The sequence below is a fragment of the Coccinella septempunctata genome, chromosome 6 (genome assembly GCF_907165205.1).
Source record: "Coccinella septempunctata chromosome 6, icCocSept1.1, whole genome shotgun sequence".
Lineage (NCBI taxonomy): Eukaryota > Metazoa > Arthropoda > Insecta > Coleoptera > Coccinellidae > Coccinella > Coccinella septempunctata.
Window position 1 is genome coordinate 5,099,169 of NC_058194.1, and position 72,089 is coordinate 5,171,257.

At 38.4% G+C, this 72,089-nt stretch overlaps 2 protein-coding genes across 2 annotated transcripts; one reads left to right on the top strand and one right to left on the bottom strand.

The window, feature by feature from the left end:
- Nucleotides 1–10,022: 10,022 nt before the first annotated feature.
- LOC123314913 lies at nucleotides 10,023–11,094 on the top strand (the record flags this gene model as incomplete). Its single annotated transcript, XM_044900374.1, has 2 exons — nucleotides 10,023–10,414; nucleotides 10,471–11,094. Coding segments are annotated over exons 1-2 (804 nt in total), but the record flags the coding sequence as incomplete, so codon positions are not given.
- Nucleotides 11,095–11,755: 661 nt separating this feature from the next.
- On the bottom strand, nucleotides 11,756–36,266 carry LOC123314915. Its single transcript, XM_044900376.1, has 2 exons — nucleotides 36,116–36,266; nucleotides 11,756–12,406 (listed from the first exon to the last, which is right to left on the bottom strand). The coding sequence occupies exons 1-2, from the start codon at nucleotides 36,170–36,172 to the stop codon at nucleotides 11,819–11,821; spliced, it is 645 nt and encodes a 214-aa protein (XP_044756311.1). The 5' UTR covers nucleotides 36,173–36,266; the 3' UTR covers nucleotides 11,756–11,818.
- Nucleotides 36,267–72,089: the final 35,823 nt, after the last annotated feature.

Genomic DNA, 72,089 nt, shown 5'->3' on the forward strand with positions numbered 1-72,089 from the left:
ATTCTGGAGCTGCAGGCATGCATAGGCTGAATGAGCCTGTAGGCATGTTCTGACAGCAGATTTAGGAAAATCGCCCGTTTCCTGGCACCATCGGTGATTTTGTTCGCCTCGAAGAAATTTGATAATCTGGGCTTGAATATTGTCCAGTCGTTGTTCACGGCATCAAATTCCCTGAGATGTCCAATTGTGGCAGATTTTTCTTCAGCCATATTTTCGAATCTTGATTGTTGACCGAAAATTATTAACACTTATCCTCGTCGCCACTGTTATATCTCTTGATTTTGCAAGAGAATATAAGGTATGTACTTGTGGAGATTAATCAGATTATTTGGAAATGCACTTTATTTTACAAGATCTTGTTTTACACTGAATACAGTCTATCTATTTCCATCTCACATGTTCTTATCTACATATGTACAATATCAACAAAATCGCACTCTTGATTGCCGCTATACGACATCGAAAGTTTATATACAGTAGGTTCACATTATAACAGTTTTAAAATTCGTTCCAAAAATTCCAAATTTCATTTGGACCAACAATGTGGTGTTCGTAGTTCCTTGGCCACTCCATAATTTATTATTTAATCGAAAAACAAAATCCGTGTCGTATTCGTTTAGTTTAGACACAAGAATCCGAAGCTCGAGTATACACTCGGGTATACACTGTGGTGGTATAGAGCGTACGGTAGCCCGACTACCATCGGCATATCAGACGCTCGATTTGAGGAGTAAGCGAATTAAATATGATGTTATCCGAATGAGGCATACTGGAAGCTCGATAAAAATATGCTTCCGGGCTCCCTCTGTGAATTCGCCATACAGAGCTATTTTGGGGAGTCTTGTGTCTTGCATCCTCAGAAAGTGGCCGCTCCATCTGAAACGGGCTCTCGTTACTTGAGTCTCAATTGTTGTATAAGTCGCGCGTTGCAAGACTTCTGCACTCGAAACTTAGTGGAACCATCTGATGTGCATTATCTGTCTTAAATGACGTTATTGCGTTTGTTCGAGCTGTTTAATATGTCGCCTGTAGGGCGTCCAGCTTTCGCTTCCGTAAAAAGAAGCGCTGGGAGAACGAGAGGTTTGTAAACAGCTGTCTTGGTCTTCAGATTGAGGTCGTGATTTTGAAACACTCTGACCTTTAGCTTTCAGAATGCCCGTGATGCCGAATTCGTACGGTTGTGCATTTCCGTGATAAACTCTGTACGAGTTTTTGCGCAGAGGCGCTTCAGGCCTCCATCAAATCTGAATCTTATTCCAACACCTCTTACAGGCATACTCCTGTCAGCAATTATCGAAAATATTGAACGGTAAAGGCGCTAACACGCAGCCTTGTTTTCTTCCAGAGTAGGTTAAGAAATGGTCGGTTGTAGAGCCATTATGCTGTATTCTAGCGATGTTGTTGGTATGAAGGCTTTTACACACTGCTAAGAATTTTCCGGGTACTCTAAGGCGTCCCATGATTTTCCATAGCGCTCTCCGATTCACCGAGTGGAAGGCCTTACTTGAATCGATGTAGGCTGTATAGATCCTTGATTGTTGTTCACGGGCCTTCTCTTGCAGCTGTCGCAGTGTGAAAATTAGGTCCACCGTACCTTCATTTGGTCGAAAGCCGCACTGGGATTCAGGTAATAGCTTTTTCAAGACTGGAATCAGACGATTAGCCATAATCTTCGAGAGAATTTTACCGGCCACACTAAGCCACAATATGCCCCTGTAATTGTTGCAATTTGACGTATCGCCTTTGTTCTTAAAGAGGTTGATAACTAAAGCGTCTTGAAGTCTTGTGGCACATCTCTTGTTCCCAGATCTTGTGGAATAGTGCTAGAAGACTATTGACAATGTCTTCATCCAGGGCTTTGAATATCTCCGCTGGAACGCCATCTAGAGCTGATGACTTATCATTTTCACATTTTTTATCGCACCTATGATTTCCGACATTGAGATTTCGTCCTCAAGCGATGTAATCGGACTATACGCGGGAAGCAGGTCTAAAATGAATAAATCCGAGTCCTTATTTTGATTCAAGACCTGCGAGTAATGCTTCTTTCATATTTCGAGAATTTTTCTATCATTAGTTAGGATAGTTCCATGAGCATCTCTTATAGGAAAGTTATCTTTTCTGCTTGGACCATAAACAGTTTGAATAGCTTCGGGAAAACGCCTGTAGTCATGGTTATCGGCGTACTCTTGTATTTCCCTAGCTTTTTCTTTACATCCTCGATCCTAATCATCCTTGATTTTTCTTATTTCTTGACGGACCTCGCGTTTCATGTTTATAAAACTTTTTTGGACTGCAATATCGCCAGGATTGTTAATTGCCGTTTTCATCGCTTTGTGTTTCGCCTCCAAAAGAGGTGCGATATGAGTTTCGCTGTCGACGAACCAGTCTGGGGATCTTCGGAATCGTTCTGTGCCCAGTATTTCTTTCGCTGTATTTGTAAGAGACGACTTGAAGCGGAGCCAATGACCCTCAATGTCTTCGTTTTAATCCGGTGGTGTTAGATCTTTAACGGCAGCTGTGAATCTTTCTTTTGTAGAAGAGTTTTGTAGTTTGGAGATTTGGAGGCGCTCTCTTGAATACTTTGGCTTGCGTTGGTATTTTGGGAGCGTTGAGATTTTCTTTCTCGAGATTACCAGCCTATGATCAGTCTAACGCTCCAGATCTGCTCTGGGTTTAGTGATCAACACCTCTATCAGATCTTTTCTTCTCACGATCATATAGTCGAGAGTATGCCAATGCCCTGAGCGCGGATGGCGCCAGGTCCCCCTTGAATTGGGTCTCGTAATAAAAAAGGTTCGTTATACACAGATTGTGTTCTGCACAAAATGCCAGCAGACGTTCTCCGTTCGAACTGATGCTGTCTGTGCCGTGTTTTCCTATTATTCCCGGTCACAGTTCTTAGTCTTGATATATGCCCACTCTGGCGTTGAAGGAAGATAATTCGTTTCCGTTTTGGGATTTTACTTAATGTAGCAATGAGTGTTTCCTAAAAAAAAAGTGTCCTTTAAGTTGTCGGAGGAGTTCAAAGTGCGTATACTGCAATGATGTTATTCGCTGCAGGAAAAGCGTAGGGTCATTAAAAGTTCTTGGATGGATTTTTGGTTAGTTTGGCTGCCAGGTCGTTGCTAATGGCAAAGCCTACGCCATGTTGTCTGATTTCGTCTTCCGGCAAGTCTGTCCAGAAAAAAGTATACGCTTGTTCTACCAAGCTACCCTCGGCGAGTCTTGCTTAAGGCAACTATTGCAATGGATATTCGTTGCAGTTCCTCATCGATTAGGGCAGTACGCCCCTCTGGTCGGTAGGCCTCAGGGTTGTCCTGCAAGTTTCTGACGTTCCATGCTGCAAAAGCTATGTGCTTTCCATTGGAGGTTGTACGATTATTCTAATTTTTCTCACCAAAAAAGGCCTAAATAAACAATCATTAGCACTCGCTAGGTCAATGAACATACTGAAAGTTTATCATCTTTCAATAGCGCTATTATTTGTTCTGTGAACTGATATGATGCAGTTTGAACCGAACGACCCTCCAAATAGACATGCTGAGAAGTATTGAATAAATTTTACCCATTCATAAAATTCAACAGTCCCTCACGCATTACATGTCCAAATATTTTGGAAAAACTGGAAAATAAACTGAAAGGCCTATAGCTTTCAAAAGAAGTTTATTTCTGTTGTTTACAAATGGGTTTTATTATTGCTAGTTCCAGGGGTTTTGGAGATATTCCAAATTTGAGCGAATTGTTTACTACGTATGAGATGACAAACTTTATCTATCATCCAAATTTATCTAATGTGCTCAACTTTTCGTAATATTGACTGGTATTCTCTCATCCCCACTACAGTACTTATTTTTTATTTTTATTATCATTTTAACTATTACATCAGGATTCGTTGGCTGTGAAATAATAGATGTGGGGTTACTTTGTAGATTACAAAAAAAATCCTTATCACCCAAACTATTCAACAAATTGGAAATACTCTAAACTAAGAAACTTGTCATCTTATTTCTTTTATGTTTTGTATGAATCTTAGATATTTCCCGCATTTTTCCGGAAACCCTGTATATAGGGGAATATAATAAAATATGGGGTCCAATAATAAAAAGCCACACTCAAAGGCCAACATGTGTTGGGAGGGGTGGTCAGGTAGCCAGTGACTCACACTGGCGTCGTCCGGTACTGTTAAAAGTTTTCAAAGAGGAGTTTCAGAATCACTGTCGTCTAAAAATATGTTTCTGCAGTTTTCACAAAAGTTCATTGAAATTGTTTTTTTTTTTCGACTGACGATGACAAGCATATACAATTAAAAGTAAGGTTAGGGATTTCATTGGAAACAATATTTTATGCTCCTCAGTTTGGAGTAAACCTTAGAATATAGAATAACAGGAAGGAGCATATTGCTAATTTCAATTTGACCGGAATAGAGGAGAAATATGGCCGACATATATTTCCGTTTCAACAGTGGTGTAGGACAATGAAGTTTCCAAAAAACTAGCTTCAATAGTCAGTTGATTCTGATTAATCAAAAAAATTAGGAAAGTACTGACGTAAAGTCAGAAACTTTTTCACGCTCGTTCAAATTGATAATCAAAGCGGAAATTCACCCCGCCTAACACTGCTTGGCTATACTATACTTAATGGTGTTAAGGTCTATGACTTAACATCAGCTACGCCCATGGAGTGTTATTGTCACGGGATAACCTTGTTATGTCATGAAATTCAGAAACTCATAATTAATACCTGATATTCAGCTTAAAAAATCACCTACCTATGAATTATTCACGCTAAAATATCCAAGATCCTTATTTCCAGCAAATTTCAAGAATCCAAATTACCAAAATTAAGTTAAAACATCACTTTGTTCATTTGGCCACAGATAACAGAATCATTTGACTTCCAAGTCTGCCACTTTTCAAATCAGAATTTGGAAGACCAATATGGCCGTTTCCGTCGCACAATTCCCGTCACATTTATTCGAAAAAGCTCCTTCCTGATATTTTATGTTCTAAGGAGTAAACGGACATTTTGCGTGATGCAAAGTTATAAAGATGAGACCAGAGAACCGGAAACAATCAAAAAATTTTTTTTACACATGAGCCGTTACCCGTTACTGCTACGAGGCAGCAAACTCCAGATTCGTATTCAGCACCCCAAAACATATAATTCTTGAGAAAAGAAGGTTGAGAAACCTTTTACCGACCTCATATTACGAAACAGTCATTTTTAAACATCATTCGATCATACTATATAATAGTTATTTAATCAACAAGGTTATTAATAAAAGCGATTGATGATTGAGATAATGTGAGATTGAGTAAGATGTGAGCGAAGCGAGCACGTTAATGTTCGAGATCATTAATCGCTGAATTAATAAACGAGTTGATTACAAGATTTTTCCGTCGACCACATTTCGAATTTAATGTGAAATCTTGATTGCAAAAATTTTCTATCCATACCTTGTCAAATTTGACACCTTATAAATTGTCTATGCTCATATCGGAATATTGATATTTATGCGGCCGATCGAACAATTCGCGAAGTCCATAGAGGGCATTTTCGAGTTGTGACATTTTGAGTAAATAACATTGATATCAGTCCCTATTATATCTGTTAAAGAATGTGTGGAACTGGTGGAAGCTGGAGTTGTAGTACATAGATATATTGATTACTCCAGTGGCGGATTTACATATTTGCCGCCAGTAGGCTATTCAAATTTTGCCGCTCTTACCATAATTATTTAGTTCAAAATATTAATGACAATTTTTGTGTCAGTGAAAATGTAACTTTGGGATTTGTACACGTTGGTCCTAATAACTACTCATAATTATTGTGACCTAAGGAATCGATGTGTCAGTTCCCGAGTTTCCAGATCATTTTTACAACGCAACGATTAAGTTGAGACAAGAAATAGAACGTTTATTTCTGAATGAAATGAAATTTAGTCATAGACTTCTAATGAGCCGAAGTAATGGATATATTAATTGATATTAGTCACACAGTGATATACATTCAGTAAACGTAATCAAATAATTTTTGTTGGTCACGCAGTTCAAAATAGAATAGATAAATTCTATATCAAACGAAAAGAAGACATTTATTATTATTAAGTATGGCACAGCATATATACATGGTAACATGGTCCATAGGAATAGTTGCAAAAAATTAAGGTGGTGATTCTTCGTCAGAAAATAGGGTGGACCTTTAATGTGCAATTTTCTTTTCTGAGTCCTCCTGCTTAGTTACAGCCCGAAAAGCAGTTTTCAATTTTTTTCTTGAGTATCGAAAAACTGACAAGAATGAAATCAAGCAGATATTTTATGCGGGGTAGAAAATCTCGGTGCTGTTCCTCTATGATTGTAAGTGCTAGAAAAAGCCACCCCTAAACATTGTTCCGCAAGAAACTTTTTTCCATATCCATATTTCAAAATAAAAGATTGATTTTGGATAGCTTGATCCATTCTTAATAAATAAGGTCTCCTGTAGTTTCTTGGGAAAATTCACGGAAAAAAAGACCGTAAACAAAGTGCATATCGAATATTTCTGCGTTTGTGCACACAATCATCTTGATGAGTATATGTGACAAAAATCTCAAGATGATTTTTTGAGAATGGATCAAGGGATCCAAAATGAATTTTTTATGATATGGATATGAATATCGAAAAAGTGTCTTGCGAAGCAAGGAGCAAGGATCAGGAATGGATTTTTCTACCCCTTTCTATCATAGACGAACAGAACCAAAATTTTTTTGATGCCTTCCCGTCCGTATAAAATATCTGCTTGATTTAATACGTGAAAGTTTATTGATTTTCAATAAAAAAAACAAAAACTGCTTTTCGGGCGCCATCGTCAGGGGGTTGTAACTAAGCAGGGGCACAAAAAAGAAATGACCTTCCCTAGTATTCATATTATTATATGTATTATATCGACACAATCTAACTGACGATGACAATGAAATAGGAAAGTAAGTCATAAAAGTCTCACCTCGGGTTTCATAAAGCTTGATCAGGGACTCAACGCTTGATTGACCAACAGAAGACGTCAATTTGTTTTCAATCGATAATTCAGTCATGATCATTCAAATATAATTCTCGTATCAAATTATGTTCATACGTCCTTTAAATTATTCTCAATTGCTACTTGTTCAATATATTCAGCAATGAAAAGGTTTCAGTGATTTCGTTTTAGAAATCAAGCGTTGATCGCACAATCAAAGATTTATGAAACCCGCTGTTAAAATATCTTTTTGCGATGTCGTCATACGAAATTTTGTTTAGTTATGACTTTATACACGAAAGAGCCAAAGCGTTCAGCTTTTCTTGGCTCAATGTGGTTCTTAGGTACCTAACTTTTCACCTTTTTCAAGCAAAAAAAGCTTCTCTCACCCGAACAATTAGTTGATGGTGTATAGAGGGCGGGCAAAATTCTTTATCTACTGAGGAAAACTCGAGAACTATGGCAGCTGGAAGAAAACGGATGACACATTCTCGAGCTAAGAAGAACAAAGAATGGTGAAAACCGTTTTTGAGTTATTAGCAAAAAAGAAATTTTGACGATTTCGAAAAGTTCTCATAACTTTTCTGTCTTTGAAGTTACAGATCTGAAACTTGAACCCTTTTTTACGTAGAATCCACTGACGAGCACCAAATATTTTTTCATTTCGAAACATTAGGCGAACTTTCGTTTTTTTAAATTGAATTTGTAATTTTTGAATTGGAAAAAAAGATTCTTTCAGTAGAATCTACGTATAAAAGTGACTAAGAAGGTAAGTTTCAGATATGTAACTTCAAACACAAAAAAGCTATGAGAACTTTTCGAATTCGTCAAAATCCCAATTTTCGATTATTACTCAAATTCTAGAAATGATAGGAAGGTTCTGTTTTCAGATTTGGATTAGTCATGAAAAAAGAGCTCGAGAATGTGCCATCCGTTTTCTTCTTGCTCCGATAGTTCTCGAGATCCCCTCAGTAGACAAAGAATTTTGCTCACCTTGTAAATAGAGCCATAGATACGAACTTCTGTACAAACATTTCTTGAATTGTGTTTCCGTAGGAACCGAAAAAACACATCCCAACGATTCAGAATCTGGTTTCACCAAAATTTTTCACTCCACACGAAGTTTCAGTATAGAGTGCAAAGCGGCCGAAATAAGAGTGGAACAGGAAAATAGTAATGATGCACTACTTATGGTCAGTTTCTTTTTATAATTAGGGAAAATCAGATGTAGATAGATATTAAAATATCTATGAAATACAATTATTTCAGTTTCTATAATTAGTGCAAACAAAATTGTCCCCAAATTTGCCGCCCCCTGAAATCTGCCGCCCTAGGCTGCAGCCTACTCAGCCTCTATGGTAAATCCGCCACTGGATTACTCCCTAACCATCATAATTTTTCTGCAACCTCCACAATTCATCTCTTCTCAATTCACCTGCTAGGTACTACGAAAATCAATGCAACATAAAAATGAAATAGTTATTTGGGAAACTGCTGAATACTTCTATGTTCGATTACCCATGACAATAATGCATTAATAGGAAATTAATCAATTAAATGGTTTATTAACAGCTAATTTCGTGTACGTTAAACAGTACTATTATTAAGAGGTCGGCGGAAATAGCTATTTATGTAACAAGTACATAAATTAGGTCTTTATAGACGAGTCCAAAAGTTTATGGCAGAGCGAGCAGAGCGAGCGAGGCCGATAACTTGGGCAAGTCCATAAAGCCTAATTATGTACGAGTTGCATACAAAGCTTTATGTTCGACTGCAATGCAGAAATTTTATTTTTTAAAATGGTTTATTACTGAAAAACTTTAAGTGTGCTTTTGATTTTCTTACCTTAGTAACCAGCTACCTTAGCAACCTTAGTAAACACAGTTGTTTACTTCCATTTTGTGATAAACGTCATAATCATAGATTAACTTAAAATATAGATGGATCACTCTGACAAGTGGCGCCACCTATTGTTATGGTACACTAATCACAGAAAATTATTCTTAATTTGATCGTTAGGTGTCACTGCATTTTGAGCTTTCGATCGTTACCACTCGTGAATGACCGTGATCTCCGCCGAATATTGAAACGACTAATCAAGATATCTATAGACCGACAGACTTAAATGTATTTTTGATTATCTATCAATCTACGAATTGACATAATTATTCAATAGGCGAAGCGAAATGTCTGCAAGAGTGAAGTCGTGCTGTGTTGTTGGGTGCAAAAATCGTGATGCAAGAAGGTAATCATGCGATATTACGTTGAATTCAAAAGACCTTAAAACCTTTATTAAACAAGTTCATAGGATGTTCGCTACTTCCCCAAAGTACAATTAAACATCAACCTACAATACTCTCGAGGAGGCAGGGTTTCCTCACTGAGGTTTCTTCTCTGAGCTCTTGTATCATACGCCGAATTTTATGGTACCTCAATACCTCATTACATCAACCTCTACTGAAACTTTTCATGTCATACATATGCTTTATTGTTTGATATTCAAAAATGTATTGCTGATATTCAGTAGAATATGCGTATATTATGTATAATTGAATTGTTTTTGTGATTAGGAATTATGGTAGTTTATGAGAAATGTTTTTGTGAATGAATAAGTTTTGTAATTAGAATAAAGTGAATTTGAAAGCTAATTTCAATTATAAAATGAATCCGTGTTTGAAGCACAATGCAATACATTTTTCAATTATGAACTGATTTTTTTTTAGATTCTTCGGATCAGAGAAAAATCCAGATGAAGATTCGTATTATTCGTTATCCCACTACAATTTCTCAATGAGCAATTTATTCGAATCTTTCTCTGAGTTTCACTCAGAAATTTTCAAATATTCTGCCTTGATCATAATAAGAAAATTTAAAATGTTCGTTACAGATTCCCTTTTTATTTGGATTCGTCGAAAATTAGTACATGTACCGTAAAAACAGATGACGCTGAAGTTTGTTTTTCGAGTGTTCCATCTATTCTCTGTTCATTTAATCTATGGTCATAATAATCCAAAAAATGGATATTGCTGGAGAAGAAACCGTAGAAAATTTAGCCGCAAGGGCCAAAGAATCTCTCTTACCTACCAAATCAAAAACTGCTTATGAAAATATGTATGCGGCGTATAAAAAGTGGTGTAAAACGAAGAAAATTTTAAAAACGACATAAGACAGTATTCTGGCTTACTTCAGTAGTGAATTGAAAACTTATAAAAGTTCTTCGCTATGGACTAAGTACTCAATGTTACGAGCAACAATCAATTTGAATGAAGGGATAGATATAAGTACATTTCCCAGCGTCATTCCTTACCTTAAACGAAAGGCAGAGGGATACAAACCGAAAAAATATTTGACCCTAAGTAAACAAGATGTGGATAAATTTCTATCTGTAGCAGATGAAAAGCACTATTTATTAAGCAAGGTATGTTTCAGTATTCTATTTGTTACAGTTCTGCCACAATAGATTAATTCTTTTAGGTTATTCTCATATTTGGCGTTGCTGGTGCATGCCGACGCCACGAATTGGTTTCTTTGACTACAACTGCTGTACATGATAGTGGAACGCATTTCTTAGTAAAACTTACTGACACGAAATCAAAAAAAAATAGATCCTTCATAGAAATAATCAGGAGGTACATGCGTCTTCGACCAGCTTATATTACCCACAGCCGATTTTTTATGAATTATATAAAAGGAGAATGCACTGTGCAACCAGTTGGAGTGCACAAAATTGCCGGAGTACCAAGAGTCGTTGCGCAATTTCTCGGTTTGGAAAACCCGTCTTCATATACCGGGCATTGTTTTAGACGAACATCGGCAACTATATTAGCAAATTCCTGGGCTACAATGGAAAGTATCAAGCGGCTGGGAGGCTGGCGTTCGTCAACCGTAGCGGAAGGCTACATAGATGAATCGGAGAATACTAAAATAAGTGTTGCCACCAGAATATTGGGCCAGGAAGTAGTTGATGCTAACTTGGTCCGAGGTAGTAGCAATGATGAAACATCGAGAGTATTCCAGATTGAAAACTGTGCTTCCACTTCGAGCTCGACCTCAGGCATGCATTTTTATAATAACAAAGAATGTGTATTTAATATTCACTACCACACTAATAGTTAAAATTTATAATTTTGTTTTAAGTTCGAAGTTAAATTCTTCTTCCTTGAATAAAATGTTTGCATCTAGTATATTTTCTTGACAGAATGATAGTGACAGTTGAGTCCAATAAAGTGGTGTCCAATAAAGTGGTGTCCAATAAAGTGGTGTCCAATAAAGTAGTCAATTATGGACACTAAACGAATTCATAAATAAAGTGTTTATGATGCAGTCGAACATAATGTGTGATTTATAATCTTATTGCATAAACTATGTTGTCTGTAATAAAGTTGTTCAGCAGTGCTTAAGAACATTACAGGTTTTCTCTTTCATATGCTTGATTCGTTATCTTTCTTGAAGGTATTTCCGTGAGCACTGGGCATTATTATTATTCAGAAAGCCACTCCTACTGCTCTTTAGAGCTGTTGATTCATGTTACAATTGGATTCATTATACATGTATTAAGAAAATAGAGATTATTTAGCGATTGCAAAGAACACAAAACCATATAGGTGGTATTGAAAATGTGGAGCATATATAATAACTCTTCTTCATCTATAATTTCGGTGATACTTTGAGAATTTCTCCGTCCTTACATCTGGATGTCATCCCAAGTTGTGTATGGGGTGGAGTCATTTTTTTCAGTCAGGTATAATGAGGGAAGTAATTGAATGGAAAGAATAACAATTTATTGCAAATATTCAGTCTAACATGCTTAAGCACAGAAAACTTACAGTTTTTGGCAGACAGGGGCCACTTCAAGAATCGTAGTTGTTAACGCATTATAAGATTCAGAGTTTCTCCTACATGCAATAATTTCTTTCTTGAAGTAAACAAGGAATTTTATGAGGTTAACAAAATTTTTGTGTAAGTGTTTGAATACGGACATCATTTCTCTGATATTTTTAGGGCTGAAATTGTACATGTCGATCTTGCATAGAAGTGGAATTGGGCATGCGGGTGTTGGATACGTAGGAAACATAGAATGGAACAGTGGGATCACAATTCTCTCAGCTTTCTCTTGCTGAAGTTTGAAGCAGAAACCATCTGATTGGTACTTATCAGTTGATAGTTTGAGAATACTCCTCAGACCCCGAATACAATTTTTGGAGTCTTCTGATGTTAATCTCCCTTCAATGGTGATCAATTTCTGGTCACAGTTTTGGTAGATGGGCCCCAAAACCTCGGATTCAAGACCCATAATATCTCTTTGAAGAAACCAAATTTCGTTCACTATCAAACGCACCAAGGGCAGAGTTCCAGCAGCTGCGTTCATCCAAGGAGTCAAAAATATTTCCAAGTCATTTTTGAAGGAAGCCTATGGAGTGAAAAAATCAGATAAATTATGTAGAAAAGAAGCGTTTTTCAGGAAAATGAATGAGGGTCGTATCATAAAATATCGTTGAGAGGAATGAAAACAGGTTGTTCCACTTGAAATTATATAATTATAATAATTATAATATAATTATATAATTATATAAGTAAGGTTTTATTGGATTTTTCAAGATAAAACTGTAGGATACGCAGATAAACTCTTGGACCTCATTCTATTGCTGAGGAAGTTTTTCCGTACAATAGAGAGAGAGAAAAAGTTTATTTTATGGCCATCGACCTAGGTCCTTCAGCCCTTCGTACAATATAATTTTCCTATTGGAATAACCACTTAAAGGTGCCTACTGTTTCAATAGTATCTCGAAGAGCTAGTATATATCTTCTAAGTGAATGACCTAAACAGAAATAGTCAACCTAGAATATTCTTAGTTCTGATGCAGCAGTAATGACCTCTCCATATACAAGAAACATATACTTGCCGAGTTTGAAAATTTTGAACAAAGAATATCTACCAGCGGTGAGATAATATTCAGAACAGCGCAATAATATCGCTTCTATATTCTTCAAAACCGGGGGAATCAGAAAAAATATCTGACCTAATGAAATCATGCAGTTCAAGAAGCTTTTTCATAAACTTCATTAACGGACGTAGTTAATGAGTTTAGAAAAATTATACTAATAATAATATACTAATTTTCTTTTCTTATCTTCGCCCCGGAATCCAGATATATCTCTAGTGACGAAAATATCTTCTTCTATTTCTAATGCAATCATGCTTTGACTCATAAACAGAGGAATAGAGAGTGATATGTTTCTACCAACAAGATTAAAAGAAGAATTATCCTCAAAGTTGATAAAAAAATCTCTTTTTATACTCTGGCTTGAGCATTAGAGGTTTACAAGCGCCAGAACAATAGTGCTTCATGAATTCATGAGAACCATTATTAAATCATCCAAAATCTTCCCCGTTTCTAGATGTAAATAAACAACTAAGAAATAATTCTAGTTACAAAAACTGACAATAGGCGACGCACCGTATTGTAATCTAGACGAAGGAAATGTACCTTGTTGAAATGAGAAAATGCATTGGAGAAATGTCGGGTATTTTGTCTAGGATAAATTCCCATATTACAGCTAATATGGGGTTTATTTGCATCGAGATTTTTTGCAGAAAAACATTTTCTCTCTCATAACCTGATATGAAATTCGTTCAAAAAATCTCCATACTTGAAGAGCCAAAAATTTCTAGAAAGGGAACCGAAATTCCGGTGAATTATGAAAAGCTTAAGAATTTTACATCGAAAAAATCAAAACTGCGAACTGTAACATGCTCACAATTATTTTTTCCTAAAGTTCAAATAACTCGAAAACTGTTCCTTTGATATCCACCAAAATCAGCTGAAAAGGAGGTGCTGATAAATTTCTGAGAATTTTTTCGAAATGTAAGGGATCGCTCACATAAGGTAAGCGCCTAATGAGCTCGACGAAAGCGGGCTCTTAACAAGTGTAACACTCTCTTGATAAATCATATCCCCTGAAATTGCTGAAAGAACTGACTTGAGAGGAGATATTTCATTGGTGCTTGTAATGGCGAGGTTTTGTTTTCAGCAGATGGCAGAATTAATCAAAGTAAAACATTTCACCAATTACCTGTATACGTTTAAAATAACGTTAACGTTAATGTTAAGTGATCCCTTGATCTCGTTTCACTTTCATTACACAGGAATCCACCTAAATTCAAAAGTAACATACTTCAATTCATTTCCGATGAAAAATCCGCCTTTTGTTTTGATTTCAATGCAAGTAAATAAAATGATGACATTAGGCAATTTTTTGAGAAACATAATCATCTTTGCAAACATCCGTAAAAAACGGATAATATAGAAATTCGGGAATTTTTAGAAAATGTAGGACAAGTGTGATGGCTGAAAGAATCTCCTAATAAACAAACGGCAGACAAGCACAATCCAAATAATCAAGAAAAATATTGAATTGCTTTAGCCGATACGTACTTGATGAAAGTCCATAACTGAATTTCAAACCATAGATGTCTTATTAATTCAAGTTCAAATCAGACCTTTAGATATAGTTCTCCATAACATTGTGTGTAGTGGTTTCAGTATGACATATGTTTCCTATCACAGTGGCATCAGTGGCAGGTGGCAGAACATAAACTGTCTTGGTTAAACAACTTATATTTGTGGAAAACATAAATATGATTATGTTTTTAGTTCAAGGAAAATATTTGCTGGAAACTGTTCTCGCAGATAGGCAAAGATAGATAGACATGAGTGATACGAAAATTGTTCACTGCATTAGGTTCTTGAGAATGGGGATTCCTTGGTGAACAGAATTGATGCTGTCTGATTTGTATTAGTCAGAAGCCACAGACGAACATCTCTTCATGAAAAATAATCTTCCAATTGAAATAATAGAAACCTTTGGGAATGGCGCAGTGTCATGCTTTAGTTTGGCTAACTTCCACTACCCTAGCAATGGGTTTTGTGTGCCTATTTTTGGTTCATCCTAGAATATTTTGAGAATATTTTTCTCGATATCTGCTATTGTAGATGTTTTTGGCTTTTCCAACAACTTTACATTCTTTCAAACGAGTTATTTCTACACTTTTGCACCAAATTAATGAAAATTCACAGAAATGGACGAACCCAGGTGATCAGTAACATATCTGTTATGTTTTCTCGGGAGATCGAATGGGGAACTTTGTTATGTGTTATTTTTCTGTAACCATTACGTGTCTGATACGATATTTGGGATGTACCTGTGCTGTATTTAAATTATATCCACATTTTGTAAATTTCATGTACCCGCTTCAAGATATCCATGTTCTTTATATGCCATGTATCATTTTGAGATCATCGACAGAGCATGAGACCATAAGCGTTTTAACTACCGTCGAGGGCGCTGTAAAACGTAAACAAATATGGAGGATTGTGAGAAATGCTATTGATACTGCTGTCGTTTCAATATTTATTATCATTTAGACGTTTTGTCAGTTGAATAGTGGATTACTGAAAGTGAAGTGCAGATATTTAAAGTTTGATAAGTTATTTGTGTGTCATAGTGATTTTCCAGTGAAATGGTGAATTACTGAAAAGAAAGTGCTATGGATATAGAACTATAGGTCAATAAATCATTTCTCGTATATTCATAGCAGTCCTATAAAACATAATAGGCTATGGTTTTATTATATCCAGCATATAAAAATTATATTTGAATAAATAATGTCCTGTTTGATGTAAATTTTGATATAGGTTATTTTCTCACGTGGTGCATGCACCTCATATGTAGAAATAAATGAATAAATCATATACCTATATTGAAAATTTTTTCTTCAGAAAGATATGAAATATGCATATAGTATTCTTATCATTTTCATAATGCATAACATGGACAAAATTCTTCTAAAAACTTTTTGACCTAAGCCAAAAGATTAATGAACTGTTGATTATTCTTTTTATGGAATGCAGGAAACTGCAAAGACCAGAAAGACATGTCCTAATCTTTCTTGGAGAACAATAATCATGAACCCAGCAGTTTGCATGATGTATTTTATTCTTTCTAGTTCTATTAACGTATGCACTAATTTTGTAATCTGAAATGTATGAAAATATATAGTTTTTGAACATTAGTTCATTCGTTCACATACCTCACCGAACTGATGTGAGATGTTTTTGAATTTTATTTTCAGAAATGATTGATAAACACACTATTTGAAAAATCAAAATTCGAGTTCATTATTATTGCAATAGTTTATATTAATTTCCATAATTTTTCATCTTTTTGTTGAAGGCGTTTTTAATAACAAATGAAACATAATAAACATAACATATGAAGGTAATATATATAGATCTCCCATGAAACAAATATTTGCATGATCCATGTTTGAACTATTTATGCTCCTTTCAGAAAGGATATGTGTTCCTTGTTTGAGGCGGACATAGCATAGCATAGCTGCTACATAAGCGTTCTGTATTTGTACTCTTAGTGTGATATATCGGTTATAAAACAAGGAGCGCGGGATACATTTCTGCTTCATAACTGTTATGAGATATGGTCACCTGGGAATGGATATGCTGGATATGCTAAATGAAAAATACGGTTCACAAAGTCATCTATCAAAGACTCAATACATGATAAACTTGGTATTGAGTAGTCCTATAAGGATCAACAACATATGGAGTTAGAAAAAGTGCATAAATACCAATATCTGGGAAATCAAATCGGTATTAGGAGAGATAAGACCCATGAAATCCAACGAAGAATAGGTTTGTCGTGGGTGGCGTTCGTAGACTCAGACATGTACATAAAACGAATGTCCCAGTATGTCCAATAGGAGGGTCCTCAAACAATGTATCTTGCTTGTTCTCACGTATCGAGCTGAGACATTTACTTTGACTGAAACGAGAGTAAAAAGGCAAATCCTGGGAGCTACTGTCAGGGAAAGAATACAAAACCGAACCATAAGGAACCGAACTGGCGTAAAAGATTGCAGCTACAGTTAAACTGGGAGCGGCATGTGGCTGGAATGAGCGATGGAAGGTAGCCTTTGAAAGCATAGGAAGACCTCCACCTTTTTTTGTTTGTTTCATTTCAGTGTTGAGTGAGAACTAGACCAGAGCAGACGCGCCGTGAAAGAGAAAGTGGAAAAGAAAGTCGAAGTGAAAGTGTATACAAGCAAAGCTACCAAATTTTTGATTCCGTCTGTGAAGTTTGTGTAGGTTCTGGTATGTGTTATTGGAATTTTAATTCGTTAAAATTGACAAAGTTGGTGTTCATATGTCAGAGTCGAGGTCTAGATCGTTGGTTCTGCAGAAAGCATCAGGTGAGCTTATTTTTCGTATCTGTTTCCTGATTTTTCTCATAGCGTAAAAAATTTTTGATGAGTTATTTTGTTTTTATGCAGGATATATATTTTTTTTTTGTCTTGAAAAATTTTATTTCAAATTGCTTTGAGTAGTACAGTAATTATAAATTAGATTTCAAAATGTCTGACATTCGGAGTGCAATTCTGTAATGGAAGAAGATGCGTAAGAAATCGCTAATGTCGTGTCCGAACACGATATTTTGAGAGAGGAGGAAGAGAGAGGTAGAGAAGAAAATCTACGCGGTAGTGAGGTATCTACCGATGGATGCAGATATCCCGACGATCCTTGACGACCTCAAGGATCAGGAGATCGTCGATGCTGAGGACCTCAAATATAACAGAGGCCTTATTGCTGGTTAAAACCCAGAATAAGGGTATCTTCGTGGAAAGAAGGCTCTACAACATGAACTGTGTTGTTGAACCTAAGAGAAGGACGACCGAGCCTGAACAATGTTATCGCTGTCAGCGATATGGACATGCCCAAAGTAAGTGCACCAGTCCATGGAGGTGCGTGAATTGCTTGGCAAATCACAGCACTAAGAAGTACACGCTCACCAGGGAGAACGAGGAGCGAAATGCTTCTTGTTCTCTCTGTAGAGAGCAAGGACATCCAGCCAGCTACAAGGGATGTAGCGAATGGAAATTGGTCACTAAAAAAAACAAGAGATCGCCAAGCTCGAACCAAACCAGCTCGACGCCAACACAAAATACTCCGAAGCCAGGCCAAAACTCTTCGGAAGTGAAGAAACACCAGGAAACTGCAACCAGAGCAGTCAAAGAGACGAAGAAACCAGAGAAAAAGACGGAAAAGGCAAAAACCGTCAGAAGAGCCGAAACCAGGAAGGGAATTCCTGGAATCACTGAGGAACTGAATAAGTTCACGAAAAACTTCCTGAGCACGATGATGCAGAATCTGGAGAAAGAGATTGAGAAGAAAATACAGCAAATTATTAATAATATTCAATAGCTGATACTACGATAAAGAACAATCTCATAGTTGTCTCTTGGAACGTCAAAGGATTGGGAGCCCGCACACCATAATTCGAAGAACTGATTGAAGGGAAGAAACCGGATGTCATAGCTCTTCAAGAAACAAGACTTAACCCCGACGTTCGGATAGCATTTCCCAATTACGATATCTACAGAAATCATAGACCTAACAGCACAGGTGGCGTTGCTATACTGGCAAGAAGGAATATCGATCACCATTTCGACCAAATATTCAATTGTCAAGAAGTAGAAGTAATATCGATTGTGAATATCAATCGAGGACGAGTGAAGATTATTTCGACTTATAAATCACAGGATAAAAACATGCTGGAGGAGGATCAGAAAATGCTACTAGAAGGAAGACACCCAAAAATCATAATTGGTGATCTTAACTGCAAATCGTAGGAATTGCACAGTAGGGTGGAAAATTTCACCGGGAAAAGACTGAAAATTCATGCTGAAAAACTTAATGCAGTTGTGGAAGGACCTGATATATCGACCTACAAACCAAGAGTAAATGGACTACCCGATGTACTGGACATTGTCCTAATGGAAGACATCACTGAAGAAATCAGCATTGATACAATAGAAGATGGAACTTCAGACCACAATCCCATAGAATTCATAGTGGGACATGGCCCGAGAATCGAAGAAGAGACACAAACCAAAGATCGCACAGACTGGGAGAATTATAAGAATTTACTTCAGGAGAAAATCACGGAAATTGCCCAAATAAACACCCGGGATGAATTGGATGAAGCAGTTGAAAAATTGGAAAGTCAAATAAAAGAAGCCTATGAAGAAAGCACCAAGAGAATAAGGAAACCAATTCCGAAACATTCACATGGAGATACGCCAAGGGATATAAAGGAACTTTTAAAAAAGAACAGAAGACTCAGGAAAACCTACAGAATAACAAAAAGAGAAGAAGATAAGAAGAAACTGAATAAGCATAGTCAGATATTGAAAATAGATCACTCGGCTTGGAAAATGCAAAAACGCTTATGACGAGAACGGACAATTATACCTCCACTGCATGGGGCAAACGGAATGGTATATACGATACGTGAAAAAGCCGAAGCACTTGCCGACTCAATTGAGAGAGAAGCCAGAATTAACTTCAGAAATGATGATGACAATGAAGATCTAGAAGAAGAAGTGTAGGCAAACGAAAATTTGATGATAGAACCACCCAAAACCGAAATCATTCCAAAACCGCCTTCACCAACAGAGATCAAAAAGATCATAATGAAATTGAAAAACAGGAAAGCGCCCCTCAAAATTATAGACCAAGCAGTCTACTATCAGCACTAGGAAAAACCGTCGAGAGGGTTATCGCTAAGAGGCTGAATGAGGATGTTGAAGATAATTCCACCCGAACCATTTGTATTTCGACGGGAACATTCGACTGAACTCCTATTGCTACGGCCTCTAAAATATGTCACCGAAGGAATGCAGACCAAACAGGCCACAGGATTAGTTCTGATATCCATCAGAACTAGAGAACTAGAGAGATCTTTTGATAGAGTATGGCACGAAGGCCTAATCTACAAGATGAAAAAAGTAGGATATTCGACCAAGCTGTGCAAGTATATAAGGAACTATCTGAGGAATAGAAACTTTTATGTGAATATAGATGGAGCAACCTCCCAAACCAGACAATTGGAAGCGGGAGTGCCTCAAGGATCGGTAATTGGACCTCTGCTTCACGTAATATACGTTCATGATATCCCGAAGAATGCTAGGAATATGCTCACCTAGTACGCAGACTCGTACGCAGATGACACAGGAATAGCGTTCAGACATCGACGACCAGAGATCATACACCAGAGACTGCAGGAAACCATAGATGAATTACTCAAATGGTGCATCAAATGGAAAATCCAAATCAATGGAAGAAAGACTCAAGCACTATTACTGCAGAAGAGAATATTGAGGATGGAAGAAAACATTGAAGTTGATGGAGAAGAGGTTGAATGGAAAAATGAGTAAACTTTATCCACTCATAGCCAGAAGAAGTCATATGAATAAGAACATCAAGTTGACGATGATTAAAACTATTGCGCGACCACAACTCACAAATGGATCGGCGGCATGGGGCTTCGCAGCCGAGACTCATATCAAGAGAATATGGGCCACTGCGAATAAACTCCTCAGAATGGCAATGGATGTACCCTGGTTTGTTAGGAACAAACAAATCTACAAGGACTTGGAATGGGAACCAGTTACAGAATATATGAAGAGAAAAGAAAAGGATATTCGACAAAGCCAAACAACATCCAAATGAGGAACTACAAAGATTCGTCGACTACGATCCAACAGAAAAAGCTAGAAGGTCAAGAACCTACCACCGAAGACCGAGGGATCAGTTAAGGATTTAAATGTAAGCAAAGAAGAGCTTAACCTATAAAAGATATAGGCAGCATACAACAACGTGAGAGTCCAGAAGCCATGAGAGTCAGCTGGTTAATAGGCAAAAAGCCCGGAACCTATTCCAACAAGCAGCGGAATTTTCCAAGGAGATTCGCAGAGCCCTCTATGATTCTGCATGGCCCTGAATCATTTGTCTCATAGATTGAATTCTACGGAGTACGGATTTTCCATCAAGAGCGGCAGTAGAACTATGATGAAACTGAATCATCTCCTTCACGTGGACGATTTGAAACTCTTCGCATCTACCAAAAAACAAATGCAACTGATGCTGAAAATGGTGGAAGGATTCTCGGAAGACATCAAAATGAAGTTTGGACTAGAAAAATGGTCGACTGCTGAACATAACGAGAGGAAGAATAGAAAATGGTACCTTCAAACTCAAGACAGGTGCGGAAATTGAAGAATTAGAGGAAGGAGACACATACAAGTATCTGGGCATAAAACAGGCAGAAAAAATCAATTAGAGCCAGATGAACAAAGATCTAGCGAAGGAGTTCACCCGAAGATTGAGAAGGCTAATGAGAACTGGCACTAACAGAATTGGCACCAAAACACCAACTTCTAAGTTCGAAAAAAGTTCCTTATTACAATTATCACCCGGATGCTGTATTGTAAAATGACCATCCTAAGCTTTATTGGGATCGCGCGGTTCTCACAGACCGGAAAATAACCCACAATAAACCAGACCTCACATTGCTCAATTAGGACGAGGATAGAGCACTATTCATCGACTTGGCGATTCCGAATAATAACAATCTTCTGGATAGGCATACTGAAAAACTTTCAAAATATAGAGATCTCGAGGAACAAACCAGGAGACAGTGGAAGCTGAAAGACATCAGGGACGTCCCTATTGTCATTTTATCTACATCTACTGATACCGAAGAAACTACTAGAGAACTCAAGGGAACTTCAGTTGGACGAAAATATCTATAGAGTCATGCAGAAGGTTGTTGGAAACGGCAAGAACTGTACGCAAGTACATAGGGAATGCAGAGGAACACCGTCTGCTTCGACAGGAAGTGCGGGTGGATCAGGAACCCAACCGACAGCAGAAAGCCGAGGAGCGGCCCGAACCCGATCACCACCATGAGCCCGAAAACTTGGAAAGGGCTCCAACAGAGCTTAAATCTTTTGATATCTTAGATATCTGGGATAAGTGAATTTTCCTCTGGAGAGGAGTGTTGAAGCCGCAAAGCTAAAGTCATGTTTATTGATCCTGTTTGACAAGCCGCATGGTTACAGATTTATTAGAACAACCTATTTTTATCATCCAAATACTTTTTAAGACTATATTATATCTTACGAACCATTAGCGATTCAACAACTTTTTTTTAAATTTAATCTACTCATTACTTTAGCAGAATCAGGCAAGTGATTTTAGAGCTTGATACGCTGATAAAAGGAAGATTTTTCAAACTTGGTGTTCCTATGAAGAGGCAGAGATACAGTTTCGGTATTTCTAGTAGAATGACAATAAAAATTATACAACTTAACAAAGATCGATTTGTTGTCTCTCACATATAAAAAACATTTATAAGATCTAGAAGGCACAGTCATAATACTGTTAGCAACAAATAGTGGTTTAAAATGTTCACGAGGACCAACTCGAAAAATCATTCTCATGAGACGTTTCTGGGATATAAAAACTCTATCAAAAATCTAAGGAATTTTCCCAGACGATGATATTATAGGCAATATGGGTATATCACAAGCTGTAATACATGTTTATAACTAATTCAAGGGGGAAATAATCTCTTATTTGCTGAATAGAAACGATGTACATGATCCTTTCATTCCAAATTACTATCAACAAATGAACCTAAGAATTTAACAGAGTTTTTGAACTTTAATTCATTGCCCAAGAAACGAATGGAAATGGGCTGTTTTAAATAGTTTTTCATTTCAAAGATTATTAGTTCAGTATTAGGGGTGTTCACAATGAGAGTATCTCTATCTCTATCTCTATCGACTAAGAGGTCGCAACACCTTATAAGCTCAGCAAAGCTGCGAGCGGAGAGCGCCACCGACGCATCATCCACAAAAATGACAAGCCATTCAACAATGTATTCAGGCAAATCATTTATGTTGAGGATAAAAAGTAAAAGCCCCAGAACAGAACCTTGAGCAAGAACCAAGTCGTTCAAGAATACGCGAGAAACTGAGTTTCGGACTTTAACAGACATAGTTCGGTTCTAAATGAAAATTTGAATCCATTTCAGAAATATCCCCTTTAACTCGTCCATCGAAAGATATTTGTAAACGCTACTGACAACATTTTAATTGCATATGGAATCCAGAAAGATATAGCAATCAAAAAGTGCAATTCAGGTGTACGGCGTTTGTAAGGGCGATGACGTAGAAAGTGGCAATGTCGACCGCACTAACGGAACTCGGACCATTTCATAGACAATGAGTTTGAAAGAAGTTATTTCAAAATACCTTCAACTCCATATACTTGGATTTGTGTGTATAATAAATACGTCACGATAAGTGCTACAGATATTTTATCGGGTAAGATGAGTTTATGGATAACAATGAAATTGTTTAAAATTATTGCACAGCACGGCCCAATTTTATTATTGCTAAACATTGCGCGCTAGTGTAAAGTGACATGTAGCGATACAGAAGTGACCCTGGTACTTGCGCATTGGGTACATATTATAATAATAGCAGAGCAATAATTTCAAGATATTCTTATCCAAATTTGATATTCTGTGATTCAGTGCATCTCTAATGGTACAAAAAGAATTTGCTAATATACAACCTTGTTGCCCTTTGTAGATAAAATAAACATATTTTTCGAATTTGGATTTCGTATTTCATCAAGGTGATTTTGAATAAATGCTGAAATAAATTTAAAACTACCATAACAGTTATATATTTGAATTGAGATTTGGTTGAACATTCAGACAATATGGGAAAAATTTCTATTGAATATTGTGGATGAAAAATTTCACTATGTTCAGGAAAACTAAAAGCTACAATGGAAGTGAAATAGGCCAGAAAATATCTGCATACCATTCAGTTGCGAAAACTGTTAAAATCTACAAAATTTATTTCTTTTTGTAAAAAACCGGTTTTTCGGTATATCAGTCCATGGCTATCTTCGATAGGTTGTCCGATAGCATATTTAGATATTCCGTGAGTCAAAACGTTGGTTTTTCTTCTATGGAGTCTAGTAGTCGATAAGTGACAGGCTACTGAGCTTGGCTTCGAATGTATAGAACATGCTGACGACATTATAATAATGATAATAAATGTCTGGCCTGCCTGGCAGCTATCAAGTAGATGGCCTGCCGGGTAGCCATCGTAACGACGTAGACGGTGCAGCCAGCCACGCCTGCTGTCCGCAGTCCCATTCCTTTATCCTCTCTTTTTCACATCCTTTATGGGGGTGCTATTTCTGCTCCCATTTCTCTACCCCTCACCCAAACCGAGAAAGGGGAGGACAAACCCATGGAAATGGTGATTACGAGAAGCCTCGGAAACAAGTCGCTGTCTGGGGATCGTCAGGGCATGTCTGGAGCCGGCGCTGGACATGACAGCATCCGGGACGTCGGTGGCAGGATGTTGAGGAAGCGGGCTCCTGCTGCAAAAGAAGCTACAGCTCCAAAGCGACAACAGCAACCAACGAGTCCAATTCAATTGCCGACTCGAACCGCTGAAGGTGCTGCGCAGGATATTCAGCCAGTGCTCACCCAAGCGGGGTTAGTTAGAAAGCGCATGAAGTGGACAACGTCCATGAATGAAACTATTGTGCGCACATATAACTCCATCACGGGACTAGGGCAGAACACGAACAACTATAGGAAAAGGCTCCATGAGGAATTCTGCAACGCCTACCCAAATCTCAATGTCACTGAACAACGGCTGGCAGACCAGTACCGCGTTATTCTGAGAAACGAACTAATACCAATGGCCAGAATCGACGCAATTAAACTTTAGCGTCCGCCTACAATAGAGAATAACACCAACACCTCTGATGAAATTCACATGCCTGGGCAACAACAGGCAGAAGAAACTGATACTTAAAGTCCATCTTGCAACGCAAGTGAGCCTGAACACCAGGACGATAGGCAAGAGCTCCACCGACAAGTTGACTCTGACATGAGGAGATACTTTGCCGAACTGGAAGGAACATATCCTCTTCATCGAGTAGCACCTCCACGACTCAATACATCCAAGAAACTGTCACTTATAATCGACATCTTGAATAAGGACGTTTTACCTGAATACCTACAGAACGGAAGTTCATTGGAATATCTGCATCTAGTTTTTCACTGTGCAGCGCTCACGACAGCGAAAACCATAGGGGCAAAAATACGCCGAACGAACAACGATGGTCCAAAATTACACAAATTACACGCGCCAGCATGGCAGAAACGTCTTCAACACAGAAAAGAGAGACTAAGAAGAGACATTGGACGACTGACGGAGTACTTGAACGGGAATCGGGGAAGAAAGGTTGTGAAAGATACCAAAGAGATCATGGATAGAAACAGGACACACACAGAACGAGAGACGGAGAATGCTACAGCTCACCATTGCCTCGACACTCTGAAGCAAAAATTAAGTCTGTATGCAGAACGCCTGAGGAGATATAAAAGCAATTATAGCCGAAAAAGAGACAATAATTCATTCGAAAAGTCGGAAGGATCTTTCTACCGGTCACTCACATCGTCGGATGGAGAAAATGGAAGCCAAAGGAAGCCATTGAACAATTCTGGACCGAACAATTATCAACGAAACCTCAGTTCAATGGAGATACCGGATGGATTGAAGATGAAAAATCTGAAGCTATAAAATATGAGCCGATGCAGCATGACATGTTCTCAATTGAAGAAGTAAAATCAGCTATCAGAGGACTGCACAACTGGAAAGCCCCTGGGCCTGATGGATTACAGAACTTCTGGATCAAGAAACTTCTGATCATGCATGACAAATTGACCTCCGCAATAAATGGTGTCATTGAAAATCCTGAAAGAATGCCAGTATTCCTTACACATCGCACAACATACCTGTTACCTGAAGACCAAAGGAATACAGAAGACCCATCCAAGTACCGACCAATCACATGTCTTCCAACGATGTACAAATTAATCACATCGTGCATTTCAAACCGAATTCACAACCATTGCGAAAGGAATAACATCATCGCCATGCAACAGAAAGGATGCACCAAAAACATCCGAGGGTGCAAAGAACAACTAATAATAGATTCAGTTATCTGCAATCAAGCGTTCTCCAAGCGAAGGAATCTTTACGATGCGTACATAGACTACAAAAAAGCATTCGATTCTATACCTCACGCATGGCTCTTGACGATCTTGAAGATTTACAATATTGTTAAGTTCCTGAAAAACGCCATGTCAACCTGGCGTACTAGTCTTCAAATGAAAGCAGCAGATTGCTCCATTACAACAGGACCTATTCCAATGAGATGCGGAATTTTCCAAGGAGACTCGCTGAGCCGTCTGTGGTTCTGCATGGCCCTAAATCCCTTGTTTCATAGATTGAATTCCACGGACTACGGATTTTCCATCAAGAGCGGCAGTAGAACTATGATGAAACTGAATCATCTCCTTCACATGGACGATTTGAAACTCTTCGCATCTAACAAAAAACAAATGCAACAGATGCTGAAGATGGTGGAAGGATTCTCGGAAGACATCAAAATGAAGTTTGGATTAGAAAAATGTCGATTGCTGAACATAACGAGGGGCAAAATAGAAGATGGTACATTCAAACTCAAGGAAGGTGCAGAACTTGAAGCATTGAAGGAAGGAGACACATACAAGTATCTAGGCATAAAACAGGCAAGAAGAATCAATCAGACCCAGATGAAGAAAGAATTAACGGAGGAGTTCACCCGAAGATTGAGAAGGATAATGAGAACTGGTCTCAACAGCAAGAATCTCATAAAAGCGATTAACACCTACCCTTGCTCGGCGTTGAGCTAATCATTTGGTATAATCTCTTGGACCACCACCGATTTAACAGCTTTACAGAGAAAAATAAGGACGATGCTGACTAAACACAATAAACATCACCCCAAAAGCTCAATAGAACGGACAGAGCTGCCACGGCATCTTGGGGGTAGAGGAATTGTTGATTTGTCCAACCGTATGTCCCAGGAAATTGAAGGACTTCGAAACTATTCCTTGAGCAAGGCGGCTTCGTCAGAACTCCATCGAGTAGTTTGTGTTGCTGATACTTCTACACCGTTAAAGCTACACCAGGATCACTTGGAAACCGTCGAACACTCTGTAGAAAGTAGAATGTAGAAACTGATTGGCAAACCTTTGCATGGGAGGTACCAGAATGAGGTCAACCATGATTACGTCGACATATCTGTGTCGAACTACTGGTTGACTTCCGGAAGGTTGTTTCCTGAGACAGAGGGCTTCATGCTCGCCATCCAGGATCAGGTGATTCCAACAAGAAATTACATGAAAAACATCGCCAAGGATGCCTCATTTGCGGACGATAGCTGTCGTTATGGCTGTGCGACACATGAAACTATCCAGCACATAACCGGGGGATGTCAGAAGTTCGCGGGCGCGGAGTACAAAAATAGACATGATGCTGTTGCCAAGATTCTTCACCAAGAATTGGCACTAAAACACTAACTTCTAACTTCGAAAAAGGTTCCGTATTACAATTACCATCCAGAAGCTGTGCTGGAAAACGAACATCACAATCTCAACTGGGATCGCACTGTTCTCACAAACCGAAAAATAACCCACAATAGACCAGACCTCATATTGCTCAATAAGAATGAGAACACAGCACTATTCATCGACGTGGCAATTCCAAATAATAACAATCTTCTAGATAGACACACTGAAAAAAATTCAAAATACAGAGATCTCGAGAAACAAACCAGAAGACAGTGGAAGCTGAAAGATATAAAGACCATCCCTATTGTCATTTCATCTACAGGCCTGATACCGAAGAAACTACTAGAGCACTTGAGAAAACTTCAGTTGGACGAAAATATTTATAAAGTCATGCAGAAGGCGGTACTGCTCGGAACGGCGAGAACTGTACGCAAGTACATGGGGAATGCAGAGAAACACCGTCTGCTCCGACAGGAAGTGCGGGCGGAGCAGGAATCCAACCTTCAACAGTGAGCCGAGGAGCGACCCGGACCCGACCACCACCACGAGCCCGAAAACCTGGAAAGGGCTCCAACAGAGCTTAATCCTTTTGATATCTGAGATATCTGGGATAAGTGAATTTTCCTCTGGAAAGGAGTGTGAAAGTCGCAAGGCTAAAGTCATAATAAGAAAGATATCAGGACCATTCCTAATGTCATTTCATCTACAGGCCTGATACCGAAGAAACTACTGGAGAACTTGAGGAAACTTCAGTTGGACGAAAACATCTTCAGAGTCATGAAGAAGGCGGTAATGCTCGAAACGGCGAGGACTGTACGCAAGTACATGGGGAATGCTGAGGAACACCATCTACGCCGACAGGAAGTGCGGGTGAAGCAGGAATCTAACCTAGAGCAGGGAGCCGAGGAGCGACCCGGACCCGACCACCACCACGAGCCCGAAAACCTGGAAAGGGCTCCAACAGAGCTCAATCCTTTTGATATCTGAGATATCTGGGATAAGTGAATTTTCCTCTGGAGAGGAGTGTGAAAGCCGCAAGGCTAAAGTCATAATAATAATAAGTTATTTATTCAACAGGTAAATACCCAGTTACAGAAAATAACTTAACCTAGCATAATAAGAGAATTCAAGCTACATTGCTAATAACGAAAAAGAAGAAAAACAAAATTGAACAATATTATACCGAGACTAGAAATATGCAAATGAGAAATCAACCAATATTGTAAACTAAAAAAAATAGCATGGAAATAACGAACAAAAAAAAAGAAGAAAACAACCGCCAAGCGCGAAAAATAATTATACACAAATAAACACCTTAAAGACTTAATTCAACCTCAATACATATCTGCTAATAACAGACGCCAATGTGTCAAAATGAATGTCACAATCTCTCGCAATCGAGTTAAAATAGACTCAATGAACCAAATGGGGGACTGTATTAAGGAATTGGTCCTCGGGGTCTGCAGATGGAATAACTCCACAGCACGAGATGCTGCTCTTGGAACGCGGAAAGTCAATGCAGTCAATAGAGGCGGACAGTCAATATCGTTGTGCAGTAGTTTGTAAAGAAATTTAAGACCCCCGATCTCTCTCCTACCCTTTTGTGAAACAACATTGAATCGATTCAACAATATAGAATGGTCGAGTCCTCTTGGTGCATGAACTTTATCCTCTTTCCATGCCAAGAATTTCAGGAATCTCCTCTGTACCGCCTCAAGATGGTGTTCATGGCAATAATATATAGAACGCTAAATTATGCTGGCATACTCCAACTTGCTACGAATAAAGGAACCGAAGAGAATCATCAATGTTGAAGTATTACTAAAAAACTTGCTATTGCGTGCGATGAATCCATATGTTCTCGAGGCAGACGAAATGAGTTGGGAGATATGCAGGATGAACGAAAACTTCTGATCAAAGATCACACCAAGATCCTTCACCCTATCAACTCGAGAAAGGACCTGGATCCCGACGACATTATCATACTTCAGAATATCTACTTTCCTTGTGAAGCTAACAACACTACACTTTGGAACATTCAAACTCAAACGATTGACAAGATTATTAAGTTCGAGCTGGAGTCGAACACAGTCATCTACTGAACGAATTACGAAATACAACTTCAAGTCGTCCGCAAACATCAGATGCGGCAAGCCAAGGACATCCATCAGGTCATTCACGAATAGAATAAATAAAAGTGGCCCTAGATTGGACCCCTGAGGTATCCCAGAAGTGGGTATAAAGTCAGATGATCTTATACCCTCAAGCTGAACGAACTGACGACGATCAACCAAGTATGAACGAAACAGCTTGACAAGGCTCTCCGAGAAACTGAACCTGTTCCGCAATTTCCATAACAGAAGCTCATGTGCGACCCTGTCAAAGGCCTTGTGAAAGTCTGTATATATTGCATCAACCTGACTAGCAGAATCAAGAACCTCGCAAATATACTGGGAAAATACAGTCAAATTGCTCGTGCAAAATCTCCCAACCATGAATCCATGCTGCTCAATCTTAATATGGTTCCTTATAGCTGGATATATATTGTTGTAGACAATAATTTCAAATAGCTTGGAGAAGTTTGATAAAATTGAGATTGGTCTGTAGTTACCAACAATTGTCCTAATACGAGGAAAATTCGTGAGTACTTTTTTCGATTATTGGTGACATCCACCAAAAACAAAATGTTTTGATTTAGTTGGTTAAGTTGTGTATTACCATTGTTGTTTTTACCTTATTGTTTTTTACCCGAGATGGGATATTGTAACGAACATATATAATGTTTTATGGGAGAGTTGAATGTCATCTCCCTGTTACTCATTGTGAATTGTGGAACGTACCGGGAGGCGATTCTGTTTACCCATGTCGTTTTAACACATGAACCACTTGAAGATTAATGAAAATTAATACGAGATACTTAGACCATTATTTCAATAAAATTGACGATATTCAATCCGATGAAATACGAGGTGAGTGGCAGATCGTCTCTAGGTCCTTTTTATCTGTTTCTGGTTTTATTTTGACATTCCAGCCTTGAGAAAGAATCACAACCGATTCGAAACGTTGGCGATGTATTAAAAGGATAATGAATAAAAATTGTTCATCATTTTCCTGAAGTTACGTGTGAATTATTAACTTCTAGACAACCTAACATATATTCCTCATTTAAGGTAGGAGTATACGACAAAAACTTTAAAACTGCAATGAATCCGGACTTGTGGCCAAATGGTTGTTATATAAGCCGTTTTTTTCATCATCGCCTGAAAATAAATCCAATACACCGCTAATCAGTCCACATATTTTGCTACTAAACGTAAATACTTTTAATTTTGACAAAGTTGATCATTTCTCAACTGAATTCAATTGTTACAGCAGTTTGCATTTTTTGTGTATAACAGAAATAGGTGTCAGGCTAGATATGTTACGAAATATTGTAATTCCCGGATTTAACTTGGGATCCCAATATTGTAGACAAAATAAACTAAAGGGAGGTGTTGCCATTTGGGTGAGGCAACAAGTTGACTTTGCTGAAATTGATTTGAGCGAATATTGCATAGAACAGGATTTCGAAATATGTGCCGTCTCATACGAGATCGAAAAACGTAAATACATTATTGTTAATTGTTATAGATCTCCTTCTGGAAATGTGGATGTATTTTTTGATCAAATGAAACTTGTAATTGAGTACATATTCAGGCCGGGCGTACACTTCATAGTTTGTGGAGATTTTAATTTTGATTTGTACAGTAACTCGAATTTTAATGTACTGTGTTCTCTGATGTGTTGTCTTAATATTGAGCCAATGGTGAGATGGCCCACAAGAGTTACTAATAATAGTTGCACCATTATAAATCAGATATTTGCAGGCGGCCCGCATACTTGCTTTGTTTTTGATAATGAATTATCAGATCATCGTGCAGTCTTACTTGAGCCTACAGGTGACGCCCAGAATAAAAAGCAGTCAATCAGTGAAGTGAAAAGATTGTTTTCCGAAGCAAATATAAATAATTTTCGGGAAACATTGAAGAAAGAAAATTGGACGGGGGTCTATCATGTTGATTGTTTTGATGAGGCCTTTAACGAATTTTATAATATCTTACTTTATGATTTTGACTTATGTTTTCCAAAGCAAAGATACTACGTCGAACAAAACGACAAAGGATGGATAAATTCAGACATCAAAGAGTCTGGTGCCCTTTTAAGGCGGTTGTTCGATTTGAAGAGGGTTGATATTTCTTTGACGGATGTTTATAATAAAGCAAAAAAAGATCATGTAAAATTAATCAAGGATACCAAAAGAAGATACTACAAGAATAAAATAGCGAATAGTGAAAACAATTCTGAAGCCTTATGAAATGTTGTATCCGAGATAACGAATAAAAGAAATGAAAGTAAAAATATAACTGTCACTAGAGGGGGTGAGTTAATTAGTCAACCTCAGGCTATCGTTGATAATTTCAATTCTTATTTTATAGAAAGTTCAAAACTGCTTGTGTCACATATTGACGCATCTGATGACTCAATTGTGACACCCATAAATGATATCAAATGTCACTCTATGTTCCTGCGGCCTTTTAGCGAAAGTGAACTTTTTAATACACTGATAACGAAAATTAATAGTAGAAAATCTTCTGGTACGGACGGAATACCGGCCTTTGTAATAAAAGAAGTCCTACACATAATCATAAAACCAATAACTCACCTCGTGAATATGTCATTCGAATATGGTGTTTTTCCTTCAAAATGGAAATTGGGAAAAGTTACTCCTATTCAAAAAAATAAAAAAATAAACACTATTGAAAGTTTCAGACCTGTCACCGTACCACAAACTTTGTCAAAGATTTTTGAATATGCTTTTTTAAAACGAATGTTAGACTTCATAAACAAGCATCACGTTATAAATTCCTCACAACACAGTTTTATGTGACCTAAGCAGGGCTTTCGACTGTGTTAATCATCAGAAATTACTGAATATTTTGGAATCTTACGGTATTAGGGGTAAACCCTATAACTGGTTGAAGACTTTCCTTGAGAATCGAAGCCAGTGTGTTGTTATGAGGTTTGAGGTGGATGGTTCGATATCATTGGTTACGTCGAAGGGAGAGTCGGTGTGTATGGGTGTACCTCAGGGGTCCATATTGGGGCCGATTCTCTTTTTATTATATATCAATAGATTTGGAGCCAGTATACTCCACGATTTCGTTGCGTATGCGGACGATATATCCTTTTTAAAGTCTTCAACAAATGTGTTTTTTTTGAAGGAAGAAATTGAGAAATTACTGCACGCCGGTTGCAAGTTTTTCAACAACCACGATCTATATTTCAATACCAAGAAGACCCAAGTAATTCGTTTTCATAACTATAAACAGCCGTCTGTTGGGTTACGACTGGATTTCGGTGATACACTCTTGTCCAAATGTACGGTCAAGTTTCTTGGAGTTGAATTTGATGAAATCGTCAACTGGGTGTCGCACTGTGGGGGCCTGGCTTCGAAGTTGCGCTCTTTCTATTACATGTTCGGGAACTTGAAGGCGGTACTAGATGTTGGCCAGCTTGTGAGTATCTATTATGCACAAGTAGAATCTCGTCTTAGATATGGAATCTGCTTGTGGGGCATCTCAACCAGAGCAAAAGATGTATTTGTTGCACAGAAGGCAATTTTGAGGTGCATTTTTAACATCCCTAGGAGAGAAACCTGCAGACTGGCTTTCAGGTCCGGCAATGTTTTGACGCTTGCCAGTCTATATATCTTTGAAGTTGCATGTTATATTTATTGCAACTCAGGCTCTTTCAAACGTAATGAAGAGATTCATAACATGAATACACGACGAAAAGGATTAATTCATACCCAGGTTGCAAAATACAAGGTTGCTCAAAATGCTCCTAACTATATGGGACCGCGTATTTTCAATCATTTATCTGAGGATATTAGGTCAAGTTTAACGCTTAAGATGTTTAAGAGACATCTTAAAGCATTTTTGTTACAAAAATGTTTTTATACTGTTCAGGATTTTTTCGACTGTCCTGTACCTACAGTAATATAATTTTTTATATTCTGTACTTCTATATTTCAATTTTAAGAGTTTTTGACTTTCCTGACACAATGTAATCATTGTCTTGTGGCAAATAAAGATTTTGAATTTTTTTTTTTTTTGAATTATGCTTCACCTCTTCAATGGATTCTTCCCGGGACATTGCCGCCTCAGGGAGCACCTAATAAGATGATATCTAACAGAAGACGGAGAGTATAAATTCTGTGGATAGGAGGAGAAAACTGCGGAGCACCTGGTGAGGGAATGATGTTTCGGCCAAGAAACTTGCAGAAGTGAGGAAGTTATCTCCTTGAAGCAATGCCTGATACTGGAGATTCTTAGAACTTTACAACTGGAGGACGAACTGTAGACTCCGTAGCGAGAACAGCTCTGCGAGGGGACACAATAAATCTTAAGGTCCCCCTTAAATCTTCCATCTACGATGGTTCACTTTTCAATGTACCTTGCCTGTAGAATGTACAATTGAAAATTGCAGAATATCTTAAACCTTACAACAAGATATAAATCAATTGTCATTGCTTCTGAAGTAGTGCAGTAGTAGAAAAATTATGTCGAAGGAATTATCAAATTTCATATAACACAAGGTGTATTGAAAAGAATCATAGGTTAAAAGGGAGCAATAAATTTTTTTCAGTGAGTCTTTGACTTGTATAAATATTCCAACAGTAGATTCTTGAGGTAAAAAAAACACTGTTTGCCTATACCATATTCTTTTCGATTAGGCCCTGATAAATAGATATAGCCATTTTGAGTTTTCATAATGAGTTATGACACCCCTGGACAAACAAAATTCTCTTCAGAATAACAAGCTAAATCTATGACACTACTCATCTGTGGATCTTCAAAACAGATTTGTATTCAGCCAAAGAATTTTTCAAATTTCACAGTTGCTTTTTAATTTTTGATTATCAACTTACTCGAAAACGGCGAATTAAGTTTAATTTGCACGGGTAGAGTTTCTCGCCTCGAATATACGATAATCGAACATGATATAAAACATCAGGTATGTAAATAAATAGCATGCGAATATGGCATAGGATTTCCCGACCAAAAACAGGAAAGAAAATATCCCCGTGTAAATGACAAGAAAATATGAAGAATACTTCTACTTTACAAATCGTTCAAATATTCATAAGATCTTCGAATTTTCAGTATTTTTATGGTCATAATGAGAAGACTTGAAGATGTGGGTGACATCTTGTATTCGAAAAAAAAAAATCATCAAAAAAATGAAAAACTATGTTCCGAAATCAATTTCATTCGATAAAAAACCGTTTGTGAGATAACATAACTAAAAATAAATTTTTTTATGGTTTTTCAACAGCCTATATCTATTAAACCTAGCCGATTTGAAGAAAATGGTAAGGAAAAAAAGAGTTTTTTTTATCTCAAGAATCTACTGATAAAATAGTTGTACGAGTCAAAGACTCACCCTGTATACTAGCAGTGTATTCATTCCGACTGCAACTACTAGTACTGTCATAGTCCTCTGAACCAAGAACCTGAATGAGTATAATATTCTCTTTAACAATTTTTAAAATTTTACCTACAACATTTATAATTAATAATTATTCTCATTGTTTTTTCAAGCATTACGGCTTAACTTGAATAATAATCCTGCAAATCAGCTCAGATACAATATCGAAACAGTGCGATTATCCACAGTATAAAACAAAAAAGCATTCGGAAAAATGGAGTAAGCACGAATCTACGAACGAAAATAATAAAAACCTGTTGAATGTTGAATTTGAATATGATAAATTTCAAAGAATGAAATTTTCAATATCTGAAATGTTGATAACATCAACATTGTTGATAACCAGAATTATGAAATTCTCTTATTCTGATGGCTTTATATACTTATTTTGTGGGCTTTCTTTGAAATATCAGAAATGTAGAAAGATAGGGAGAAATGAATCCGAAACCTGACCACAATTTACTGCATTTGTTAAGACTAATCAATGAACAAAAACAGAAAGAGTAGTATTCTATATTTTCCATAAGAAATATTCTGATGAAGGGGTACAGAAAGTATTAATCATTCAAAGAAGAAAGCTACTGTTAAAATTTATGTTCAAGACCAATATTCCCCTTGTATTCGTTCACCGAAATCAGCAAAAGATTTTTTCGTCAGGGAAAAATTTCATCCACTGCAATTAGAGGAGAATAATTCCTTAAAGGGATATTTTTCAGCGAGTTATGATTTTACTGAATATGATCAAGACCTCAGATCAATTTGAAAAAAGCCATATCATTTATTTCTTCTATCTTGTTTCCTCTCCTCTTTTTTTTTCAGACATAATGTCGAAATGAAGGGAGGAAAATAACTTTTTATTTCGATGATGCTCCTCATTGTAGAAAGCTTATTCTTCAAACGATTTCAACATCACTACACTTCTCTCGGAAGAACAAAGTTACTGCTGTATTCCTTATTCTAATAATGACTCGATATCGATTTAGATACTGAATAGTTGGATGAATAATAAACATGAATTTTTTTGCAGTAAGTTGAAAATACCTGGCGACATCTTTTTGAGTTAGCACACGAGATTGCACATATTTAAAATATTTTTTCAATATGTCAAAAAGAAAGGTTACCTTACACAATGAGAGTGAGTGCATGAAAATGAAAGATGGCACATAAAAAAAAAAACAGAAAATGATATATTTTTTTTTAATGATATTCTTCAATTTTGAATAACTTTTCTCACCTGGGATAAGGACATAAGAGCAAAAACAGTTAATGCGTTCAATATGCTTCTGGACATCTCTAAGAATTAGTAGTTTGCCCTAGATAAGTGCGATGAATGTTTTCCAAACCACACATGGACAAACAATCTTTTATACTCACTATTAATGGGAGCATTTAATCGAAGTGTAGAACATAATTCACATCATTAACGAATCAATCACAGATAAAATGAAAATTGTGATTGTTTTCAGCACGATATACTGCTAGTTTCGCAAGTGAATATGAATGAAGTAATTATTGTGAGTGACGAGCCTTCTACAGATTACATTCGAATTAGTTTTCCATCAACATATGATACTTCATCTGAGACGATTTGAGAAGCTTGTTTAATACTGACAAGTCGATTAAAAGACGATATAATTCATAATAATATAATAAGCATAGCTTCTCAAAACAGAAAAACGGAAAATCGAGGTTTCTGTTGAGCAAAAATTCGAATACAAGATTAGTTTCACTCATACACTCATACCATAATCTCTGTTTTTCTAAAATTAAATATTGATATATTTTTTGTCGATTAAGTTTCTAAAGATAAGTTGGATAGGGTTGCGGCTAAGGGATGGAAAAAATATTCAATTTTATTTCCCAAAAATAAATGCAATCAGAAATGACATGTTTTTCATCATCTTGATGTTAAGTTATTGGTTGAGAAACTACTCATTGATAGAAGAAGAAGGTAATTGAAAAGCAATTGGTGGGTTTCAGTGTCTTCATTTTGAGTGGTTGATTAATATTGAAGAAATATTAATTTTATTCCAGACTTATGCCCCATCCTGTAGATATAGTCTGATTTATTTTTATACAACAATGTATAAAAGTTTCGTTTTCAATGCGATATAAAGGCTTGTTTTTGGAGAAAGAATATACTACACTTCTTTGTTTTTGCCCAGCTTTTGAATAATAGTTTCATTCTTCTTCGGTGTCTCTCTGTAAATACCGATAACAAATTTATCACAACACAAAACATCAACGTCAATACGAATCAAAATTTTAAATTCACTGAAACACATCTACAATTTTGATTTTAAGTGAAAATGTACTAATTTTTCCTTTCTTTATTTCACCATTCTTCCTTCTACTGTCACATGATCTTGTGACAGGATCGAAGTTTGTTTCGATTTGCTACTACTCCAATTATTCAACATTTAAAGAAATTTAGAATCCACTCAGATTGTCAAAATTTACGAAATGAATCGAAGAAAACTGATAAACACGTGCACCCCTTTCTCTTATTCTACGACACTGACCTAATTCAATTCATAATATGGGAACAGCGATGCGGATGCGATTCTTATATCCCTACTCCGAGGCTCGGCTGGCCGACCTACGCGTATTCAAGAAGCTTCGAAATCACCGTGCCCTTAAAAATTCACTAGGAATTACGAATTTTTATGGTCAAAAAATCACTAAACTACTCTTATACGGTCGGAATACCCTTTTTCAAAAATAACTATTAACTATTCATTTAATAATAAAAAAATCTAACTATAATTAGGGATATATTATATTTTCATTGACTAAAACTACTCTTAAAAGGTGCGAATACGCTCTTTTCTAAAATAGACATAATATTTAATGATTAACTATTCATTTGATGATATAATATCTTAGAATAGACAATGAGGAAATCTAGAAATATGACAACTAAACGACCAAACCATAGCAAGGTAGGCCCAACTCGTGCTGGCCGACCGTGTATGTATCTAGCAGCGACGTAATACGATGTTCAACTTGGTGATAACTGCGTGCGACGTAGGTGCTGTATAGTACAATAACTTGAAGCGTTTCGCTAGGCTACTGCCGGCTGGCCGACCTAGCGTGTAGCGTGTTTATCGTAAGGAAAGAGAACTTCGAAATAAACTAACTCAGGGCGACAGGGGCGTCACGTTGATCGAAATAAGTTGTCGTACGTATTACTAGGGAATTAATCGAGAATTTAATATCGAAATTAATCATTTGGAATAAGTTTCGAAGAATAAAATAATTATAATTATTTTCCATTTCTCGATTATTTTTGGGTCGGCCCGGCCAACCCTGCATATCCGGACGAGCCGTCATTGAAAAGGTCTCTTTTATGAATGTTCCATTGCTCAAGGAAAAGGAAGAGGCACCCTGGCGATAGAGGTTGATTCCTGAAAATGATTATAATTGAAATATACTAATTTCGTAACCACCGAGTGGAAGAGGGGAAAATCAGATGAGTCTGAGGTTTGGGAAATCTCTATCTCTTCGCGAGTGCTGCATCTCTATGTCCGCGAAAAATGCCAAACGAAAGCCGAATAACTATGTGCAGCAAATACTCTCGACTGGGCAGCCAGATCGGAAAAACTAAAAAAAAGCCTCAGACAATTTCTGATTTTTGGCGTTCACCAAACTTAAATGTAAACAAATCCACGTCAGTTGACATGACTGACAGAAGTGAGGTTAGCATCGATCAGAGACAGGGATAGATATGATCGATTCAATTCATCGATAGCAAAAAATTATGTTTTTGGCCAGGTATTTATGAAACATATTTCATTATGTTTGTTTGATTACAAGGCGAATCGGCCCGAAAACGTAGATCCCCTGACCTGCTGGGTTCTAGAAATCCTGAGCTAGATGAAAATTTATAATGATGCTACCATGACACCGAAACACGAGTCGTGGTTGAATAACTCATGTTACTGAAAATCATGTTATTCAGTTTCAGTTTTTTTGGAGTTCGTTTTCAAATTCTGTTCCGTATTGAAAGGTGTAAAATGGTTTTTCTACAAGCGTGCGCGTTCAACCTTTTTCCCGCACGCATTCCAAGTTGCAAAGAGTCACTTTCCCAAAACGTGCGGGAAAAACGCCTGCTATTTCTTTCCCGCACGCATTTGCGTTTGTAGCGTTTGTAGCGTTTGTAGCGCGTTTGTAGCGCTTGTAGAAAAAATATTGTTCCTAACTCTTGCGTAAAGTGTCTTGCCCGCACTCAACTGCTTACCCGAACTCTGCTCCGCATCGTTCGGGCAACGGCAGTTTCATGCGGGCAAGTATCACTTTCCGCACTTGATAGGAAAATAACTATTAACAGATTCTTGAATATTCTGTGACTTCGAGAGTATTCAAAAATAATCGAATTGACTGAAATAGATTCCGTCATTTCACGATGCCTCGAACACACCAGCACATTCTTTATAAATAAAAAAGATGTTATCAAATTGCTTCGCATCTTTTTCATCTCTATTTCGGGCAGTGCAGGTGTATATTCGAGACATCGTGATTTCACAAAAATTTTTTCAGTCAGAGCACGAAATAATGAATAATTTCGGGTTTTCCAAAAACACACCGACAATTCGCAAATACACACCTGATACATTGGAAAAAAGAACCTGAAGCAGAAATCTACCAATAATCATGATAACAATTATTTTTGTTTAAAATAGCAAAGTTATCTACTCTAGCAATTTGCATTCACAAGATTAGGGATAATTTCACTTTCTGTAAGCCTCGGTGCAATTCCAGTCCCGAAAATGTTATCTTCTGAATGAGCAACTTTACTAAATCATTTCTTCCCTTTTATCTGGCTACTGAATTCGGCTTTTCATCTGAAAACTGAGAGCCTAAACTTCTCACCATCAAGATGTCAGAACCTGCATTAATTAAAAGTTCCTCCGTATAGGATGTATATGTTCGATAAAATATTCATTGCGTCAGGAAACTGACGTATCGGAGAGTCGTCAATGGGTTTCGAATCAGGTCTATCGAGTTAGTCCGGAAGTTGTCGCATTTCGGTGTGTGGGGTGTAAGGGGAATTGATGCGTTTTATAGCCTCTCCTCTCAAATGTCAACCTCACCTACCGATTAACTCGATAGTTTCTGGCCGGAGAGACAACTCCATCAGAGGCGGAAACTAACGTGATCACCCGGTGTACCCCCTTTACCCTGTTTCCTTTTTCGGCGTTGGGGGAAATCTCTGGATGAAATCCGCGTGGTTGCCCATCTTGTAGCCCTTTTCTTTATCGGTGCTGTAAGTTTCTTACAGTCCCGTAGTTCGGAACTGAGCCCCAATTACCTTGCCCGCTCAGGGATCTTTGTTTCTGGCTGGCGGCCGAGTCTATAATGTCTCAATTGTTGTACAACTCGCCCGTTGCAAGACTTCGGCATTCGAAACTTTGTGGAACCATCTGATGTGCGTTATCTGTCTCAGATGACGCTGTTGCGTTTGTTCAAGCTGTTTAATATGTCGCCTGTAGGGCGTCCAGCTTTCGTTTCCGTATAGAAGCGTTGGGAGGACCACTGCTTTGTAAATAGCTGTCTTGGTCTTCAGATTGAGGTTGTGATTTTGAAACACTCTGTCCTTTAGCTTCCAGAATGCTCGTGATGCCGAATTGATACGGTTTTGAATTTCCGTGTCTAGATCAGCCCTAGTATTTATGAAGCTTCCCAAGTATTTGAACTGCTCGACCTGTTCTAGAGTTTCATTCTCCAGGCTGATATCTGTTTGAAGGCTTTCTGGCGGACTTACCAGGATTTTGGTCTTGTCGATATTGAGTCTACGGCCTAAAGCTTCGTATATATGTTTATAGGTGTCCATCATTATCTGTAGATCCTCTGAGCTGCTAGCGACGAGTGAACAGTCATCTTCATATTGAAGTTCCGTGATAAACTTGGTACGGGTTTTTGCTCTGAGGCGCTTCAGGTTGAACAGGCCTCCATCAAATCTGAATCTTATCCCAACACATCTTACGGGCATACTCATATCTGCAATTATCGATACAGCTATGGCGAAAATATTGAACAGTAAAGGCGCTAATACGCAGCCTTGTTTTATTCCGGAGTTGGTTGAGAAATGGTCGGTTTCAGAGCCATTATGCTGTGTTACAAAGCTCAAAATTGGTGCTTTAAGAACTTTAAGTTGTTAAAGGCCGGAGAGAATTAAAGTGGACTGATTGGACCTCAATCCTCGAGATTTCCGTTGAAAATTCAATAATAGCGAATAGGACCCCTCACAAATCAATAAATTAAATAAATATTGAAACAAAACCAACGATTTACGACTTACCCTTAAAAGGATGGTTCTGCTGCTGCTTGAAGGGCCCTTCTTTCTGGAGATGAACACATCACTATGTCCTTTGGTGTGTATTCACGAACTATAGCGGCTTGATTACAAGTTAAATAGTTGAAATGCGTCCAAACTTTTGGAAAATAGCGAAAATAGAAAAAATAGAATTTAACTGCGTGGCGGTTTCTTAAGAATTGTCTCTTCCTGTTTCTGCTTAACCACTACGCACATGCGCCATCAAAAGAGGTAGCTGTACGCAACTCGTTGGCAGAATATTCAAAACTTGAATTTAAAAATAAAGAAAAAACTTGTGAGAAATCCCCCCATAATGAAAAACAAACAATATATTTTGGTATATATTTCGTGATTACGAAACATACTCCCGCCTCCAAAGGCGACTGTAATAAGCCTTTTGCTCTTAAAATTAATAATTAATTAAAAAATTAAATCTCTACAAGGTGGAGATATAATGAAAAATTTAATACCCACGAATAATAAAAAAAAAGAAAAAATGTAGCATATGCTTGTTCAGCAGATATCATTGGTGTTGAAAATTATTCAACAGGCAAAGGACATAATTTGTTCAGAGGTCGTTTTATAATACCCGACTTGGTTTTAACTTAACCACTCATGCAACACCATCTAAACCGGGTGTAAGCTTGAGTATTCGTCCCATATCCCATTTTAAAGGAGGCAGGTTATCATTCTTTATTAAAACTAAAGAACCTTCCTTTGGCATATGAGAAGATTTTAACCATTTATTTCTTTGCTGGAGAGTATGCAAGTATTCGTTTTTCCACCTGCGCCAAAAGTGTTGTTGCATTTGTTGAATAAGTTGCCACCGTTTCAAGTGGCTTATATTTATGTCCTGATAATTTTCATCCGGAACAGAACCTAATGGTTCCAAGGTTAAAAAATGTCCTGGAGTTAATACCGATAAATCATTCGGGTCTGAGCTCATCGGAGTAAGAGGGCGAGAATTGAGTACCGCCTCAATTTGTATAAAGCGTATAAAACTCTTCATAGCTTAATATTTGATCACCTATCACTCTTTTGAGGTGAGTTTTTACTGACCGTACGCCCGCCTCCCATAATCCGCCCATGTGAGGGGCATTGCCTGGCAGAAAATGATGAGTGAGTAACTCACATTCAGCGCATTTTTTTGCTAAAGCTATTAGCTCCCTATTAGCACCGACGAAATTTGTCCCACGGTCGGAGTATAAATGTGAACATTTTCCACGTCGTGCCACAAATCTGCGTAGGGCAGCTATAAATACGTCACTACTCATGTCGGACGCCAATTCTAAGTGAATCGCCTTGGTGGACATACACACAAAAACGCACACATAAGCCTTAGAAGATCTAACTCCTCGGTGCCTACTCATTGTGACGAAAAAAGGACCGCAAAAATCTACTCCTGAGTGAGAAAACGGTTTGGCTGGAGAGATTCTGATATTCGGTAAATTTCCCATTATTGGTTGCGACGTAACAGGATTCGTTTTCCAACATTTTAAGCATTTTGATAGGACTGAGCGTATAGCCCTTCGTGCAGATAAAATCCAATATTTTTGAGCAATTAAAAAATGGAGCGTTCCTGTTCCTGCATGCAGATATTTTTTGTGGTAGGAATCAATTAATAATTCAGCAAGTCTGCACCGCTGGGGCAATAATACCGGATGCCTTTTATCAAAAGATAATTTTGAATAAGTGAGTCTACCGCCAACTCTTATGATTCCTTGAGAATCTATAAATGCATTCAATTTCTTAAAAGGTTTAGGGAAATTTTTTGTTTCAAATATTTCATTGAAATATAACTGTTGGATTCTCTTAATAAATGTCAAGGTAGCACGATTTAATTCCCATAGGGATAAAGCATGATCTTTATGTATATGCTCGGTGAAGCGAAAAATAAATCGTAAAAAATAACTCAAGATACGTTGAAGAACAGAAAAATTTGAATATTTTATCAATAAATCGTCAATAAAATGTTTTTCTTCAAATGCCAATAAAACAGACTTTCGAAGTTCTTCTTGCGTTTCGAAATTATTAACGATATCGAACTTCTGGTTGATGGAAAGGAGATGTTTAGGTCCTTGAAACCATACTTCATTAGTGATGATTTCCGAGGGAAACATACCACGTGAAGCTAGGTCCGCAGGATTTTCTGTGGATCGGACATGTGACCAGGATGAAGCAGGTATCCTTTCTTGTATGAAAGAAACCCTGTTTCCAACGAAAACCTGCCATCTGTGAGGCGACGAATTCAACCAGGCAAGCACAATTTCAGAATCGGTGTAAGCGTGAATGGAATCGAAACAAATTTTATCGCGGTAAGTAATTGTAACCCATTCTAAAACTTTCGCCAAAAGTACTGCACCGCATAGTTCCAATCGAGGAATACTTAATTTTTTGGAACAAGGGGCCATTTTAGATTTACTACATAAAAAAAAATGTATTAATATTTTCAACACTGTCTGTCACTTTACAATAAATAACAGCACTATAACCTCGTTCACTTGCATCACAGAACCCATGTATTTCTGCAATACAATGTTGAGGAATTTTTATGAAACGTGGAATACGTAAGTTGGACAATAATGTCAATTCATTCTTATATTTTGACCAAACTCGTAATATTTCATCAGGCGGACATTCATCCCAATCTAATTTTGCTAACCACATCTTTTGGATCAGGTATTTGCACAAAAAAGTAATAGGTGCAAGAAACCCTAGAGGGTCAAATATTCTTGCCAGCTCGGACAGAATATTGCGTTTGGTACAACTGCGATCAATTGTTTCAACGTTGAATTGAAAGGAGTCATTTTTTGGTTCCCAAATGAGTCCCAATATTTTAATTGAACAATTATCTTGCAAATCAAGTGAATGCGTGCCTGAAGATATCTGATCGGCAGGTATGCTAGACAAAAATTCAGAACTGTTACTAGACCACTTGCGAAGGTGAAATCCACCCTTATTCAAAATATCATTTATATTGTTTTTGAGTTTTAAAGCGTTTTCTAGAGAATCACCACCGCTACAAACGTCGTCTATGTAAGTCTCCTCAATTAACGCAACCGAGTCTGAAGGCATATTTCTACCTTCATCTTCTACTAATTGGTGAATGGTTCGCATCGCCAGATATGGGGCACAATTGAAGCCAAAACATAATGTTTTTATACGTAAATCTAATAATTTTTCATTTGGGGAAAAGCGGAAAATTAAACGCTGATAATCTGTATATGAAGGATCCACCAAAATTTGACGATACATCTGCTTTATATCTGCAGTGAAACATACTGAATGTAACCGGAATTTCAATAATATTGTGCTTATGTCATTCTGTAACTTATTACCAATAAATGAACAATCGTTAAGTGATTTATTATTAGGCATTTTTGCGGAAGCGTTAAAAACAATACGCAACTTCGTAGTGGCATGATCTGGTCGTAGAACGGCGTGATGGGGTAAATAGAAAAAATTAGTATTTTCTTGTGGTGGATCAACAATTTCCATTTGTGACAATTGCAGATATTCTTTAATTACAGAACAATATTGCTCATGTAAAATAGGCTGGCGTAGAAGACCTTTCTAAAGCGAGAAAACGTTGAATTGCTATCGTGCGACTTTGTGGAAAATCTGGATTCAGTTCTTTGAATGGAAGAGGAACAATATATCTTCCAGAAGGTGAGCGAGAAACGTTATTTTTGAAAATTTCCTCGCAAGTGTTATGAATACCTAAATTAATTCCAGGTACAGTTTCAATTTCGAAAAACGTTCTCATGGTATCGTCCAAATTATTTTCTGAAAGTGTATTAATAAAAGAATTGCATTTTATCTCTACTGGGCTTTTCTCAATTTTTCCAAGTAAAACATACCCAAAAATGGTGCGAAGCGCGTTTGGACCTCCATTTTTTCCATAAATGAGGTCATTTGATAAAATATTTGCGAATATATCTGATCCTAATAAAACATCGATTTCATTAGGAATATAATAATGATAATAATAATAATAATAATAATAATTTATTGATCCTGTAGACAACACAGTGTATAGGACAAGTCATTGTACAAATTATTCAATCCTCATTAACAATTATAGGACAATCCTGATAAAATTCTACAACAGAATAATAACATTTGGATAGCAGTATGTTCTTGACTTTTATTTTGAATGGTGTAAAACTGAGGGACTTCAAAGTTTTAGGCAGGCAGTTGTACATTTTGATACTCTGATACAAAGGAGAGTTCTCAAACTTACGAGTTTTATGCTTCGGTAAAAGTAAAATATCTTGATTTCTAGTGTGATAATCATGGTAATCAGATAATTTGCTCCATTCATTAATATTTTCTTTAGCATAGAGCAAACATCTGAATATGTAAATACATGGCAATGATAGTAAGTTATGTGCAATGAAAGTTGGTCGACAGGATGTGCGTGCAGACAAATTGAAAATTCTGCGTATAATACGTTTCTGAGCGACGAAAGCTCTGTTGAAATCAACACAGCTACCCCAGATTATGATATTAGAGGAAAGGTGACTGAAAACAAGGCTATAATAAACTTGAATTAACGAACTGAGGGGAAGCGTATCCCTTACTCTATTGATTGCATAAAATGAAGAATTTAGCTTCTTGCAGAGCATATCAACATGTGCAGACCAGCTCATTTTCCTATCCATATATACACCCAAAAATTTAGTACTGGCAGTAGATGTTATCACTGTATTAGAATGGCGCATTATTAAAGTGTCATCAGGACCATTTCTCGATCCGAAGTAGATACAGACTGTCTTGTTAACATTTACCACAACTCTGTTTGCCCGGCACCAACAAACGAACTGACCTATAATTGCCTCGCAAGCCTGGCGAAGCTCCTCCCTACTCCGTGCCAAAACAACTACCGATGTGTCGTCGGCAAACAAAACCAGCAAAAAAAGAGATATGTGAATTGGCAAATCATTAATGAACAATAAAAATAATAGTGGTCCCAGGACGGAGCCCTGGGGAACTCCACAATCAATAGGGAACTTTTCCGAATAGGTGGAACCAACTCTAACACGCATATATCTTTGATTGAGGTAGCTACGTAACCAGTCAAGAAATATTCCCCTGAACCCTAGGCTGTAGCATTTAGTTAAAATAAATTCAAACGATAGTGTGTCGAAGGCACAAGACAAGTCAAAAAACAGACCTGCAACATGTGAGTTGCTATCCATACCCTGGTACACGGATTCTATGAAACTAAGCGCAGCCGTCTGCGTTGACCGGCCACTCCTGAAGCCATGCTGAGCTGGATCGAGTATTTTAAACTTATTCAGGTATTTCGACATTCTAGCAAAAACTATTTTCTCAACGATCTTAGACAAAACGCTCAAAATAGAAATAGGACGATAGTTAGTGATTTCATCCAGGTTGCCTCCTTTATGTATCGGTATTACAATGGATTCCTTGAGGGCATTGGGAAATCTACCAGTCGATATTGAAAGATTGATGATATGAGCCAGGTGATCACCTATCACCTCAGCAATGGATTTTACAACCTTAGTTGAGATATAATTTAATCCTATGCATTGCTTGTTTTTCAAATTCTTGATTGATTCCAAGACATCAAATTTAGTTACTGGGTAAAAAAAGAAGGTATTTTCAATTAACGGAGCAGTGGTGCAGGAAATAGACAGGTGATCACCATAACTATTCTTCAATTTTGCTTTAGCCATTGTGGTGAAGTGCTCGGCAAACTTATTGACCAGCTCTGAAGGACTGTCATATTTCACTCCATCCACCGTAACAACTACTGGGTCATAAGATCGTTTTTTCCCACTAGTGAATGAGTTGACTATACTCCACAGTGCTTTACTCTTGTTATCTGATTTCTCAATAACTGAACTGTAGTACCTCAATTTAGCAGATTTTGTTAATGAGTTGTGAAGCAGTTTTGCGTTTTTATAATTGATTGAAGGGGACGGTGAACGCACCAACGTATGAATCCAATATAAATTGTCTAAATTTCGTTTGCTTTGTTGAATTTCAGCCCTGAACCAACTTTTCCGCGCATTGGTGGAATGGATTTTCTTAACGGGACAACATAAATCTAAATAATATAAAATTTCATTACTGAAAGCTTGAAAGCACAGATCAACATCGCTCTGCAAGTAGAGCTCTTGGAAATTACTCTCTGATATACAAGCAGTCAATTTGTTTAGGTTGTTCTGATTGAAATTTCTAACTGACATTTGAATTTTTCCGGTAGAAACAAGGTTTACACAAAGTTGGAAAAATACGGCCCTATGGTCACTTATATGAGGTTCAATCACAGTAGAATTATAATCAAGATTTGAACTGCAGATAATATAGTCAACCTTAGAAGTTGAAGTAACGCCATTCACATTAGTGTAGATTCTAGTTGGAGATTTAGACGTTCTTGTGAGACCAAAGCAGTCTAACAATTCAACAAGGAGTTTAACTCTATTACAATTTGCTTTAAGTGAATCGATGTTGAGATCCCCACACAATAAAATGAAATCTACATTCAGGATACAGTATTGTAGAGCACAGAACATTTTTTCGAAAAACATATCAATGTCTCCTGTGCATGGTCTATACACACTTAATATACCAAACCTAGCACCACCAACAACAACCACAATACCGCGAATTTCCACATGCATTTCCACAGAATATTCCTGTACTTTCAACTTCTTCACCTGGAGGCCTTTTTTGATATATATCATAGTTCCACCATGTTCCCTCGCTGAACGGCAAAAATAATCAGCCAGCTGGTAATCCGGTAGTACCATGGACTCAACACTATCGATTTTACACCAGTGTTCCGAAACACTGATCACATCAGGTTTCATTTCCGCCATCAGAACTTCCAAGTTATTGAGTTTATTCGATATACACTGGACGTTCAGCTGCATTATTCCGAAAACTGCAGTGTGTGAAATGTTATCTATAGGAGACTTCAAGATTCCTGGGGTTGTTGAATTTTGCGTCGATGGAAAAAATGGTGCACGCTGACTTTGTTCGGCCAGTTGAAACTATCTAGTGCCTTTTCATATTCTGAGCTAGGAATCAAAACTTTGAACGAAGAATAGTGGGCCGGAAAGCGGGATTCTAACTTTTCGCAGACGACATTTGTGAATTTTTGTTTAAGAAAATTCAGTAGACTACCTTCGGTTGTATCCGGCTTCAGGTTGGATACATGAAAAGCTTTAAGTTTTTCCACCCCCTCAACAGAGGAAGAACCAGTGAAGCTACCAACAACCAGAGCTTTCCTTTGTCTGCGATTTTGTTTGTGCTGAACAACTTTCTATTCTGTTTCATTCCCTCCAATGGAGGCATCACTGACAACATTTTTGTTCGGACTAACGGGATCTTCAGGCATAGCTGTGGATATTAAATTTCTTGTTCTATATTCATTCACGGCGATGCTGTTATTCGCACGATCGACTCGTTTTTCCTTTTTCGCAAATGTACTGCCATGAGCGTCAGTTGAAGAACGCGTATTCTCAGTATTCGAACCCGAGGCCGTACGATGATGACTCGCTGTTGCGGTGCACCCAGATGACACCGTCAACGTACGCGAATACAATTCATCACGGTCACCGGTACTCCCACTCATCTGGTATGTTGACATTTTTTCCTTCCTGAGTGTGTTTATTTCTTGATCCTTGATCTGAATCTCATTTTGCAAGGCGGAAATTTTGAATTTCAGGAGCATATTGTTTTCTAACAAGATATTATTTTTCGACTCGAGTTCGAAGATGATTCTGAGTAAAAGATCATTGCTGGATGATTCACCTGATATGGGTTTTGCCGTTGTCTCCACCCGCGGGGATGATTCTCGCCCGGTTCTGTCACATACAATTATGTTTGACAATTCCACACCACAACACTTTTTCATTTTAGAACTGCAGCCAGGATGGAATGGCTTACAACAAATATCACATCTACAACTACTTTTTGCTATTGGTCTCTTACAGCACCCACATTGGGGAACTGCCAATTGAAGAGAAACATTGGAAGCGACTTCTTTACTCGCCGACATGTTAACAATGCGGATCAGCGAGAGGTAAACCGATTAAATATTTCCAAGATTTGGAATCTAAGGGATGAGGAGGTATTTTATCACATATTTTGGGCAAAATAAGGGCGTCAACAGTTAAACAAATATCAGAATTCCCAATGGGATTCAAAAAAAGTTGAACAATGCCATTGTTCGCAACTTGGGTATTGCCGATGCCGTTAATGACCACGTCTGAATTAATTTTCGGAAGATTCAAAACGTTAAAACTTTTTTGCGATATAATCGAAATTTCTGAACCAGAATCCAGTAACGCACGAAATTTCTTGTGCGTACCATCACGAGCTCGCACCTCAATCAATGCAGTACCCAGCATAACAGTACGGGATCGTTGTTGCGCAGCGAACGAATTATTATTATCGAACGCAATCGAAGAAGATGCGGCAATGTCAGCACCGGGCGTCGCCGTTTCATTCCGGTATCGATTCGAATTTATAGGAACAGATTTTTCAAAATGTTCATTTTCAAAATGCAAAGTTGTATGATGTTTTCTGCTTCCACATTTTCGGCATGATGACTTTGATTTACATTTATTTAACATATGCATGTCACTCAAACAAGCAAAACAAAGAAATTTACTCTTGGCGTATGAAAACCGGTCGCGGGGCGTTTTATTCAAATATTGTTCACAATTGTAGAGATTATGATTTTCATTACATAATGAACACTGTGCGGCTTTAGAATCTCGGCGTGCAAGAAAATTATTTGAAGATTTATTTGCTAATGGTTTAGTGGATCTAGAAATGGGTTTTTGAATACTGCTTCCAGAAATATTGTTCAAACCATTGCAGTACCTCTCAAGAAATTCAAACAAAGTTTTATATTCCGGAATTTCTGTTGAACCGTATTCGTTCTCAAAGGCTCTAGCAGTATCAGGATCAAGTCGGGATAATAACATATGAGTCAGGACAAAATCACATTTGATATCTACGTTCATATTTTTCAAACTTTGTAAATTTATAGAGAAAGTGTCCAATAGTTTGCGGAGTAAAAAAGGATTTTCAGTTTTTAAAGGAGCGAAGTTTTCAATAGGGAGCAGCCAATAAGCTCGAGCTTGGGCTCGAGGATTTGTGAAACGTTTTATCAAGGTATCATAAGCTGACTGATAGTTTTCATAAGTTGCTTTGAGGAGTTTGATAAGATCTAATGGCGTACCATTTAGAGAAGAGATCAAATAATTAAATTTCTCAACTGGTTTGAGATTTGAATTCGAATGAACTAAGGCATCAAACATATCTTTGTATGCAGGAAATTCTCTGATATCGCCAGAAAACCGTTTCAAATCAATTTTAGGTAACCTCACGTGCGAAATTTCAGAAATAATTTTATCTGCGGCCACAGTCGCATTCAAAGGAGATATTGCATCGTTTTCAAATAATTCAGCATAAATCGATTTGAAATCATAAAACATTTCAAGAAACTTACATTTAAGATCATCTTCTGCGTTCAAATCTGAGTCTTTATCAGTTGATAACAAAGATAGGATGCCACTATGATATTTTTGAAATTCTCATTCAGAAAATCAAGAGAAGTATGACGAACTTTGAATTTCGTTTGTTGCTTATGATCCCTTTTAACTGATATAGCTAAATTGTTAATTATTTCCATCTCCTTTATACAACTCTGCCTCAGAGCGACCTGTTTACGAAATTTATCAGACATTTTTAAAAGTTTGTATCAATAATAAAAGGAGTGAATTCAATACGCAACTATAATATTGTGTTTGTAAACAATGCGAACCTCTGAATAAATATTAACCTGAAACTAGTTTGATAATGACTGCTGAAAATATGACGTTGAAGGATGACCACTGATAACGGCTGAACAGAGCATATGATTTCAGGCGATAAATTATCTTCAAGATGGTTGAATTTATAATGAATTAAATCGAATTTTCAGGAAATGAAAAATTTTCGAAATTTTGCGGTAAATCAAAACGAATGTATTGAATAATATATTAAAATTATTCAAAACGTAATTTCGAAGCGATTGGCCTGAAATGACCAGTGAAAAGAGATTTAATTACTTTTGAAAAAAAAATGAAAATTAGTATTTAGAGTATATTTTCAACAAAAATCAAAGAGGACGAAGGGCCTCAACATCCGGCCCGAAGGACCATGTTACAAAGCTCAAAATTGGTGCTTTAAGAACTTTAAGTTGTTAAAGGCCGGAGAGAATTAAAGTGGACTGATTGGACCTCAATCCTCGAGATTTCCGTTGAAAATTCAATAATAGCGAATAGGACCCCTCACAAATCAATAAATCAAATAAATATTGAAACAAAACCAACGATTTACGACTTACCCTTAAAAGGATGGTTCTGCTGCTGCTTGAAGGGCCCTTCTTTCTGGAGATGAACACAACACTATGTCCTTTGGTGTGTATTCGTATTCACGAACTATAGCGGCTTGATTACAAGTTAAATAGTTGAAATGCGTCCAAACTTTTGGAAAATAGCGAAAATAGAAAAAATAGAATTTAACTGCGTGGCGGTTTCTTAAGAATTGTCTCTTCCTGTTTCTGCTTAACCACTACGCACATGCGCCAACAAAAGAGGTAGCTGTACGCAACTCGTTGGCAGAATATTCAAAACTTGAATTTAAAAATGAAGAAAAAACTTGTGAGAAATCCCCCCATAATGAAAAACAAACAATATATTTTGGTATATATTTCGTGATTACGAAACATGCTGTATTCTAGCGGTGTTGTTGGTATGAAGGCTTTTAAACACAGCTTAGAATTTTTCGGGTACTCCAAGACGTTCCATGATTTTCCATAGCGCTCTTTGATTCACCGAGTCGAATGCCTTACTTAAATCGATTAAGGACGTATAAATCCTTGATTGTTGTTCACGGGCCTTCTCTTGCAGCTGTCGCAGTGTGAAAATTAGGTCCACCGTACCTTCATTTGGTCGAAAGCCGCACTGGGATTCAGTCAATAGCTTTTTTAATAGTGGAATCAGACGATTAGCCATAATCTTCGAGAGAATTTCACCGGCCACACTAAGCCACAATATGCCCCTGTAATTGTTGCAATTTGACGTATCGCCTTTGTTCTTATAGAGGTTGATAACTAAAGCGTCTTGAAGTCTTGTGGCACATCTCCCTGTTCCCAGATCTTGCGGAATAGTGTTAGGAGACTAACACATCCGCGATACGTTTGAGGTCGGATCCCCCCTTTTTCTTTATTTCCGTCCGTTTCATTCCGCGAATCCACCATTTTGTGTACTTGTTGTAATGAACCCCAGTTTTCTGAGGAAAATTGGAGTTCATCTTAGTGCATTTTTTTTCTTCTTTCGTTTTAAATTTCCGTCTTTGAAAATATTTTAATTCTCGAATATTCCGTACGTTCATTCCGACAGGCAGAGTAAATGTAAAAAACCGCTTATCTGTATTTCACGTTGTTTTTCTTACATGCCGCTGAAGATTTCGACGTTTTTCATCTGTTGATATGCGATAAACCGGAGCTGACGACGTTTTTCATTCTTGTCGCATTCTGGAATTTTCAGATTTTTACCGTGGGAGGGGATATGCCTATAAAAGCAAATTTTCCCCCCGCGACGGTCACTTTTCGACTTTTCGACTGTTACTTCAGTTCTTCGGCTGACTTTTCGACTTTTGACTTTTACTTCAGTGCTTTCCTTTCGCTTGAGTATTTTCGACATTTCGCTTTCTAACGTGGTTTCTAACTTCTGTTATAAATTCAGTTGATTTTCCGTATTTCTTTCGCCGTTGAAGATAATCATTTTGTGTTATTTGCATCAGTGCTTAGAGTTAATTTTTTAGTTTTTCTTTTAAATCCTTTGAGTTTCGAGTGCTTGAAACAAAGGAGGTAGGTCCCCGTCTGTACCGTTCAGTTTCTTTGTTAGACCTACGCCGTTACTTCTTTAACTTTGACACTGCTGTACTGTATCGTTTCCTGTTGTATTTTATCGTTCTTTACCCTGTCCGCGTTCCGCGTCATAAGTGTTAAATCCGAAATCTCTTCTTTTCTGTCAATCATGGCGTGCTATAACCCTTGGGGCAGAGAATAAGAGATACCGCACGTAGTCAGTGAAATCCCGTAGTTGCGTTAAAAATAGACATTTTCTTCGCTGTCAGTCATGGCGTGCTACAACCCTTGGGGCAGCGAATAAAAGTCTCGAACAGACCCGCCCTTATTGTGTTTCATTCCCGGAGAAATACAACTACCCACCGATACCGTATAGCAAGTCCTTAGCATTCGTCAGTTCTGGTTGGCGCATTTTTATTGAACCGTTAATTTTTCACTACACCCGGTATAAATTTCATAAAGTGCTCGTGACCGGATAAGATTTCCCGAATGTATTTTCACTTATAGAATCACTCATATCTCACATATCTCCCTTGTACATATAACTAGTTTCCGAAGGTGTGAATAAACTTTTACATAATTCGATTTTGACTTCTTCGTTGTCGCTACTACCCTAGACAACACCGAGCTCTGTCTCTGGCTAGCAGCTACCCTGGTAGGTTTGCTATTCTTCCTATTGAAAAGATTAGCTGGCGCTCGAGATTAAAGGCTTCTCCGAGAAACGCACGTTACAAAATGGCGCCCGAGCAGGGACCGTGCAAAATCCAGTAGGAAACAACAGAGGTGAGAAACATTAACCGGACAGTGAGTGAATTCCCGAAACAGTGAGTAAAACCTAAGAACAGTGAGTAACTATTTCTTGAACCGAGAACTGTGAAAAATAAACTTGAACTGTGTTTTATTACCTGCCACTCTGTATTGAACTGTTATACTGTGAATTGAATTGGACTATATTCTGAAAATTTTCCTATTGTTGAAACCTATTGGAAATTATTTAATTATTCCTTTTGCCGATTACTTATATTGAGTTGTTGAAAACTGAACAGTTGTTGCGCCTTAATATCAGTGAAAATTATTTCCGATTTCTTATTATTCCTGATTTATTGAATTGAACTGTTTTAATTTCGTATTGAAGGTGAGTGAATTTCCGAACATTGAAAATTTATTGTCACAATTGGTAAAATTTAATAGGTTTGATTTACCTATCAGTTTAATAGTGAATCACCTATTACCCTATTGATAACTTGTCTACCTGCTTTATTTTCTTTCGACCTGTACTGCTGAAACTTACCAATTATTGCTGATTTTTCTGAAACCTATTGCGATTTATTTTCTGGATATTGAACTTGAAAAACTATTTGGAATCTAACCTGTGCGTTCTGGTGCGGTTCGAATTTCGGGAAATTTTCCGGACTATACGAAACGACTTGCGAGTGTGTGCGGTATTTCGCGAATATTTTCGGACTTTAGTGGGACTGATTGAAATTTTTTTCGAGTAACGTCGGACTTGTAAAATTTTTAGTGTGATACATCGGGACTTAGATTATTTTGGTGCGCCGTGATTTGAACTTAGATTTTTTTTTTTTTTTGATACACCGGGACTTAGACTTTATTTTTTTTTTGGGGTTACACCGATACCCACTTCGAACTTAAGTGAGTAGGTTAGCTAACGATTAACTCACCGGGTTGGACTTAGAACTTGAACAGATTGTGAAAGACATACCGAGTGTGAAAGATTGGTGCGTTCTGAATCGGACTTAGTTGAAAATAACATGTCGAACATAGATGTAAACCGGTTACTCAGTGATGAACTTACATACGAATTACAACTGAGAGGACAATCGATACCGGGTACTGTGATGACTAAACGGAGTCTACTACGACAAGTACTTCAGTCTAATGAACCTCTATTACCCCCAACATCATTGAACCCCGCCTCGGAGATTGAGATTTGCCAAAATAAACTCACCGATTTAGTGGAATCCCTTCAGAACTTCAATCATGAGAATGCGGCTAACGAATTTTCGCGAATTTACACCCGATTAATACACATACAAGGAAGGCTGGACTTTATTGTTACTGCAGACACAACACAGTTACAACTAGTTGGACAAATGAAGGCAACTACTGCTAAGGCATTGGAAACACTGGAGGAGCTACGTAAAGGGAGCAATCGTGAACAGCTGCAGACATCTAACCGACATCAGAGGTCTCTCTTGGATGTGGAGGTGCCTAGTTCACCTGGTGTGTCACCGATCCAACCGGAACGGATTTCAGGGCTCCGAGAGCCATCGCTTATCGACTTGGGAGATGGTGTCGATCCTCCTGTAGCGGTCGATGTCTCACATACTGGAACACCTGTAAGGAATCCAACATTAGAAGAGGTCATGAATGAGACACGACAGACATGTAGAGCATTACTGCGACAGTTACCAGCGATACCTCTCACACAGTCACAGGACTGTGGGACAACAACACCTGACGGTCCGACACAGGGTAGATGGATTAATTCTACACGAAGGGTGTCTTTCCCACACTTACCTGCACCTTGGATAAGTTCTGACCGACCAGTCATCACTACACCTGCCCGATCAGAACCGGAGTCCCGATCAACAATACCGACTGTCCCTGTACACAAATGGAACATTTCCTTTGATGGCACTGGAAGTGTGACCGGATTTCTTGAAGAGGTGGAGAGGCTGGCTGAGTCCCGTAAGGTGTCCCTGGAACAAGTTTTCGAATCAGTTTATGAATTACTACGAAAAGATGCAAGGGATTGGTTCATTCCCAGGAGAGGTACTTTCGAGGACTGGGAAGATTTTTCTAACCAGCTGAAAGAAGCATTTCTGCCTGTCAACTATGAAGAGAATCTGTTAGAGGAAATAAAAAGACGAACACAAGGTCCTGAGGAAAAGTTGCTTCTGTATGTTACCCGGATGCAGAACTTATTCCAGAAGCTCACCTATACAAAACCATCCGAGGTGGAGCAGATCCGACTCATCCGACAGAGGTTGATTCCGCCCTTACAGCAGGCCTTGGCCTTCCAGGAGACCAAGACGTATGATGAACTTCTCCGTAAAGGAAAAGTTTTTGAACTGGTCCAATGGCAGATGAGCCAGTACACCCGGCCACCCTCAAAACCAGGTTTCGTGGAGGAACCTCACCTAACGTACACTCCCCGTCAACTGAACCGATATCAGGCGAGTTTTTCTGTGGATACCGGAGAACAGGTTCATCAAACAACTGATCACAGGGAATCAGCCCCGCCGACGCAAGCCAACCAGACACGACTTTCTCCGCAGGGGGAAAGCCGTCCAAAGTCACACCGATCCAGAGAGTCAATAGTCCGGCAACAGGAATCACACCGTCCAACTTCTGGAGACAGGTCCGAAGGTAGATCCGGAAATTCAACACCGCCACCCCGTCATCGAGCCGAAAATAACCACGCTGACCGGACCCAATCATCAACAGGGAGGAGAGTATCCTTCCAGACACAGTGTTTCCGATGTGGTGGGTATGGCCACATGCGTCGAGAATGTCGCAGGCCACCGAAAATCTTCTGTTCTCGATGTCAGAGGGAGAACATTCTATCACGGGACTGCCCGTGTTCGGAAAACTGAAGGGGAGATTGGAGACGGAGTCGACAACATCTCCCGGAATCTTGACTCCACTGACACCGACCACCTGTAATGATAACCGACCGTTAATAGAGGTCAAAATAGCCGGCGAACACTTCCGAGCACTGATAGATACAGGAGCGACCAGGAGTTTTTGCAGTCAGGCCGTATCCGATCATTGTGAAAGTAAAGGAATCACAGGACAAACAATGCACAACAGTTTTGCAGTAATAGCGAACGGAAAAACCACCGTCACGCCGAAACTGTACACCACCACCGTGCAAATTTCCGACTACACACTGCCTGATTTGAAATTCTTACTGGTACCAAGCTTACCGGTAGACATTATTCTGGGGATGGATGTTCTGTCGACTTTCAAGTTTTCCGTGAATCTTAGTACCGCCGAGTGCTTTCTGGAAGGCCGACTGATCTCGAAGCCGATGGCTCCCGTCGAAACCGCCGCAGAGGTTCACACCGCCGAAGAACACCTCTTGGAACTGACAGAATCTCAGAAACAAGAACTGGAGGCATTTCTGACCGAGGAATTAAAGAAGTTCGAAGACCTGTATGGTACAACCGACCTGATTGAACACAAGATCAAACTGAAACCGGGCACCGAACCGATCAAACAACGGTACCGACCCCTAAATCCGAAAATGCAGGAGATCTTCAATCAGGAAGTGGACCGTATGTTGGCTGAGGGAGTGATTGAACCCTCCAAGTCACCGTGGAGTTCACCTGTTGTATTGGTCAAGAAGAAAGACGGAAAGTACCGTTTCTGCATCGACTTCCGTGCTGTTAACCAAGTGTCTGTGAAAGATGCATACCCGTTGCCGTACATTTCTGGGATTCTGGACAAACTCCGAAAAGCGAAGTACATCTCCACACTGGACCTGAAACAAGGATACTGGCAGATACCATTAGCAAAGGAGAGCCGTCCGATTACTGCATTTACCGTCCCCGGAAGAGGTCTGTTCCAATTCACCGTGATGCCGTTCGGTTTACATGCAAGCCCAGCCACCTTCCAGAGGTTCCTAGACACCGTCATTGGCCCAGAAATGGAACCGGAAGCGTTCGCTTACCTGGACGATATAATTGTCCTGGGGGAAACTTTCGAGGAGCACCTGGAGAACTTGAGAGAAGTATTCCGACGGTTGAGAGAAGCTAATCTTCGTCTCAACCCCGACAAGTGTGACTTTGTGCGAAAATCCCTAAAATACCTTGGACATGTCGTCACCTCCGATGGCATCTGTACCGATCCCGACAAAGTGTCTTCGATAGTGTCTTTACCAATACCGAAAACCGTCCGAGAACTTCGTCGATTCCTTGGAGTTGCCAGCTGGTACCGTCGTTTCATAGAGAACTTCTCCGATTTAGTTTCCCCGTTGACTCGATTACTGCAGAAGAAACACCGTTGGAAATGGGGAGAAGACCAGCAGAAGGCCTTCGAGCTTCTGAAACAAAAACTCACAGAATCTCCGATACTGGCTTGTCCAGACTTCACCCAACCGTTCGTTCTGCAAACCGACGCCAGTGACATGGGCCTTGGAGGTGCCCTAACACAAGTGATCGATGGAGAGGAGAGAGTAATCGCCTATGTGAGCCGAACACTAAACCCCGCAGAGAAAAATTACTCAGTGTCAGAAAAGGAATGTCTCGCCATAGTATTTTCCATAGAGAAACTGCGACCGTACCTAGAAGGATTCCATTTCACAGTAATTTCCGATCACATGAGTCTGAAATGGCTTAACTCCATCAAGTCACCGTCCGGAAGAATTGCTCGATGGGCCGTTTTCCTTCAGCAATTCGACTTCGAAGTCCAGTACCGTAAAGGATCGATGAACAAAGTAGCCGACAGCCTGTCCCGAAACCCGTTGCCGTCCCTAGATTCCGTATGTTTATCCGAGATAGAAACAACTCAGTGCAAATGGTACAACAAAAAGTTACAGGAGGTGGAAAAAGACCCAGCAAATTTTCCTGACTACGCCGTTGAAAATGGAAAACTGTTGCGACATTTCTGGGACTCATCCGACTTCACAGAAGATGGAACCGGCCAACCCTGGAAACTCTGTGTACCATCCGAACAGCGAACAGAAGTACTGCAGGAAAACCACGACTCAGAATTAGCAGGTCACATGGGGATTGCCAAAACGATTGCACGGATAGCCAGAAACTATTACTGGCCAGGGATGTTTAGAGACATTGCGAAATACGTGAGGAACTGCACATCGTGCCAAAAGTACTAAGTTTCGCAACAGAAAACCCCTGGTAAGATGCAACCACACCGAATGGCGGATGCGCCGTTCAAAGAAGTATCCACGGACACAGTTGGACCATTGCCACGGTCAAAAAAGGGAAACTCCTACATCGTGATAATGCAAGACCGGTTCACAAAGTGGGTAGAGTGTCGTCCGTTGCGGAAAGCTACCGCCAAAACTGTTTATTCGGCCCTCTACGAACAAGTCATCCTGAAATACGGTTGCCCAAAACTAGTAATATCCGACAATGGAGTACAATTCGACAGCAGGCTATTCAAGAACAGTCTCCGAGAGCTGAACATCGCTCACCGTTTCACACCACCGTATACCCCTCAGTGCAACCCTGTAGAAAGAGCTAACCGTACCCTGAAGACTATGATAGCACAGTTTTGTGAAGCCGATCAACGAACCTGGGATGAAAAGATAGGAGAGTTAACGTTTGCCATCAATACCGCTAAACAGGAGTCAACTGGATTTACACCGGCATTTTTAAGTTATGGAAGGGAACTAGAAGTCCCGAGGGCGATTTATTCGACAAACCCCCACAATAATGAAATGAACGGAGAATCCAACCGTACAGGAGAAGAAAACAGAGACATGACTTACCGTACCGTACCCAACAGATCAAACATCTCCAGGAGGCTTATGAGTTCGTCCGTACTAAACTGTACCGTGCCTTCCAACAACAGGCTCACCACTACAATCTTCGACGAAGAGAAGTCCGATACCATGTGGGAGATAAAGTTTTACGCCGAGACCGTCCTTTATCCTCGGCCGTTGACAGTTTCGCCGCCAAGTTGGCTCCGAAGTTTTCCGGACCGTTTACCGTTGTTAAAGTTGTTTCACCTGTCGTCTATGACCTGAAAGATACAGAGGGTAAAAAAATCACTAACATACACATTAAAGATTTAAAACCATTTCATGCATAATATATATTATTGTCATGATCCGTTAACCGTTCTATAGAAATAACCTCTGAAAGGAGAAAATCCGTTATTTTTCCGTTACCGAATATATATATTTTTTCGTTACCGATTATATTATTATTTTCCGTTTACCTGTTTATCTGAATAACTGTAGTTGCTCAGCCAACCAGAGCCAGTGCATCCAGACAGTCTGTCTCCAAGAATCAGCGGATAGAACCACCCCGGAAGAAGTTGAACGAGTTCCGCCTGTCAACCAGTAGGGAATTAGCCCTCCGTGCCTGTCCAAGAAACCAAGGCCACCTGCAAGGAGAAATCTCGTAAATATGAAGCATGTTATTCAGCATAATTATAACCGATTACACCGTAACAATTCCGTTCAAATTCCGTACAGGCACCACCGTTGACCGAAATACCGTATCTACAGATTTTCATCCGTTCAGCATGCAATTATAAATCAAACCTGTTAAAACTGTCCGAAAAATCTGTTACTTATGTAAGGAATACCAATAAAGGATACTGTTTCACATTACAGCTGAGTATATCCGTCTATTAATCCAATAGATCTAACCAATTTCTGTCCTGAACCGAATCGAAATTACTGTACCGTCAATTTAACACTGTTTACCTGAAGAAAACACCGTCTACCTGAAAACAGAGTACAGAGAAAAACCGTTCCAAGAAGAAAAGTTGACCACGAGGAACGATGAAGATTGGAGAGTTTATTGTTAGAAATTACCCACCTGCGAGTCTCCTGCCGGCTCCGAGAGTCCCAACGTCCGTGTGGCCAGGTCGAAAGGGGTGAACCGGTCCATTGCGCCCCACGTACCGGAGGTTTTCCACCTGTTGCAGATCCCACGAATCCTGGGTAACCTACAAAACCACGATGGAATTCAAACACCCGCCAAACACAGTTAAATTAGGTACTCACCGGAGGGATGAAGCATGGCACGCTTCCGACCAGCGATGAAGATGAATTTCCACATAGAGAGGGAGGATTTTCCACTGTTATACACCATTTATCCACGGAACGCTGAACAAAGTTCTTTGACAAGATGGCGGAGACCTGCGCCGAAATGACTGACGCTGACGTTTCTGCGTGCGCATTGGAACTACCATTCCAACCATAGAGAAGATAAGTACTATCGAATACAGCTATTGTAAACTGGTCACGAGTATATAGGTGGCGCGCGCGAAAGTAAGGTACTAGGGGTAGATAGAGTCGTGAAATTAAGCTCACTATTTCATCGTAAGTTAATTTCTTCCGAGATGGAGGGGGTGTAATGAACCCCAGTTTTCTGAGGAAAATTGGAGTTCATCTTAGTGCATTTTTTTTCTTCTTTCGTTTTAAATTTCCGTCTTTGAAAATATTTTAATTCTCGAATATTCCGTACGTTCATTCCGACAGGCAGAGTAAATGTAAAAAACCGCTTATCTGTATTTCACGTTGTTTTTCTTACATGCCGCTGAAGATTTCGACGTTTTTCATCTGTTGATATGCGATAAACCGGAGCTGACGACGTTTTTCATTCTTGTCGCATTCTGGAATTTTCAGATTTTTACCGTGGGAGGGGATATGCCTATAAAAGCAAATTTTCCCCCCGCGACGGTCACTTTTCGACTTTTCGACTGTTACTTCAGTTCTTCGGCTGACTTTTCGACTTTTGACTTTTACTTCAGTGCTTTCCTTTCGCTTGAGTATTTTCGACATTTCGCTTTCTAACGTGGTTTCTAACTTCTGTTATAAATTCAGTTGATTTTCCGTATTTCTTTCGCCGTTGAAGATAATCATTTTGTGTTATTTGCATCAGTGCTTAGAGTTAATTTTTTAGTTTTTCTTTTAAATCCTTTGAGTTTCGAGTGCTTGAAACAAAGGAGGTAGGTCCCCGTCTGTACCGTTCAGTTTCTTTGTTAGACCTACGCCGTTACTTCTTTAACTTTGACACTGCTGTACTGTATCGTTTCCTGTTGTATTTTATCGTTCTTTACCCTGTCCGCGTTCCGCGTCATAAGTGTTAAATCCGAAATCTCTTCTTTTCTGTCAATCATGGCGTGCTATAACCCTTGGGGCAGAGAATAAGAGATACCGCACGTAGTCAGTGAAATCCCGTAGTTGCGTTAAAAATAGACATTTTCTTCGCTGTCAGTCATGGCGTGCTACAACCCTTGGGGCAGCGAATAAAAGTCTCGAACAGACCCGCCCTTATTGTGTTTCATTCCCGGAGAAATACAACTACCCACCGATACCGTATAGCAAGTCCTTAGCATTCGTCAGTTCTGGTTGGCGCATTTTTATTGAACCGTTAATTTTTCACTACACCCGGTATAAATTTCATACAGTGCTCGTGACCGGATAAGATTTCCCGAATGTATTTTCACTTATAGAATCACTCATATCTCACATATCTCCCTTGTACATATAACTAGTTTCCGAAGGTGTGAATAAACTTTTACATAATTCGATTTTGACTTCTTCGTTGTCGCTACTACCCTAGACAACACCGAGCTCTGTCTCTGGCTAGCAGCTACCCTGGTAGGTTTGCTATTCTTCCTATTGAAACGATTAGCTGGCGCTCGAGATTAAAGGCTTCTCCGAGAAACGCACGTTACATTGTATATAATTCCGAGGAAAACCTCCTTAGTGTTGTAAAGTAGACTCTTATTTTATTGTATTACGATTTTCACTCGACCGAAACGATAATAATTGGGCCGATTGTATTGCAACGCGCGAGTTGTACAACAATTGAGACTCAAGTAATGAGGACCCGACTTAGATGAGGATGCAAGACACAAGACTCCCCAAAATAGCTCTGTATGGCGTATTGGCAGAGGGAGCCCGAAACCAGGAGGCCAGTATAAGGGGTTTGAGGATACACTGAATCAATCCCTAAAATCAATTAATGCCAATCATAACTGGGAACAACTAGCGTTAGGCAGGTCACAGTGGAGATCTTTGGTGCACAGTTATAACGAAGACTCGAGTAGAATTCAGCGGCGGCCAGATCTGGTTGGTGACTATCCATGCCCGGAGTGTGGGAGGATCTGTAGGTCACGGTTGGATCTCTTCAGTCACAGGAGGGCACACAGTCGCAATTAGCCCCAAGAAATTATAAGTCTGTTCTTTTTTATGTCTTTTTGTAGATTAATTCCTAGTAACGGGATACAGCAATGAATGAATGCATTTCGAAAAGAAAATTTTTTCTATGAAAATGCTAGCAAAGTGCTGTCCAGTGCTAATATTAAAATCGAAAAATATTCGAGAGAAGTGCATTTGAGAATCAAAAATCCGGGCAACTTACGTGCAGCCCGGAAAACCCAGCATTTTTCATCCATATTTCCAAAATGGTAAATGCTAGCGAAATACTGTCGAGTGCTTAAAAAAAAAATGAAAAATCTACAGTAGCACTGAAAAAATTCAGTATTGAATTTTTCGGGCAAACTTTTTGTCACACATAAAAACCAGAGTTTTCATCAAAATCCTGAGAAAAAAGTAAAATGTGAGATAAGTGCTGACAAATGCTGAATAAATACTCGAAAGAAAATCTTCTTTAAAAATGGATGTTTTTTGAAAAATCTATGTATAGGCAAAAAACCAGCCCATTTTGTTGCAATACTGAAGCAATTGAATGTGCGGTAGGAGCTGTGAGCTGTGAGCAAAAAATTGAAAATCTGAAATGTAAAGGGAGCAGGACATATATCCATAAAATTTGCAATTCGTAGACCTTGAGTGTATTCATAATGGAAAACAGCTCCGAGAATCGTATGAAATGAAGAATAATCAGGATTATTGTTTTATGTTCTAATTTGATTTGAAAACATGAGTCGAAAACGCTGCATCTATTTTTAAGGCTACAAATTAATTGGCAACATGGCGTTGATGGAAGCATTCGTTGGCGAATTGAGTAAACTTAAAAAGTATATTTTAATCGAAAAAATAATCAGCAAATACATTCCAGTCGATCTCAGTGTGAGCGAGGATCTGAAAAACCATATTAACTCTAGTGCAAACAACTTGGGTGATCCAGAAAACAATACTTCACGGGATAACCTGAAATTAAAAGACGTGAACTGAAAAATGAACTCAAATGTGCAAAAATTGAATTAGGCTACTCGAAAACGCTACTGAGTGAGTGTGTGAAGGTGTCGAGTTCCCGCCTTCTTCGGTAAAAATTGACCCCAAACTACAACCTTACATAGAGGAGAAAATGATCAAGAAATTAGAACGTCCGATGAGCATCACAGTTGGGAAAAATCGAAATTCAGAAGATTTCACCGGAATTCCAAAATTATGCTGGTAACATCTGGGTAGAGATAACATGAATACAAATAGGGAAAAAATATTGGATCATCTTAAGAAGACATTTGGGAGAGATGACTTCGTCGTCCCCTAAAAGGGATGATGCGAAAAGTACATCATTTAAGATCGGAGCTGATATCAGTTTATTAAGTGACGTTTATGCCGAGGATAAAGGGCCTGAGAATGTGACGCTCCGGAGGTATTTCTTTCGAGGCTCCATCAGAGCGCAATGGTCGAACTAGTGACAAAGACGAGACTCGTAGAAACAACTCAGGTAAGAGAAAAGCAAAGTTCATATTATTGAATCAGAAAATACAGGGAACAAGAAGAAAGATCACATTGTTAGGTATTGTTTCTGAGGTTAAAAACTGTGATGCAATTTGTATCACAGAGCATTTTCTGACGACTGAATTAGCGGATATGTTGTTGCCTCTGCTTTATGTAGAACATCCTATAGGCGAGGTGGAGTGATGGTTCTTGTCAGAAATGGCGTTCCGACTGAGGATATTCAGACCATCAGTGACATGTCCGTTGAGAGGGTCACAGAAATGGTTGCTGTTGGATAACCTGAAAAAAAATTATTATTGGCTGTGTACAGGGTGCCTGATGGCGATTTTGGGGTTTTTTTGAATATATTTTCTGACGCTCTTCAGGAATTATGCCAGTTGAAGGACTTCAGGGTTGTTGTGGCGGGAGATTTTAATGTTGATTTCAGAGGGGATAGCACAGAAAAAAACAGATTGCTGAACCTCATAGAAACATTCGGAATATGAATCACAACTACAGAACCATCGAGGACGACTAAAACATCATCAAAGTGTACTCGTATTGACAATATTATGACAAACTTGAGTGAAAACGACACCACAACCGAAACAGAGGAGCTACTTTTCTCAGACCACAAGACTCAGATATTCACTTAAATGCATAAAGGTGAGAACCACAACCGACAGGGACACATTTATAAACGAAAGATGGGAAAAGATGTATTCGCAAGTTGAGAAGAGCGATAAGGGAATTGGACTGGTAGAGTTTGCTGTCGGGAAAGTCAGCGCAAGAAGCGTAAGCCTCCTTGCCTGACAAACTTGTTGTAATGATAGAGTCCGTAATTCAATACCGTCGGATCTGAAAAATGCAAGAAATGAGCTGGACATTCTGGCCCTACAAGCTATGATAAGAAGAGAAGATACTATGTATATATAAAATTTTTGAAGGGCTCGAAAATTATAAAAGAGAAACGATGGAAAACAGGGTATCTAGGGCAGAAAATAAAATGAAGGTTGTAACGGGTATATTGAAGAATATGAAGAGAAAAAAAATTGCTCGTTAACAAAAGGGTGACCAGCTAGCTCACAAGGGGTATGTTCTTCACCCTCAAAATGAAATTATTCTTTAACTGGGATAAGGGGCGCCAGGTAATTTGAATGCCTGATCACCTAATAATTGAAGAAATTGCCAAAATAACAGTGGGCTTCTTTCTTTTCTTTGAAGATGAGAAACAAGGAGAAAACAATTGAAAATAGAAGAATTTGATAGCCCTATATTATTAATTCTTATATTTATAACCTATCTCCACTACCTATCAGCTGAATTTATTAATCCTTGTTGTTATCTCAAACTTCCTAACTCTATAACTCTAAATATTAATTACGTGCGTTGATGTAGCAATCAAATTCTACACAATTTACGAAATATATACAAGTGATTCCACTTGGGGTACTTATCCTCTCCAATCAGATGGAAAACTACGTATAATGCAGACCAGAAGAATGAACAGGGTCCGGTTTATCCACCCAGTATGAGCCAACAATATAGAGATATGGCGTTCTTACAGTAATGTACTGTTATACAAAAAAAATCCTGAAACAATAGAAATTCTTGTCGACTCTCCTTTCTAAAGAACGTTAACTTACCCTTGATCTTAGCGGGGTTTGATATATTTGAGTGACTTTAAATCCTCTTCCTAAGAGTTTTAATCAAGTTATACAAAACAAAAAAATTTGAATAATTACGAGAGTAGAAATTTCAAAATTCCTCTACGGTAAGCTTCAACGCTACGATATTTCTCTCTCAGTCACCAAATTCAGATTGAATCCGGTTTAAGAAAAGTATGGAAAGGGGAATCAACAAAAAATTTACGCATACGGCGTAATATTGAATGCGTTCGAACTCCGACGTTCGAATCTTCGGAATCACCGCGAGAATTCAAACGTTACAACCCCCCACTTGCTGAAAAAAAAGAATTTCAGTGGAAATTCTTAAATCTTTGAAGAGGAACAAATCACAAGTACAAAAAAAATATTTGAGACAGCCATTTACGTATCCTCAGAAGCTTCAACAGCCGGCTTAAGATCTTTAGCATTCCAAGTACCCTGATATCTATCTTCTGAATCACACAATTCATAAGACCACGGAGAAACTTTTTTCCTAATCTTGAATGGACCAAGATATTCGGGAGCAAATTTAGCTTTGTAATACTGCAAAGCGTCCGACAGCACATTATTCTTCCGGTAGACATATTGGCTTACAGAATAAGTGACATCACGTCTTCTCAGATTATAATATTTCGAGCGATGTAAATAAGCCCTATCCATATAACTTCCTATATCCCGATACAATTTACGGAATCCTTCGACCCTAGACTGTAACTTTCCGGGAATTCTAACATCGGGAGTTTCACCAGACTCAGAGGTGACACAATCACTTTCCCCGCTTAAGTGCATTACTGAGCCAAAATTAACAAAGTAGGGAGAATGCTTAATAGTATCATGCGGTGATGAGCGAATAGCACACGCTGCCTTTTGGAGATATTTATCTCAATCTCTATGATTTTCATTCACATAGCAAGCTATAATATTCTTTATAACTTTATTAACACTTGATGAGAGAAAATAACGGGAACTTGGACGCAATTTATTCTCTAGAATCCAACTACTTTTTCGAAGGGGCTTCCCTTCTTCTTCAAGGGCTAAAAAACGGTTACAAGTCATGGAAAATATAAAATAGTAACTAGGTACAGTACCTGGGATGGAAATTTCTAGAAACTACGGTCATGCGATGCATGTGAGTAAAGAACTTCACGGATATGCGCAAAGAAACGTTCTTGTCACTGATCAACTTATTTTTTGAAAGCAGCTACTTTGTTTTCGACAGCAACTTCTACAAACAACTAGATGGTACTCCTATGGGAGCCCCACCCAGCCAATCCATCGCTTACCTAGTTATGAACGAACTCTTCGAATTTGCGTGCTCAATACTTGATTTTATACCACCCCTTCTTGTGCTTTACGAAGACGATTCCTTGATGTTGATCCCTGAAAACAAACTACAATATACCCTAGACAACTTCAATTCCTTTCACGAAAAGATCCAATTCACGTACGAGAAAGAAGATAGTAACAATAGCCTGCCGTTTCTCGACATCCGAATTATTAGAATGGGCAATAGACTTATAACTAACTGGTATAATAAGCCGATAAATTCCAACCGCTTTCGAATTACACTAGCAATCACTGCATGAAACACAAACTGAACGTCATGAATAATCTAATAAAGAGAGCTACCTCACTGAGAGACGATAGGTTCAAATATGATAATCTCAAACAAGTCAGAGAAATTTTAGCCAAAAATAACTACCCAAACTATATAATTAACAGAACCATTAAGAATTACATGTCATCTCACACGCCTTCTAGACCCCCTGATAGGGAAGATGATCACCAAACTCAGCCTAGATATTTTAAATTTTCATTCGTACCGTCCCTATCTAATAGAATCAACACAATATTCAGAAAATTCGGCTCCACTTGCGCTTTCTATAACAAACACACCACGAAAATGTTTTTCACAAAGATCAAAGACAAAACCCCCACCCTGCTCAAATCCAATTTAATATTCAAGATCCCCTGTTCCAGATGCGATGGATGCTATATTGGCCAACACCTATGTAACCGCCTACTAAAACAACATAAATACGACTGTAAATCTATTCTCAACCACGACAAGACAGCATAGTCTTCGCATTATTTCAACACCGGACATAAATTTCTTTTGACGATGCTGAGATGCTAGATAGCGAACCGAATTATTACAAACGAAGAATGAGCGAAATGAATTTTATCAAAGTCAACAATTCCGTGAATTTCAGAGGTGACGTCGGCAATCTTAGCATAGTTTACAACCCCCTCTTAGATCTTAGTGCATGTTGATTAATTAGTATATAAGTTGTACCTTTATCTTGCCACTGTGTTTCCACTTACTTGTGTCTTTTTACCTGGAGACCACCCTGTTATTGTTGTTTGTGTTATTGCCGTTTGTTCGATTTTGTACAATAAGTTTCCTCCCACAGCGGCCAGATGACGTTGTTTATTCATAGTCCTCTCAATTGACTATTTAAATCCCCTCTACATTCTCCCGAACGCACTCGTTCGACACTGAAGACATATTACGAAATTCTCTGCCTGTAATGATCATTTTCTAACCTCTTCAGCGTCGCTACATCGATGTGAATAATTATTGCATTTACTGCATATTTTGCGTTGATCTACACCTCAGGAAGTTCTAGTCCTGATCGATAATATCAGCATCGGCGAATTCTGCGTTGTGGGAGGAAAATCTCTGTTTCTCGTTTTCTTTTCTTGTTTTCACTCTGACTCACTACTCACATGCATCGCATGACCGTAGTTTCTAGAAATTTCCATCCCAGGTACTGTACCTAGTTACTCTTTTATATTTTCCATGACTTGTAACCGTTTTTTAGCCCTTGAAGAAGAAGGGAAGTCCCTTCGAAACGTCGGCTATGTAGTTGGATTCTAGAGAATAAATTGCGTCCAAGTTCCCGTTATTTTCTCTCATCAATTATTATGGATGTTACACCAGTTCACACTTTATTAACACTTTCAGTGTGATCAGCCTGGGGATGATAATGCGCGGTGAACTTTATATTTCAACGCCATATGAAGATGCGAATTGACGAAACCTATTACTTCTGATTTGGGGACCATTATTCAACACTAAAAGTTTCGGAACACCAAACATCATGAATACATGGTCCTTCAAACATTCAATGATCTTATCCGAAGTGGTAGATCTTAAAGGGAAAAGTAAGGGGAATTTTGAGAAATAATCGCAAACTACGAAAATGAATTTGTAACCACGAGAGGATCTAGGTAGAGGTCCAATTATATCGGCGGAAACCAATTCCCAAGGCTTGTTCACGTAATTTCTTGTCAACATGAAACTTGCAGGAGCCTTCTGAACAGTTTTATACCTACTACAAACCGAACATGATCTAATGTAGGAAGCAACATAAGCCAGTATAAATTTTCCAAAATTTTTACCACTGTTTTATTTATTCCAAGATGACCAGATTTGACATCATCATGATAGGAGGAAATAATTTTTTTCCGATCCGGTTTTGAAACAACTTTTTTCCAATATTCTTGATAGTCATAAACCAAGTCGGGATATTCTAACTCACAGTACTTATAAAGAAGATTGTTGACAACCTTCCAATTGCTTTACTTTTCAGGAGCGCTTTTAACTCTAGATACCATTCCTGCGTACCACTTATCAACTGAACGCGAATTATCCGCTTCATCATCTACTACACAAACTTTATCCACCGACCTACTCAAAAAGTCAAGTACAACATTTTCTCTCCCGGGGCGATGAACAATGTCAAAATCATATTGTGTTAAGGCCACAGCCCATCTCGCTAGACGACCCAGAGGATCTTTCAAATTTTGTAACCATGCTATGGTCTGTTATAACAGTAACTCTAGTACCTTCGATATACGGACGAAATTTTTCGAGAGTAAAGAATACTGCCAAACATTCAAGTTCTGTTGTGGTATAAACTAGCTCATTTCTCGTCAGTGACCTACTAGCGTAAGCTAAAACTTTATCCCCTTCAGGATATCTTTGTGTGAGTACTCCTCCCAAACCGAAACCCGAAGCATCACATTGAACAACGAAAGGAATATGAAAATTTGGACAAGATAAAATCGGTGCAGAGAAAAGAGCCTGCTTTATATTATTGAAAGCATTTTCACAATCTTGACTCCATGCAAAAGTCTATTCAGAGGGGCGGAAGTATAAGCGAAATTTGGTAGGAACCGACGGTACTAACTGACCATACCCATAAAACTACGAATTTCCTTTACAGAAGTGGGTCGTGGTATATTTACTATAGGTAAAACCTTTTGGGTTTTACTCAGACCATTTTTATCAACTACATAGCCCAGGTAATTTATCAAAACTCACATTTTGAAAGATTCAGAGACAATCCCGCGTCCAAGAGTTTCTTCAAGATCAAGCGTAATAATAATAATAATAATGAAAGCAGCAGATTGCTTCATTACAACAGGACCTATGCCAATAAGACGCGGAATTTTCCAAGGAGACTCGCTGAGCCCTCTGTGGTTCTGCATGGCCCTGAATCTCTTGTCTCATAGATTGAATTTTACGGACTACGGATTTTCCATCAAGAGCGGCAGTAGAACTATGATGAAACTGAATCATCTCTTTTACATGGACGATTTGAAACTCTTCGCATCTACCAAAAAACAAATGCAACTGATGCTGAGAATGGTGGAAGGATTTTCGGAAGACATCAAAATGAAGTTTGGACTAGAAAAATGTCGACTGCTAAACATAACGAGAGGGAAAATAGAAGATGGTACGTTCAAACTCAAGGAAGGTGCAGAAATTGAAGCATTAAAGGAAGGAGACACAAACAAGTATCTAGGCATAAAACAGCCAAGAAAAATCAATCAGACCCAGATGAAGAAAGAATTAACGGAGGAGTTCACCCGAAGATTGAGGAGAATAATGAGAACTAGTCTCAACAGCAAGAATCTGATAAAAGCGATTAACACCTACGCTTGCTCGGCGCTGAGCTATTCATTTGGTATTATCTCTTGGACGACCACCGATGTAGCAGCTTTACAGAGAAAAATAAGGACGATGCTGACTAAACACAATAAACATCACCCCAAAAGCTCAATAGAACGGACAGAGCTGCCACGACATCTTGGGGGTAGAGGAATTATTGATTTGTCCAACCGTATGTCCCAGGAAATTGAATTCGAAAATATTTCTTGAGGAAGGCAGCTTCGTCAGAACTCCATCGAGTAGTTTGTGTTGCTGATAGTTCTACACCATTAAAGCTACAGCAGGATCACTTGGAAACCATCGAACACTCTGCAGAAAGTAAAATGCAGAAACTGATTGGCATACCTTTGCATGGGAGGCACCAGAATGAGGTCAACCATGATAACATCAACTATAAAAGACAGAGGGCAGAAAAAAGAATAGGACAGAGAAGCTGCACATACCTAGCTTCTAGATTGTACCCAAATGTGCCTACGGAAATAAGAGAGCTAAGAAACATACAGAAATTCAAGAAGGAAATAAAGAACTGGTTGACTTCAGAAGATAGATCCATGATACATAAAATAATCAATTCAACATAAAGAATAACTATATATAATAATAATAAAAAAAATTAAATATGAACTAAGAAAAAGGAAAATAACCTGATTGTGACAGATATTCCCGAACGTGACTGTGAACCCGATGAAGACGAAATATATGTATACAACGGCGTGACGAGGAAAGGGGACAGAACAAGATCTTTATTTTAGTATTTTATAAATTGGTTTCAGTTAGAGTGAAATTTATTATAAACAACCGTAAACAGTTATTATAAATAACTCACAGTTTTTTCTAGAGTTTAAACAATCATTGTAATATTTGAATAAACTCATTTCTATTCTATTCTATATCTGCGTCGAACTACTGGTTGACTTCCGGAAGGTTGTTTCCTGAGACAGAGGGCTTCATGCTCGCCATCCAGGATCAGGTGATTCCAACAAGAAATTACATGAAATACA

Excerpts from the sequence above, each read along its gene's own strand:
- LOC123314915 (XM_044900376.1), bottom strand. The coding sequence starts at position 36,172 with ATGTCCAGAAGCATATTGAACGCATTAACTGTTTTTGCTCTTATGTCC. Across the intron at positions 12,407-36,115 it reads CTCTTATGTCCTTATCCCAG|GCTTCCTTCAAAAATGACTT; the intron begins GTGAGAAAAGTT and ends TTCACTCCATAG.